Raw genomic sequence first — 70,421 nt, 5'->3', positions numbered from 1 at the left:
CGGCATCGGTTCCCATCTCCCCCCACCCCACGAAGATCTCTGGGATGCTCTCCCAGAACAAAATGAGCCCAGCCCCTCTCCCTCCAGGAACAGGAGAAAACTTCCATCCTGTGATGGCCTGGAAACGGAGGGAGCATGTGCAGGATGGGAAGAAGTGGGGTGGAGGCCGGTGGATAGCGAGGTCTGAGGGGTCCCAGTGGCTTAGTCCTAGAGAGGAGGGGCTGAATGGACTCTTCTCCCCAGGAAGCCCTTCCCCAGAAGCTCCCTCCTGAGCACCTCCTCCCCCCAGAAGTCCTGCCTAAGCCTCCCTCTCCCTAACTGTGGAGCCAGCCCAGCTCTCAGCTCCTAAGTGGGGCTTTTCGTTCTTTATGAGTCTCCTACCCCATAAAAGCATCCCCACTGTGCACAGTCCAGAACCTCTGGAAGCAGCTGACAGCAGTCCTGGGTTGGGGAGGTGGGGGTGTGAGAGGAGCTGCTCTGAGCATGGGAAGTGTGGGCTCACGACCCACGGAAGCACGACCGTTGCTCCATCTCGGGTCTCAGTCACTCAGCGGGCCTGGTTCTGGTTGCTGCAGCCGGGGGAGCTGCAGCCAACCTGGCCTTGACTGTGGGACAGCCGCAGCCCTGCCCTACCTCAAGCCCTCCCAGTCACCCAAGCTCAGGCCCCTCCCAGGAACGTCCAGAGGGGTCACATGGGGATTGACAGCAAAGGGCTCCGATTAATAAAAGTTTGATAGAGATTTCATATGTTGATACAGGTCCTAAACGTTTTCCAGGAATATTTGGCAGAGGGTGAGCCCTGTTTGTGTTCTTAGTGAGAGTGTTTTTTCCAGGTTCTCAGCCTGTCTCTTTCCCTGGGCCCCACTGGGGTCTCTGGGTTGCCACCCACTGCCGTGGCCTGAGCCCATCCCTTACCCGGGAGCAGACAGTCCCTGGAATGGGAGCCAGAATCCAGGCCAAGCCCAGTGAGGGACATCAAGTCTGATTCCTCCCCCTCATCTCTGCATCCTTCCTCCTCCCAGCAGTCCAGGAGAGCCGTCCTTCCTGCCTGCCATCAGGCCCACGGGTGTGCAACCTGGGGAGGGCGGGGGTGGCAGGGAGGGGGCTGCAAGCCTCCACTGCTTGGGCTGGGCTGGGCTGTGGCCCCCACCAGCTCTTACCCACTGTGACCGCCTCCAACCGCTCACTCACACACACCTGGATCTGGGGCTTCTGGGGTCCCTGTAGGTAGGCTCCAAAAAGACAGGGCAAAGCACACTAAGGTCTGTCTGAGGTGGTGACGGGAGAGAGCTGGACTCCAGAGGCAAGTCGACCCCTGGGTAGACCTGGAAGTGAGAGGTCAGAGGCAGGTCCCTGAAGAAGTCAGCACCACCCCAAAACCACTGTTTGACAGGCCCCATGGCTATAGCAGAGCCTTCATTTGAGGGTATGTGGTGGCTTAAAGGGATCTCATGACAAGTCAGGTTTCAACCAGAACTATGCCAGGAGGGTAAGAGCAGGCAAGACTCACCCCCAAAGACCCCTGGGCTTTAGTCCCAAAACCCAGGGCAGCAGGTGGAGACCTGGGCTGAGGCCAGTGGAACTCACTGGCACTCATCCCACCCTTGGGCCACCCTGTGGGGGTTGGGAGCCAGCATCATCAGGGGGGCTACTTACAGCCGAGCAGTGTGTATCCCCCTTCCCCCGGCTGCCTCCTGCCACCTGTGTGGCCCTTGTAGAAGCCACTGTTTGTCTTTCTCCTCTCTTTCTAATAAAATGAAGTGGCGTGGAGGCAGATACCACTTCCTGTCTCCTCTCAAAACGCGTGAGTGTGTGCCGCAGCTCTCGGCCAGCTCCCCTCACCAGGCCACTGGTGCAGCAAACTGCCCCGACTCTCCTCGGTCCCCTTGGATCTCAAATCAGGCCTTGTAAGCCCCCAGACGCCTGCACACAGAGCCTGGGTCAGCCGGAGAGCAGACCTGAGTAGGAAGGGCGGGGTGGCATGGTCCCCTCCACTTTGGGCAAAGTGAAGGACAGCCCCGGGAGTCCAGAAGCAAGGTAGGGCCACCATCCTGGGCCCTGACAAGATGCCCCTGGGGCCTGGGAGCACCAAGTCACACCTGGGCACTGGGGCTCAGGGACCGTTCCTGCATCCCATGGGGGTGACTAGGTGGAGCAGGAGACGGTTCTCCATCCCCGAGCGCAGGGCTTGCCGTGCGGGGTGATAGTGGCATGTGGGACGATGCCTGGCTGCTGCAGGGTGGTGTCGGGCGTGGTGGGAATGTGAGGCCTCTGTCAGATTGGGGAGGGCCCCCCATCTGAGCCTCAGCATCAAACATTTGCTCCAAATTACAGTCAATTTGTTTCATAATGTTTTCTGCTTTTCCTGCAGACCTAATCTCTGCTGCCCCCAATACCTACCACACAAACATCCTCAGCCAATCCTGTGTGAATAGGCCCAGCCCAGCCCACTGGGTCTGGGCGCAGGAGACATGCCACCTCCACCAAACCACAGCGCTGCCTGGACTAGCTAGACAGATGAGATTGCCTTAGGCCCAGAGGTAACAGGCCCCAGATGTCTGTCACCTAGATGCCCACAGACCAGAGCACAGGAGGGTGGAGGGTCAGGGCCAGCTCTCCGTCCACCTCAGCCCAGCAGCAGGGCCACATTGACAGGTATGCCTGTCTCCCCGGGGTCCTTCTGCTGGCACGGAGGGCCTCCTCTCCAGCACCCGGCACAAGCGGCTTATTTGTCAGCTCAGCGCCCCCCACCACCTGCGTATCTCCACATCTCAAGGAGCTGGGAAGTTGGGGCTGCACTCAGCACCCCTGCGGGGGGCCTGTTCTCACTTCCTCCTCTCTGTACCCACCCAGCCACCCTGGGATCCAGCCAAGCATCCCCGAGGCCAGCTGTGTCCTGGCCACTCTCCTGCCAGCTGGGCCAGAAGCCACTTCTCTCCCCTTTTCCCCCTAAGCCACAACCAGGGCCAGCACGCCCTCCCCAGGACCCCCACTCAGGAAAAGACCCCCACTCAGGAAAGGTCCTTCCTAGGTGGCCACTTCCAAGCCAGAACTATCTGCCTTCCATCTCCCTCCAACCAGCAAGCCCCCTACAGCCCCTGCCTCGGCCTGCCTTCTAGATCTCAGAGCCCCGCCTTCATCCTGCTTTGTTTGCCTCTGGACTCCCCTCCCCAAGGCACTGGCAAGCTGCCCTCCCTCTATTACCTCCAAGCTCAGCCCTAGCAAGCTCCTGCCCTGCCACAGGCTCAGCCACACTCACCTAAGGGTTCCTGGAAACGTCATCCCAACCACTCTGCTGCCCCCTGGGTGGAGATGGAGAGAGCTGGCTATTCTGCTACCCAGAATGGCTTCTGTCCACCTCCTCTTCATTCTCCGGAAGGACCTCTGATCTCACCCCATCCTTCAGAGAATATCTGGGACTGGGCTGTCCCTGGGCCCTCCCCCAAGCCCTCCAGGGTCCTCAGAGCCTCTTGGCAAAAATCCTCCAAGGACACCCTAATCTGTGGACTGGTTTCCAAGGCCAAAGGCCCCAAGGTGCTTCTCTTGCTTTCCAGCTGAAGGTCAGTGACTCCAGAAGGGAGTTCAGTTCAGTTCAGTTCAGTCGCTCAGTAGTGTCCGACTCTTTGCGACCCCATGAATCGTAGCACGCCAGGCCTCCCAGTCCATCACCAACTCCTGGAGTTCACTCAGACTCACGAGTCAATGATGCCATCCAGCCATCTCATCCTCTCTCGTCCCCTTCTCCTCCTGCCCCCAATCCCTCCCAGCATCAGGGTCTTTTCCAATGAGTCAGCTCTTCGCATGAGGTGGCCAAAGTACTGGAGTTTCAGCTTCAGCATCATTCCTTCCAAAGAAATCCCAGGGCTGATCTCCTTTAGAATGGACTGGTTGGATCTCCTTGCAGTCCAAGGGACTCTCAAGAAGGAGAGAGGGCAGTAAAGGAAGGACCTACCATGGGTGAGGGCACAGAGGGGACAGGCAGATCCTGGCCCCTGTGGTACAGCCGGGGGCTCTCTCGACGGGAGGCATCAGCAGCATTTCCCTCCCTGGGCCCCAGCCCCCTCCATGCTGTCCTCAGTACTGGGCCTGGGGTTTCCAACCATCTTTCCTGGGCTCAGGAAGAAATGAAACCTTTTCTAGGAGACCGCTACTTACCTAGCCCCAAGTCACAGACCCTGCTTGGCATCCCCTAGGTGTCAGTTGCCAGCTACTTTTGCTAAGCAGTCATTGAAGGGCCTTCTCTCATGAAAGCAGCCATTCTCCAAGATGGGCCTCCTAGCCTTCATGCCCTTGGGGGTTATTTTAACCTGAGCTAGCGGTGGTCGTGCAACCAACCGACTCCTAGGTGACAGGAACACTGCCGAGGCCCCTGGATACCTGCCCAGGGGACGACCGCCGCTCTGTTGCCCAATTAGTGCTGTGGAGAGACACCGAGGCCTTGGCCAGCAGCCCTCCAGCCCAGCAGTCACAAGTCAGACCTCTCGGAAGACAGCTGCTAGTGAGAGGCCTCAAGCCGGAACTGCTGACCAGACTCTGAAAACAGGCAGTAGATGACTGCTGACCGTTGTGTTGGCCGCTCAGCTGGGGACTGTTTCTTACTCATCCAGAACACGTTTCCCCTTAAGCCACGGCCAGGTGGTTTTCCAGGTGTCCATGGGTGTGATCTGCCACCCTCAGGGTGAGTCGTGCCAGGCCCACCAAGGCACGCAGCACACAGAGCTGCTGGGTCCTAGAGCTCCCCGTCTTATGCCCGATCACCCCCCAGAAAGCCGGTAGGGACATCTGTCCACCTGTACCATAGCACGGTGTGATATGAGGACCCCTAAAAGGTGCAACAGAGCTGGTTCCCGGGGGGGGGAAGAGAGGACGAGGGCACACCCACCAGGGCAGTGGGCTCAGGACGCAACGCTGGATGCCCTGGCTTCCAGGAGCCTACAGGAGGTGCGAGGGCAGGAGGGCCCACGGCACTCAGGGCCTGGGGCCTCAGCCCGGTGCGGTGGGTCACAGGGCAGCACAGAGTCCACAGTCAGGGGCCCGGTAAGGAAGGCCCGAGGCCCGGACCTGCCATAGGCACCACTCATGAGGAAGGCCAAATCATTCTCAGGGCCTTTTTCCTGACAAAGCTGCACATCCTGCCCTGTCCGCCTCTCCAGCGTGGCTTCTCCAGGCTCCTTGTTCAGAAACGGAGGGGTATTCTCTCCCCATCCCCCTTACCTCACCCGCCAATGCCAGCACCAGTCCTGTGTGCAGGTGGGGAAGCAGGCCCAGAGAGCTAGTGAGGAGAGCCTGACTCTGTATGGTGCCCCAGAGCTCTGAGAAGCAGCTGTCCATCTGTCTGTCCAGGGGAAAGCCTTCAGCCATTACCCTGGGAGTGAGGGGATGCCCTGAGGGTCTGGGGGCCTTGTCCAGGGAAGGCTTGGAGAGGTGTTCCTGGCCCATCTGGGCAGAGGGCAACTCATGCAGAACTGTGAAGTCTGGCCTAGAGTAAATGGAAGTGCCATGCCTTTGCTCAACCACCCTTGCACACACATCCTCGCACACTCACACACTTTTGCACACGCCTCCAGGAGAATGCACACACACTCATGCACGTACAGTGTGTACACTCTTTATGCATGCACAAACACCCAGGAGAACACATGCCCCCAGGAGAACACATGCCCCCAGGAGAACACACACACTCACATATACACCCAGGAGAATGAACACCCCCCAGGAAAACACACACTCACATATACACCCAGGAGAATACACTCCCCCCTCCAGGAGAACACACACACTCACATATACACCCAGGAGAATACACTCCCCCATCCAGGAGAACACACACACTCACATATACACCCAGGAGAATGAACATCCCCCAGGAGAACACACACACTCACATATACACCCAGGAGAATGAACATCCCCCAGGAGAACACACACATTCACATATACACCCAGGAGAATACACTCCCCCCTCCAGGAGAACACACACACTCACATATACACCCAGGAGAATGCACACCAGCACCCACGTGCGTACATGGCTGCCAAGCGCAGCATGGGCGTTCCCTCAGTTTCTGGCCTGGAGCTGGTGGAGTCTGTCACCAGCTGAGCCCCACTCCCTGCTCCTGAACTCAGGGAAGCTTTATTAGAGACAAGGTGGAGGCAGCCAGCAGATGGACCCCAGACTGGCCCAAGGACCTCAAGTGTCAGTTCAAAGACTCAGGGGCAGCCGCCAGGTCAGAGCACATGTGAGAGGTGCGGGTGGCCCTGCGTGTGCACACAGTGGGCCCAGGGGCCTGATTTACAACAGGGCTCCCGCACATGTGTCAAAGTCACCATGTTAAGCACCAGCATAGAAATAATATATAGGTTACCGCAACGTTTTTATGACCTTTCCCGGCCCTGCGGTGGAATGCTGGGATCCAGCAGGTGAAATAACACACATGTCAGCGGCTATGCTGTGCTGAGTGCACGGGGAGCCTGGGCAGCCAGGATGCTGAGTCGTCCCGGGGAGGCAGAACCAGCGTGGTGTAAGGCATGCCCCTGAACTCCAGAGAATCTGCAGCTTGGACCAGGGTGGTGCCAGGGTGTGCTGCAGGTGGGGCTGCCCTGTGGGCGGGCAGCAGAGGAAGGCTCTGTGGCAACCAGAGGAGGCCGAACCAATGCAGGTAGCCTTGTCACAGGGAGACAGGGTGGCCCTTGAACTCATGACCGCCGCTGGCTGCAGCAGGGAGACAGGGTGACATGGGTGCTGGGGAAGCTGCAGACATCCTCCCCATGGCATCCCCCTGGGACAGCTCCCTCGTCTGTGAGGAAGGAAGTTGCAGAGTTTGTGCACAAAGCCCTGTAAAACACCTGGTCCTGCACAAATCTCACAGCATCATCTGTCTTGGCACGCAGGCCAGCCAGGTCCTGGAGTCAACAGGGATTGCTCTTTCCCTCTAGGGCTGGGAGAGTATGAAGACCCGAACCACCGGTTCACAGGGCAGCCACCCCCTGTGCCCACAGCACGTGCTCCTGAGTCCACTCACCCACATGCACGCTGTGCCTCTCCAGGCCGGGCAACCCCCCTCTGAAGCCTTCCTGAACGGGCCCCATGTGTACCAGGCTCCAGCTTCTAGAGCCTCAAGCACAGTCTGGTCAGTTTCAGCCGGTTGTCCTGAGTTCCCAATGGCCAGCAGAACCTGAATTTGGGGTGCTACCCACACTGGGGTCTCATATACTTTGAGGGTCCCAACAGGGTTAGGGAGTTGGCCTGAATCACACAGGCCAGGCTGGCAGGAGAATGTGGCCATCAGGGGCAGGTGGGACTCAAGAGGCTGCCCCCTAGAGCCCCAGGCCTCCCCACTGGGGCTGACTGTAGATGGGTAGAGTCCAGGCTCAGGCCCCGAGCCGAGAAGGCCCTAGCTTGGTGTAGCCCTGGGGCTTAGAGGCTGATAGAGCCCTCCATGAGATGTCCCTGACGCAAGTCCAGTCCCTGGGGCTGTGGCAGCCTGCTGTCTTCCAACCCTGGTGTGCTCCAACCTTTGCCTGTTAGGGCCCCAGGGTAGGGGACCCTCTCTGAGTGTGAGGCATCATCAAGGAGGCTGGGGTGGGAGGTGGGGTCAGCCTGCACCAGGCCACTTTGGACTTTGGGCAGGGGTGCTCTGTGAGGTCCCTCCAGGGCTCAGGAGGCCAGGAGCAGGGGAGTCTGTGAGCAAGGCAGCTATAATCCAGAAGCCTGCACACCAGGGCAGGAAAAAGTGCTATGGGAGGGCATTGGAGGGAGTCCATACAAACATACACGGCCCTGCAGGAGGCAGTCAATGCCACCCCCCGGGAGGGCCCCTCACTTTGGCAACTTGGGCTGCTGTGGGCCCCACAGATGCTCACCAGCCCTTCACACGTGCCAGACCTGTTGGGGTGCCAGGATGGCAGAGGTGACAAAGCCAACTGGAACTTCAGCCAAGGCAGGGTGGGCCTGGGCTAGGCGGAGAGTCAGAGAGCAGACCCAGGGTGGAATTTTCATAGGACATCTAACAACTGCCAAGAAGAGAAAACCAGGACTTCAAAGAAGGTACTGGGACAGGACCCTCCAAGGACAAGAAAACAGAACTGCCTGCAAGGCCCCTGCTACAGAATGGGGCAGAAAAGACAAGCACGGGGTGCACAAAGGCCACAGAAGCTGGCAGGGCTCACCCTGGGGGCGGGGTCTCTACTGCCAGGCCAGCTGCAGGCAGCAGGCTCTTGGGGTGTGGACGCTAAGAGGCCGGTGCAGTGCGCCTTTGCACACCCGGGGCCCACTGAGTTTTCCACAATGCCACCTTGATACTTTAAGCTCTGCATACTGTACTGGGCCCTTGCACTTCCCTGCCAGGAAATGGGGGCTCTCCTGTGAGAGTGAGGACTGTGTGAGTGCTCTCAGACATGGAAGGGCATTCAGGGTGACCTCCAAGAAGGGGACACAGCCTTGGCCTCGAACCTGTGCTCTCTCACCCTCCCTTTGCCAGGACCCCACCCCACCCGCCATGCTGTGAGGAAGCTCAGGAGTGGCTGCACCCCCCAGGTTCCAGTCCCTGTGGCCGCATGGTGCAGGGATTAGCTGTCCACCAGTTCCAGCCCAGTTGAGAACCCAGAGTAGGACAAGCGCTGCTGCTGGGAACAGCTGCATCTCCGGGGTGGGGGTCACACAGCCCCCGGCCTGAACCAGATGGCCGACAACAGGTGCTGGCTCTGAGAAGACTGTGGGCACCACTTAGAGAGCTGGCCTGGCCCCGAGCGTGCAGGCCACAGGGCAAGGACTGGGAGGGAAACGCTGTGGTTCTGGATCACACCCAGCCAAAACGGAGATTGGGAGGGGATTCTGGGAATTCACGGGGAGAGGGAGGGCAGCTGAAAGCGGGGGAGCAAGGAGACAGAGGGCGCCCCAGGACCCTTGCGTGGCTTTTCCAGGCACTCCAGGTTCTCCACGGGAGCTGTGCAGGGCTTGCCTGTTTTTCTGCTTTTCTGAAGTCCACAAGAGCTTGCATCACATTTATGAATGGGAAAAAAAAATTTTTTTTTTTAACCTCTAAGTGACTCCCTGCCCTCAGGATAAGGCCAGACTCTGAGTCTGGCTCCCAGAGTACTGTGTCTGCTGCTGCTCCAGGCTTCCTCCCCATCCTTACTCAGGTCTTCTCCCTCCTCCCCAAGGCCTCCCCACACTGGCCTTCAGGCAGTGCCCCCGCCCAGGCTCACAGAGAGGGAGAAGGGTGGCGCAGGGCCCTCACAGTGGCCTAGGGAGGGAAGAGGCTTACCCCAGAAGAGGTGAGGCTCACACATCAGGGGTACAGCCAGCATCCTGGTGCAAAGGTGAGACAGATACACCACTCAAGGCCACATCTCAGAGTCCCAGGGCAAGTCTATGGAGCCAGGACCCACAGCCAGGGCCGGGGATGCTCTCAATGACTAGCTCAACAAGCTACACCAAGGCTCTGGAAAGGGCAGTGGGGCCAAGGGCCATCAGAAGTCTCAGGGCTATGTCTCATTAAAAAGAATGAAATAACATCATTTGCAGCAACATGGATAAACCTAGAGATTGTCATACCAAGTGAAAGAGAGAAGGAGAAAGGTCCTATGACATCCCTTCTATGTGGAATCTGAAAAGAAATGATACAAATGAGCTTACTTACAAAACAGAAAGAGACTCACAGACTTAAGAGAACGAACTTAGGGTTGCCAGGGAAAACTCTAGGGGAAGAGATAACTCACTCCTTTAGTTAGGGAGTTTGGGACGGACATATTTAAAGCGGGTGACCATCAAGTGGTTAGCCCAGAAAGCTGGGAGAAGGGAGGAAGCCTTGCTGCCAGATAAGCCTCCCTGAGCACATGCAGGTTCAGTGTGAGAGCCCAAGCAGAGGCGACCTTGGCCGGAGCAAGCACTGCAGCCTCAGCCGCAGAAACCCCCAGGAGGAGCAGGAGCTGCCGCAGGCGGGTGAGCCCTGAGGAAGGTGTGTAAAGAGCCCGTGGGGAGTAACACGGGGGCGGCGGGGTTTGAGCCTTGAGTACTCCAGCCTGCCACTTAGGGCTTTCCAAGGGTCCCTCCTCCTGGCAATGCTAACCTCTGCAAACCCAGAGGGCACCGTGCCGGCCCAGCCAGCACCTCCTCCTGCAGGAACTTCCCTGACCACTTCCTTCTTGGAGCAGCCCCACAGAGGTGGGGAGAGACCACTGGGGGTGCAGGAAGAGTCCACAGTATTGAGTCCTAGGGGCAGGGGGAGGCCAGTCTAGGAACTAGACCATGTTGGGGCATGTAGGGGGTCCCCAAATGCCCACCCTTCCAGACCCAGTCCAGGGGTCCTCTAGCATGGGGATTGCGGTGCTGATCCCTGCCCCCAGCCTCTCCACCCACCCATCCCCAGTTCTCAAACATTCACAATCTGGAAACAGCAAGACAAAACACAGAAACAAGGCGAAGGAAACCACTTATCCCCTGGAGCATCTTGGACATGTTTCTCTTGGACATTGAAAAAATAAACCTATGCGTTGGAAACATGGCTTGAAGAATGGCAGTTTTCTCTGGTGAAGGTTGGGCCAGGTGGCTGGAGCCTGCAGGCTCAGAACAGAACATGAATCGGACAGCCTGGCAGCACAGACGCGGCCTGCACCCGGGGCACATCCAGGGTGCACGGTGCCCATGGTCCATTCAGGACACATCGCACCCACGTGCTGTCTGCTCCCTTGGGTTGAGAGCCTGCAGCTGCATGCACTCCTGTGGGGCCCTTCTCTCTGCTAGTCAGGAAGGGAGCACACTCTCACGCTCATGACGTGTGGGCACACGGAGGTCCGAATGCACAGGCACACCCGTTCAGAAGCGCATGCCAGCCACCTCAGTGACGTGGGGACCCCTGGGAGCCTGGAGGGCAGGAGAACCTTGGGGACCCAAGGAAGGAAGAGGCCTGATGGGAGGAGGAGGAAGAGATACAGGGGCAGGGCCCCTGGCCAGGCTTCTCATGAATTATGCGCCCACCCACCCTGGAGCCCACAAGGCCCAGAGGCCCAGAGTCCAGCGGGTGACCAGTGTTCAGGCGTTCACACCTCTCCTCCCCCTGTGGTACTGTGCAACCACGAGGGGCACATTCTGTTTGGATGGACCACCACACAGGGACACAGGCAGTTCCCTGGACCTGCCTCCCCTCTCCTGAATCCAGGTGGACCTGGTCTTCCGCACTGTGACCACTCTCAGTTCCAAGGGCAGCAGACCAGGACCCTAAGCACCCCAGGCAGGGCCTGATGCTCACCCCCATAGCCCCCTGGATTCCTGAATCTCAACTAACTCCAATCTCAGCTTCCTTTCCCAGGAGGAACTCCATGGGCAGTGACAGGCATGTGGAGCCTGTAAGGAGAACAAGTCCGGGACTCCAAGCCTCTGTCTCCTCCAAGTCTCAGCTGTCGAATGAGGCTGGCCTGGAGGGCAAAGTCCATCTGGGTCCCCAAGGCTTCATTTCTTGTGTTCTATGCAAGGGCTAGATCTAACAGGCAGGATTCTTCTCATCGAGTGCCTCTGGGCTGGCCCCCCAGTCCTCACTGGGAGACTCACTGGGCAAAGGAAATCGGTGTCTGGTGTCTAGTTGCCCCTCTAAGCCAAGTACCCCAAGAGCAGTGTCTGAGCTGTCAGCCAGCACAAAGGAGAGAACAAAGTACGTTTGTCTGTGGGCTAAGGGGAGAGGAAGGGCATGGGAGGCTTCTGTGGAGCCTTAGCCTTCTCCTTCCCCTCTCCAAGCCTCAGTTTCCCTACCTGGGTGTCCTCCTGACATCCATCAGTTCAGTCATTCATTCACTCACTAAATGGTTCATTTACTCTGTCCCTGCCAAGCCCCTGGGGCAGACCAGGATAGAACAGCATCTGGGGCCTAGACGCTCATCTAGGGGTGAGAGTCTGTCCTCCCTCCAGAGTATAGTGAGGGAAGGAAGCCCAGGCCAAAGGTGTTTGAGATGGGCATTGCAGTGCAAAGAGTTCACAAAGCAGGAAGGATCCTCTGGGTAGTGGGGGACTTGAAGGAGGGTGGTTCTTCAAGGTTGGGGGCTTTAGTCTGAACCTGGGAGAAATGAACAGGGCAGAATGAGGGTCAGAAGGGTCCAGGCAGCTTCTGAGGGTGGTAGGAAGGGTAGAGCCTATAAGATTCCATTAGCAATAATCCCTCCCCCTTCTCCAGAGCCGTGGCCCCTGGCCCACCCACCCACACCTCCCACACGTGCAGGCCTCACCAAAGCCCATGGAGGACACAAAGACACCACCCAGTGTCTTGGCCCTGCCCCACGCACCCTGTCCCACGGGCTCCCACCTCACCACCCTTTCAAGAGGAGGAGGCCTTCTGCTCAGGGACAGGTCTGGGACCACTGGAGTCCAGATGGCCTCCAGTCCTTCTTGGCCTTTGGGGCAGCTGCAGGGATCCCAGTTGTCCATAGAGCCCCTTACTGCGCTCTAGGAGGCCAAGCAGAGTCCTGAGTCCCTCCTGCAGGGCCTGTTCCCTGGAGCCTCTCTCACTCTGAAAGTGTCAATGCCTCCACCCAGGAAATATGCCTCAGGTGGCACTAGTGGTATAGAACCCGGCTGCCAATGCAGGAGACATGAGAGGCATGGGTCGGGAGATCCCCTGGGAAGGGCACGGTGACCCACTCCAGTATTCTTGCCTGGAGAATCTCATGGACAGAGGAGCCTGGCAGGCTATACAGTCCATAGGGTCGCAGAGTTGGGCATGACTGAAGTGACTTAGCATGCAGGAATGCACCCAGGAAATGGGCAAATGAAGGCCACCACACAGGACTGCGGCAAGGGCCACCCAAGGCACGAGGTGTGATATCCAGGCCCCTCCATGTCCACCCTCTGTCCAGGGGCCCAAGCCCTGCTAGGAGAGTGGATGCACAAGCGGGGGCCCTAACCTGCCCAAAGTTAAGAGGAAGCAGAGCCGGCCCTGAGCTCGCACTCCTTTTTCATTTATTCCCTTTGGAGACGTTGTACCACTCAGAACACCTCCAACTTTCAAGTATCAATGAACTACATTTTTTTTTCTTTAAAAACATTGAAATTTGATTCTTAAAATCTCCGTTGCATGGGCCTAGGAGGCAGAAAGTCCTGATTCGCAGAGGTAGGACATCCCCCATGGAAAACCAATAGAGCACCCCTCCTCTGCCAGCTAGGAATGACGTAGAAGACAGACACAGAACTCTCTGCCACCCCACCCTGGGCCGGTGTCGAAAGGCAGATTCTGACTGCCAGGTGTGGGGGTGCTGAGAGCCTGGTGAGGCCAGTGCGCAGCCCACACTCTGAAGAGCAGGGGCAGCAGCAACACGCACCCAGTCTTGCTAGAGGGGCCAGAGGCGGCTAAGCCAGGCCAGGCAAGGCCCAGGCAGGTGCAGTGGCTGAGCCCTCCCCTTGTGGTCCAGAGACGGCTGCTGCACGCTGAGTCTCATGTCTCTATCCCAGGTCAGAAGAAGGGAATGTGGACAAGGGACAGAATGGGCCACAGAGAGAGCCTTTCTTCTCCCATAGAAGTTTCACCCAGACAAGGGGATAGGCCTCTTCCCAGCCCCTGCCTTCATCTCTGGCCACAGGGACTCCACCAGGAGCCTCAACCCAAGGTAGGATGGCTGGGACGCTGCCACTCCTCACTGAGGCCCAGGGCAGGCAGGCCAGGACTCAGACTGGCACTGGGGTTCGGGAAAATGTCCCTGAGAAGATGACACTTGACAGAAGGATCCCAGGGATGCTGAGGGAGAATCAAACCAGGCCCTGTCTAGGCTCTGAGGTACCTGTTGAGTTCCAAGTGGCTGGAACCAGGACCTCGGAGGAGTGAGGGAAGCAAGCCGGGGTCTGACCATGCAGGGCCAACGCTAGTGCAGACGTCCTTCTGCAGGCTCAGAGGCCCAAGGCTGGAGCAGGCGAGCCGCTGGGGTTGCTGCAAGGGTCAGGGCAGTAGATGCCCACAGAGCCCTCAGCCCAGTGTGCAAGGGAGAGACGGGCACAGTGCAGGACCTGTGGTTTACGGGGGAGCCCTGGCCACATATCCCCTCCACAGGTTTCCCCAGCCAGGCTTGGAGGTCATAGATGATGCACGGCCCCATGCTGCCCCTCAGGCTCATTGAGTGCTGGGGGTGAGGGCCTGCCAGCCACTGACAGATTCCAAACCATCTGCCATGTGGTGGGAAACCCCTTACTTCCTGAGCTAAGGAGTGAGGGGCTGCAAGCAAGGAGAGGAAGTGGGGGCCCTTGAGTGGGGACACACAGATGACTGGGGTGTGGGCTCAGCCTAGGACTCTGTGTCCAGCTGACCCTACCCAGAGATCCCTGCAAGGTCCCCCGCTGTGGGGAGCTCCCTACCTCCCAGAGCAGCCCACAGTTCTGGGGGGACCGTCTCCCACTTCAGTTCTGCCAGGACTAGACCCACATTGTGAGCCTCAGGTGGAAATCACGTCCTTTCTGCAGGCTGGGTGACCCCCAGCCCGGCTGTTCCCACGGGCTCAATGTCAGCCTCATAGCAATCTAGACAACGAACAAATGATTGGATGAATAAATGAATGGGGGGACAAATGAATGAGTGGATCGATGAATGGGTGGATGGATGACTGGATGAATGAATGAATGAAGGAAAGAAACATCTGTTCCTTAGCAAATACTTCCTGGCACAAGGGGTCAGGGTGGCTAACAGGTGAGAGCCAGTAAAAAGCCCAGCTTCCTGCCTGAGGAGCAGCCCGGGACATGTCCTGAAGGAGATCCAAGACTCCATCTGCAGGCCAGCCCACCCTCCTGCCAGCCCTGGGCACGCATGCATGCCCGTGGGTCTCCTTCCTCACCTGTTAACCCTGAAGTGGGGCGGCAGGAGCTAGCAGAGCCGACCATCAAAACCCCTGGGATTTCGTGCGTCATAAACCTCCTGGTGCCTTAGTTTCCCCACCTGTAAAGTGGGTCCAAGTAATTGTCCTCCACTAGGGTTGCCTAAAGGGGATGGTAGATACACACACAGTCATGTGGCCATACATAGAATCATGAAGCTATACACAAAGCTACAAAGCCACGCATGGAACCACAACCCACGTGCAGAAACCACACATGGCGCCAGGAATCTACGTATAAAACCACAACACTGCACATGGCCACACCTGTGGTCAGTCACAAGCAGCTTGCACAAACACTACACACTCACATGCACACACATCAGGGAACTCAGGGTTTCTTCTGCAGCCCCCAGGGCAGGGACTCAACAGGCCCCAGAGGGAGTGCTCCAGCCTCCCGTGCTGTCCTCGAATCTAGCCCGACCCAGCCCGTTCCCTCTGTCCCACCTTTTTAGGGTCCACCCCTCTGTGAGGCAGTTCAGTTCTCTGTGATCCCTCCTCCAGGAAGCACTCTCTGATGGCTCAAGAGAAAATGAGGTCTGGGCCCCCCGATGTAGATGGCGGCAGTAAGTTGTAAGGGGACTGGGGCAGTGAACACAGCCCTCTGAGCTTGCTTGTCCTGGGTGCACACTGGGCTGTGAAAACACTCACCGAAGTTCCCTGCCACCTACAGCTCATGGCTCTGCCCCAGATGTGCAGAACTGCCTGGTGCCCCAGGGGCCGGGACGCTGGACCAGGCAGCATGTGGCCACTTGCTCTCTGCAGCAAACCAAGAGCTCAGACTTCATGGCCTGCTCCCCTAGAATCTGGAGATTTGAGGTCCTCTCAAAGGGCCCTCCACGACTTCTGGGCCCACATCCTGGGAGACAGGGCGTGCCGAGATTTTAGCCTCTCCCAGGACCCCTCCCACCTCTAGTACTCTCTGCCAGGAGCATTATAGAAGGCCACCAGGCTAAGGTGGATACCGGGCGAGCAGAGGCCCAGCTTGTCTGGGGAGCCTATCATCTGGGGGAGGGAGAGCCCTGAGGTGACAGCAGAGATACCGAGGCTGCCACATTGTGGAGAAAGGAAGAGGTGGGCCTCGTGAAAACATTAGGAGCAAGACCCTTCTGGACTTCGCTGGTGGATAAGAATCTGCCTGCCAATGCAGGAGACACAGGTTCAATCCCGGGTTCAGGAGGGTCCCACCTGCCGTGGAATGGCCAAGCCCGTGCACCACAACTACTAAAGTCCATGCACCTAGCGTCCACGCTCTGCAGCAGGAGAAGCCCACCCACCCCAGTAGAGAGGAACTCTGCTCTCTGCAGCTAGAGAGACCACATGCAGCCATGAAGACCCAACGAAACCAAAAAAGATCCTTCCAGCACGAAGCTCAGGGCCAGCATCGAGCGCCAGCCTGCCCGGAGACAGACACCTGTGACGGAAGCCAGGGTCTACAGTCAGCCCGAACCCACTGACCACATCCTGGGGCCCACAGCAAGCCAGACCTGGGAGCTGAGTAGACGATAGGTGGGCCGTCAGAAGGACTGGTGGGTGGTGAAGGCTTAGCGTCTGTATGGCCAAGTGGAGATGAGTAAGGCGGGCGGGGACGGGCAGGGGGTGAGAGACAAGTGAGCGGGGCGGGCTGTGAGGTGAGACGGCTGGGGGTGGGAGCTGGGTAGGGGGTGCGAGTAGGGATGGGGAGGGACGGTGGGCTAGGCAATGCACAGATATGGACTACTGGAGGTCCCCACTCTCTGGGAAACCAGAGCATCAAAGCCTCCACGGGGGGCTGGTGGGCCTGGGCACAGAGGCCCATTCTTGTCTTCCCCAAGGGACACGACGTGCTTGCCATCTCCCACTTTGTTTGCCTCCAGTTCCCCCATCAGCATCTGACTCACAATTCAGTACTCCTGCACACGGACATGCACACACACTGTCGTGTGCACGAGGCTCCTGTAGCATGTACACACACTCACACATACATGCTCCCAGTCCGTCTCAGCTCAGCACACTGCTCCCAGACCCAGCCTCTTTGCCTCCCACCCCTTCTGCTTGCCTTGGACCACCCTTCACCCACCAAGCAAACTCTACGAGCATCTATCATGCTCACTTCTGTGCGAGTCCTCACATCACTGACTCTACTAGAGGGGGGCTGGGGGAGCAGGGGAGGGGGACACAGACACCCACAGGGGCTGGGCCCGGGCAGGAGAAGCTGCGGGTCTTCAGCTCCCACATGCTGCGTGAACATCTGGGTCCCAGGCCAATAAACACCCTCACCTGAGCTGCTGATGTAGGGAGGTAGGTTGGGGAATATGAGGACCCAGGCCTGGGTGGGAGGCCAGAGCACAGAGCCCCAGGTCTCCCAGACACCCCTCTACACACAGAAGCTCCCACTAGGCCCATGAGTGATGGACAGACCCTCACCCAACTCAACTCTCTCCAACCCACCTCCCAGGGCCCCCTGCCAGCATCACGATGAGGACCAGACCTTTGCCACCACCCTGCCACCTCGGCTTCTCCTGGTTATGCTTCCTGGGTCAGCAACACCTGACACGTTGCTTGCTTGCTTGCTTGCTATGACTGTCTGACTCTGTCTGTCTGTCTCTCCCTCTCTCTCTGCCAAGGGACTATGGGGAGGGGTGCAGTGTGGAGGCTAGCAGATCCCACATGATGCTCCATTCTTGTTGCAAACGTCCCCGCATGCAAGGTCCAAACCCCAGGCATTTAGTCTAGGGGGAGGACACTGTCTGCTCCCCAGCAAGCCCTGGATGTGAGAGACCCGAATCCCACCCTGGGCAGGAGGGGCTGTAATCCACCCACAGCTGTGGAGAGGGGAGCCCCTCTGGGTTCCATGCCACCAGAGAGCACGAACCTATAGCCGTGTCCATGGAGCACGCCTAGGCCACCACACATCCTTGTGTCCAAGTGCACACGAGGCGGCCAGCCTTCTCCCTTCCTGACCTATTCCTTGAATTACTTATTCCTTTGCTCCTGAGTCCCAGTCACTGTCTAGAGCATTCTCCCCCGAGGTTGGTTGGCACCCATGACTGGGTCTGGCATGAGGATAGCTGTCTGTTCTTCTCTCCTCTGAGCTGCCTGCCAACGATCACCGTGGTCTTTGTCCAGTGGCACGCAGATCGTGGCCTTAGGCCTCAGTTTTCACATCTACAGAATGCAGCTTTGAAAAGGCCAGTCAGCAGCCAGGCAGTAAGAAATGTGTGCCCTGCAGGGTGTGGCCACGGTGGGGGTGCCCTCTTGACCCCTCCCCCGCGCCGCAGCCTTGTCACTCACATCCCCAGTCTTCCCGCTGCATCAGCTTTTCACCAGCTGACTCTGGGCATTAGGTCGGCGGCTCACTCATTCATCCTCGTGCAGTTATGGAGCGCCAACAACATACGGGTCCCTACTTCCGGGTTCATAGTATCCTAGAAAAGAACCAAGTCACACAGGCGACTGACTGGGCACAGGGGCGGGCAGCAGGGCCCCGTCACCCTGGTGAGCAGGCCTGCAGGCTGTGGGAGAAGGTCTGGGGCCCAGCCTCCAAGTGCCTCTCTGTCCTGACACACTCAGTGCAGCCTGCCTCTCTGTTTCCTTCTCCAGGGTCTGCCTCTGGCACTCCAGGTGCACCAACGCTTCCCTTGCTGGACCCCACTCAGGGTGGGTCTGGCCCAATCCCGGCCCCTCTCAGCCCGCCTGGCCAGCTCTGCTCCCCCCGGCTAGAGAAGGATGACTTCACCCTGCCAGAATCCAGCAGCATGCAGTATTTACATAAATATTCCCCCACCCCTGGAACTGGAGTGCAGAACGGCAGGCAGGCAATTTGTGGGGCTGTTCAACCCCCGACCCACCCACTCTGAGCTCCAGACAGCCAGCCCAAACCTCTGTCCCTATCTGAAGCTGCTTCTCAGGCTGCAAATGGGGCCAACTAGGCTTCACCCCGTGCACAAGTCCAACTCAAGAGGCCCTGCTTCTGATGGGCGGAATGCCGGGATTTCTGTTGTCCCACAACCGTTCTCTTTTAAGGTCAACTCACCCCGATCCCAGAAAGTCCCCTTCTCCCTGTGGGCTTGAAGGATGGGCCCATCCCCCTAAGAAGAGAAACATTCTTGCCCGGGGAGGCACCTTGGCCTGAGGCAGGCAGGCATTCAGGAAGAGCCTGGAGAAGGTAGCAGCTGCCTTCAGTCTTGTGTGATGAGAGGCTGAGGGAGGTCCAGGCAGAATTCAGAGGCCTTAAAGGGGAGCGGGCCACAGGAAAGGAGGGGACACTGGCCGCTAGGACCGCAGTATCAGGGCAGGCCTCAGGCTCCAGCCGGGTGTGGCCCTGGGCTGACCCACAAGGGAAGAGCCAGCCTCTCGCTTTCTGCACCTGGGGCCTGGAGGAGAAGACGTGGTGGGGAGAGATGGAGGGAACTGGGCCTCCCTGGTGGTTCAGCGGTAAAGAATCCGCCTGTCAATGCAGAAGACACGAGTTCAATCCCTGATCCACGAAGATCCCATGGAGAAGGAAATGACAACCCACTCCAGTATTCTTGCCATGGACAGAGGAACCTGGTGGGCTAGAGTCCATGGGGTCTCAAAGAGTTGGACCCGACTTAGCGACCAAACGACCCCAGCAACCACCTCACAGCTGCGGACGACCAGGGAGGTGAGGCGTGGAAGGGGTTGCCCGGAAGAGAAGCCCAGTGTGGGCTGCAGATGAGGGCACCCTGCTGCCTCCGGGCCCAGCTGACTAACCCCTCTCTCCAGCATCCACAAGGAAAGGAAGAAGAGAGTCATGGTGGGAGGAGCTCCCTGTCCTGTGGTTGTTTCCCTCTGCTGACATTTCCCAACCATCAGCCAGACCAGGATCCCCCTTGGATCTCAGAGCTTGTTTCCCATCAGTTCCAAGTTGGTTCCTCTTCTCCCTGGTTGCCACGACATTTGCTGTGGATGCTAGAGGGGTCAGCTCTGAGTGCTCTTTGTTGACACCATTCACCCAGAGTTCAAGGACATGAGGGCCTGTCTGGGCCTGGGGCCCAAATGCTGAGGCATCCCTGGTCTTAAGCCTGGGAGGGCTCCAGTCCTCTGGGCCTGAGTTTCCCCTCTATGCAAGATTTGGAAGGACCCTCCGGCAAGTCCCAAAGCCAGGTAGGTAGACAGGGCTCTGTTTGTCCTGGAACCATCAGAACTGCTTCAAGACAAGAGTCTTGGGCCAACACAGAAGAGAGCCCATTATTGCAGCCACTGCAGGGGGCAAGAGTCCCCCCAGAGCCCTCAGAGACCAGGGCAGCTATGATCCCTGGATGGAGATATGGTGGGAGAAAGAGCAGAGGGGGGCAAGGGGGCTCAGGTGGCCTCAAGTGCTCACTGCCTGATACTCTCAGGGCATAGAGGCCCCCAGCAGGAGGGTCCCCCCTGGGCCGTACCCAGAACTCCTTGCTGCAGCTAGGGCCAAGACAGGAGTACCATCTCAGGAGTGTGTGAGCCCCCAGAAGGGGCTGGGGCTGCCCTAAGTGAGTGAGAAAAGCCTCTCGACAGCTACAGCTGTACCAGGCTGAGGGGCTAGGAGACTCAAGGCACTGTGGAGTGTCCACCAATGCCACCCGCCCTTCACCTCTCCAAGACCGCTGGGGTCTCAGATACCACCTGGGAGAGCTGCAAATTCAGGAAAAGCTAGCCTCAGAGAATATAGCACCTGAGGATGGGGATGTGCCGGATGGAGCTCTGCCTTCGGGACTGATTTAGGGGACACAGCCCTGCCCTGGGTCTGGGGACACACTCTCCCTGCATTGGAATCGGTCTGTGGCCCGGGCAACGATCCTAATGGCAGACTGGTCCAGAGAGCCAGCTGAGCCAGAAGCCAAGCCCTTTCCTGGCCATGACCTGGGTGGCTCCCAGCCTCAGGGCCCAGGGAGGGGCTGGATTCAACCAGTGCACTGTGGGCTGGTCTGCAGGCCCTGCATTCCCAGCACGCACTGGAGCATGTCCCCGCTGCCGTCCAAGCCTCAGCTACTCCAGAACTTCCCGCAGAAGGCTAGGACCCACCCTCCCCACGCTCTGGGCCCCAGAGTCTCCAAGGCTGGGCCCTCGCCTGAGCTGCTGCTCTGGCGGGCCCTGCCACCTGGGCCATAGCACAGAGCGGGGAGGAACTGTGGGGCACTGTAGGGGACAGTCCCTGCCAGCAACCCCCGTACACATACACAGAGACCCAGCCTGGAGAGGTGTGTCACTGCCAGCAGAGGTGGTGCCAGGATTCCCCCATCTGTGTGACAGGGCAGGCCAGGCTTCTTGGGGGCTCCCAAAAGGTGCCCCCAAAAGTGTCCCTCCTGGCACACTCCCAGCCACCTTCAGCTCTCCCTTCAGGTACATGCAGAGGGTGGGGGGCTGGGGGACCCTCACAGCTGCCTCCCGATAGGAGAACCAGCTTCCATGGGGCCTGCCTGGCCTCCGAGTTTACTCTCTTCGGGGTTTGAGCTTGCGTGCTCCGCCGCTGGTACCGACTCTACCAGCCCCTCTCAGCAGGGTCAGGGGAACGAAGGCAAGGCCCCAGCTCCCTCCCAGCCCTGAGGGGATACAGAAATCTAGCCCAGCCTCAGCCACTGAGACATTCCCCAGCACGACAAATCACATACCTTTCAGAAGTCAGACCCAGGCCGCAGAAGGAGAGCACACAGGCCTAGGTGCCCAGTAATAAAGCCTTTACAGCCTCCGTGTCATCCTCAGTCACGTGTTTATCCGGTGAGACCCCGGTAAGCTATTTGGTGTGAAAATCGCCCTTCCCCTTAGGGCCACAGAAATGCCACTGGCTGTGGCCACCACCACTGTCCCTGCTGGCTAGAGCAGGGGCTTATCCATTCCCCTCATTTGCTGTGTGAACTTTGGGGAGCATAAGAGACGCAAGAGATGTGGGTTCAGTCCCTGGGTGGGGAAGATCCCCTGGAGGAGGGCATGGCAACCCTTTCCAATATTCTTGCCTGGAGAATCCCCATGGACAGAGGAGCCTGGAAGGCTACAGTCAGTGGGGTCGCAAAGAGCTGGACACGACTGAGCGACTTAGCACACACACACACATCTGCCCGCACCCCAGGAGCAAGCTCTGAGACACTCACGGGGCAGGAAGCAGCACCAGGATTGTGGATATGATGCTAAATCACAGCCACAAAGGAAAACTGGTCCAGGTGATGCTCAAGGCCACACCCCTCCAGGGCCAGCGCCCTTCCCTGGGCAAGGACTCTTCAGAGGCTTTGTGGGTTGAGGGCCCGGACTCTGAGCTGGCAAGGCTGGGTCTTCATTGCTCTCCCACGCTGGTCCACACCATCCAGCCCCTGGGTAACCCTGAGTGTATGACCCACAGGAGGGCGGCTACCCAACTCCACACATCAGAAGCTTCCAGGCCCAAACCCTGGTGCTCTGCTAAGAAACAGGAGCCCCTGTACCTCTCAGCCCCACGGCCCTGTGTCCCTGTGTCCCGGGCCCCTCTGAGCAGTTGCAGCTCACTCACACTCGCACATGTGCACAGTCGCACACACTCTTACACACACTCACACGCATTCGCAAGTTCACGCAGCGGCCCTCTTCACCTCCCCTCCTCCTCAGCTTCCCTCCCTACTCCCCACTGCCCTCCCCACAGCTGAGTCTATGAGAACGGCTTCTCTCCTGCAGGATCAGCGGCTCTCTTGCGTTCTTCTTCCTTCTCATCCAGAACGTGGTGCGGTCGTGGGGCACTCTCACCCTGTGCTCTTGTCTCGAGGCTGCTGTTGCGCAGAGCGTGCCCCGCACGTGGTCCTGGATATGCTGTCCTGTACCCACTTGTGTGCGGCAGTTTGGATCTTGCTCTACACCTGATCTTTCCCTCCAGTCTAGGCTACTGGGCTCCACGGGGCGGGCTCCCTGAGGACCTGCTTGGCAGAGGGCAGACCAGAGAGGCAACAGCACCATTCACTCTCTGCCCCCGCAACTCCCCACTCACCTGAGTTGCAACCAGCACTCGGGTGTGAGTCCTTCCCTACGGTGAGCAGTGCTGGGGAGCTCACTCTGCCAGGCCCTCCGAACATCTCCACAGCTCTCACTGCAAGCCTGTTTCCCACTGGGTGGTGTGTTCCTCAGGCGCTGGCCGGGGCTCCTCTGTGGGCAGAAGCTGGAGACGTCTTTTCCCTTTCCTCTCTTCCCAGTGGCCAGCAGAAGCCCTTCTCCGAATGCAATCAGCCATCTGTTTTTTTCCTTACGGTCTGTGCTCCTGTGGCGTGTCCATGAAGCTCTCACACACACATTTTCCTCCTTTAAGCTGAGAGCTGCAGTTCTAACGTTTGCATCCTTAACGTCAGCATCTGCCCATACCAGGTGCTCAACAGGCATTTGTGCAGTGAGTGCGTGAGTGAGTGAAGATTCTTTAAAGAAAAGTCTTCTGGACTCCACAACCCTCTTCCCTCTGTCTCTTCCCAGCCTGGCTCCACGAGGGGACTGCATTCCTGCCCCGCTGGCCCTCAGCCTTTCCCAGGAAGCCCTCTGTGGCCTGGCCACTTACCTGCTGGGGCCACATCCCCCTGCCTGTCCGTCCTTTCGTCTCTTGTCAGATCGGTGAGATTGTCCACACCTCCTTCACTTTCACCGTGTCTTTTTCAAGAGACAAGATTGGTTAAAGCAATGTATCTTCTTTAAATAAGCAAAACTAAAGTGAACTGTGAAAGAAAACCATGGCCCCAGACTCCTTCATTCATAAGCAAGCCTTGTTAACAGAAAATAGATTTCCAGGCATCACACACGGTCCAGGTATCAACACAGAGGCAGAGCAATCTATAGTCTAATTGAATTAATAGTGTTAACTGTGAAAATTATTTTCCGTGTAAATGAAGAAAAGAGGAAGAAAGGAAAAGGAGGGAGAGGGAAGGAGGAGGGAGAAAGTAGAGAGAAGGAGGGAGGGAGAAAGGAGGAAGGGGGAGCCAAGTGAGGCTGCTGCTAAGTCGCATCAGTCGTGTCCGACTCTGTGCGACCCCATAGATGGCAGCCCACCAGGCTCCCCCGTCCCTGGGATTCTCCAGGCAAGAATACTGGAGCGGGTTGCCATTTCCTTCTCCAATGCATGAAAGTGAAAAGTGAAGGTGAAGTCGCTCAGTTGTGTCCGACTCTTGGCAACCCCATGGACTGCAGCCTACCAGGCTCCTCCGTCCATGGGATTTTCCAGGCAAGAGTACTAGAGTGGGGTGCCATTGCCTTCTCCGAAAGTGAGGCAATGAGATGCAAAGATTTACTTGCTGAACTTGGGATAAAAGTCTCTTCAACACCTGGGATACGTGCATGTTTCCAAATAATCCCTCTAGGATTAAGAGAGAGAGTATGCGAAATGAGGGCACTGGGCTGGTTTCTGTTTCTCCAGCTCTGGTATCTGAGCAGGGTCTGTCCCTGTACCTGGCCCACTCCTCGCGTGCCCGCCATCATCTCCTGACTCTGCCCGCCTGGCCCACTCCTTGCGTGCCCGCCATCGTCTCCTGACTCTGCCCGCCTGGCCCACTCCTCGCGTACCCACCATCATCTCTGCCAACCTGGCCCACTCCTCGTGCGCCCGCCATCATCTCCTGACTGCCAGCCTGGCCCACTCCTCACGCGCCCGCCATCGTCTCTGCCAGCCTGGCCCACTCCTCATGTGCCTGCCATCATCTCCTGACTCTGCCAGCCTGGCCCACTCCTCGCGTGCCCACCATTGTCTCTGCCGGCCTGGCCCACTCCTCATGTGCCCGCCATCATCTCTGCCCACCTGGCCCACTCCTCGCACGCCCGCCATCATCTCCTGACTGCCAGCCTGGCCCACTCCTCACGCGCCCGCCATCGTCTCTGCCAGCCTGGCCCACTCCTCGTGTGCCCGCCATCGTCTCCTGACTCTGCCTGCCTGGCCCACTCCTCGCGTGCCCACCATCGTCTCCTGACTCTGCCTGCCTGGCCCACTCCTTGCGTGCCCGCCATCGTCTCCTGACTCTGCCCGCCTGGCCCACTCCTCACGTACCCACCATCGTCTCTACCAGCCTGGCCCACTCCTCACGCGCCCGCCGTCATCTCTGCCAGCCTGGCCCACTCCTCGCGTGCCCGCCATCATCTCCTGACTCTGCCCGCCTGGCCCACTCCTCGCGCACCCGCCATCGTCTCCTGACTCTGCCAGCCTGGCCCACTCCTCGCGTGCCCGCCATCATCTCCTGACTCTGCCCGCCTGGCCCACTCCTCGCGTACCCACCATCGTCTCTACCAGCCTGGCCCACTCCTCATGCGCCCACCGTCGTCTCTGCCAGCCTGGCCCACTCCTCGCGCACCCGCCATTGTCTCCTGACTCTGCCAGCCTGGCCCACTCCTTGCGTGCCCACCATTGTCTCCTGACTGCCAGCTTTCTACAGTTTGCCGCACCTCCTTGTTTACATTTCAATGGGCTCAAAACTCGCACCTTCCCCTCAACCCATGCTTCTGACCGAAAATCCCCCCACTCTAAGCTCTGTACTTTGGTTTGCCTTTCCAGTGTGTGTGTTCCGTTGCCAGTCGTGTCCAACTCTTCGTGACCCCCAGGGAACGTAGCTCACCAGGCTCCTCTGTCCATGGGATTTTGGGGGCAAGAATACTGGAGGGCATTGTCATTTCCTCCACCAGGGGATCTTCCCGACCCAGGGATCGAGCCTGTGTCTCCTGCAATGCAGGCAGGTTCTTTACTGCTAAGCCACCAGGGAAGCTGTCTTTCCAGTGCCTGGACCTAACCACAAGGAGCGGACCTGTTTTGTATCGTTTCTCATGAGGACCCACACATCCTGAATTTCATCAGTCCTGGGACACCTGCCATCTTCTTTGCACCCCACCCTGCTCACGCCTCTTGGGTCCCCGCCCCAGCCCCAGCCATCCCGAGGTTTCCTCCCCCTCTTTGGGTGGAGCCTTGTTCTCTCCATCCCTTTGGTTTCTCTGCGCGGCACATCAAATAGCTTACTAGAAAGGGTGTGTAACAGAAGTGAACTTCCTGAGAACCGGCCTGCCCAAGATGCCTCTGGTCTGCTTTTTATACAAGCTTGGCTAGCCGGGGACTTCTAGGTTGGAGATGACTGTCCCTCAGAGCTTGGAAGCCACGGCTCCATTTTAAGCTAGCACCCTCCATTGCTGGTGACATCCAGGATCTGTTTAATCCTCGGGGCTCTATGCGAGCGTGAGTTGGGAATGACCTGGGTAGCAGATAGGAAAACCGAATCGGCGGGAGCCCAAGCAAACAGACATCCATTTGTTTTATTTTATTTTTCTTATTTATCTGTTTATTTTTACTCACTTTCTCTTTCGGCTGCACCGCATGGCCTGTGGAACCTCAGTTCCCTGACCAGGGATTGGACCCACGCCCGCTACAGGAGACGCACAGGGTCCTACCCTCCCAAGTTCATTTGTTTTAAATCCTGTACGTGCAACAGACATAGGAGAGGCAGAGCAGGTTTAGAGTGAGATTTGCAGGGTCACCGGGGCCCTAAGCCTTTTCTATTTTTGTCCCATCACCTGTGTGTCTTTCCATCCTTTTCTTTGCTCAAACACAGGCTGTGATGGTGGACTTGCAGGGGTCACACTGGGATCATGAATGAAAAGATCATGTGAGGCTTTTTCATTCATGATCCCAGTGTGACCGCCGCAAGTCCGCCATCACAGCCTGTGTTTGAGCAAGGAAAAGGATGGAAAGACATACAGGTGATGAGAAAAACGGGCATTCTCTTAAGCAAGCTTTTCCCTTTTTTTAGAGAAAGAACCCTCTCCACAGGAACTTGTCACCACATCTCCTTGGCCAAAACAGCTGACCTCCCTGGCTGAAAGATAGTCAACAAGAAGTTGACCTTCCCTCGCTAGATTTCTTGAGCTTTACCTTTCATTTTTTATTTTAAAAGATTTTTTATTCCACTAGCCACGTTTTCATTTCCAGTAGTTCCGTTTCATTTTTAGTGTTCCTTTTCCGATAGATTCTATTCTTGTTTTATGTAATTCCTTCACAAATCTTTCTAATGCTACTGATGAGTTAATTTAAAACTCCTTTCTGTGCCCAACTATTTCTGTTTTTTCGGATGACATTTTTTTAGGAATATGTCTCTAGCGTCCCCAAAGTGACTCTCTGAACACTTTCACTTCTGTTTAAAAGTTCTGGGGTCCAGAAAGCAAGGAAGTCTGCAGAGATGGATAGAACAGAAGACAGTGTGTGTGGGGGGGGGGTCGGGGGTCGGGAAGGTTCTGGCCAAATCTGGAAAAGTGTGAATACTAGAAGAGGGGCAATGTCACTGCACTGTGATGTTTGGGATTAAAAAAAAAAAAATCTGTATGTTCTTGACAATGGGAAGGCAAACAGAAGTTGAGAGAGATTTTCTTCCCAGAACAGTGACATGTAATAAATGTAGCAGGAATAATAGAATTTGTAAACTGCCTTTTCACAGGCACTAGAGCAATCACTACCCAGAGCAGAGCACCCACACGTCCCAGGACCACTGGTGGACTGGATTGCTCACCAGTCACAGGGAGACCGCATGGCTACACAGGCGGAGAAAGAGCAGTTACTGCTTCATGCAGGGACACCCGCAGTGTCCCCATAGGGGCGAACAGCTACATCCTTGACTGGCCCTGGCTTCCCCGGTGACTCAAAGGATCTGCCTGCTAGTGCAGGAGACGGGTTCAATCCCTGATCCGAGAAGATCCCACATGCCTCGGAGCAACTCAGCTCATGTGCCACAACTGTTGGGCCTGTGCTCCAGAGTCCAGGGACAGAACTACTGAGCCTGTGTGCCTGGAGCCCTTGCCCCACAACAAGAGAAGCCCCTGCAATGAGAAGCCGGCACGCTACAGATAGAGAGTAGCCCGTGCTCGACACAACTAGAGAAAAGCCCGAGCAGCAACCAGAACCCAGCACCGCCCAAATAAACAAACCAAACACAGCCACACAATGATGTTGTCCCACTGATGTTGAACAGTCAGTGTGAAGACAGGAGGGAGACACATGGGTAAGTGTCCATGTTGCGGGTAGATATACCGGAGAATTACAGGGGCCAACTGTCGGGATGTCACCAACATATTCTCAGAAGGTAAAAAATAGATGCTTCATGTTTCTTGAGAGTATACAAAGAAAAACGTGATTGAATTAGCAGTTGCTGAACCAGTGCAGGACACGTGGGAGTGTGGCTGCAGGCACACTCCCAGACATTCCTATGACCCCTGGCCCTGGCTTTAAACCGCAGCTCCTGATGACTTACTCTGTAACAGTAGATGACGGCTGCACTTCGTAGGAGGGTCGCAAATTCTCTTTCCAAGCTGGGGAGAATCCACGCTGAGACCTTGCCGGCTGGTCCCAGCCCGCCCTGCCCTCAGGCCCTGGGCGCACTCCAGGCCTTGGCCCCAGGCAGGCTGTGAGGCTGCCCCACCTGCCCAGTGTGCCTCTCTTGTCTTATCACCCCCCACGGCAGCAGGGCCTGCTGCTGCCCACTCCAGAATCATCAACCCCAGCTGCCCTCGTGTTCTCCCTTCTCTGCCCTCCCCACCCCTCCTCCCCTCCTCTGCCCCCCACCCTCTCCTCCCCTCCCCTTTCCCCAACCCCCTCCTCCTCTGCCTTCTTCCCTCCCCTCCCTCCCCCTGCTTCCCACCCATCTCCTCTCCCTTCTCCCCTCCCCTCCCTCCCCCTCTGTCCCCTCCCCTTCTCTCCCTGCTCTGGGAGGTGGGCCTCTGGCTGCCCAGCTAATAACCACAGCAGGAGCCTCCCGGCTCTGCTCCCCAGCTCCAGCCGTTTCCATGGACGAGGGCCCACACAAACACAGGATACTGCAGCTCCCCACTGCCAGCCCAGGACCCCCCACAGCACAGGGTTGGTGGCAGATGAGGTCATTGCCACAGGGGCCCTGCAGGCTTGTTGGGGGGACTATTTGTTTGGCCTTGTTCCTGTGGCAACCTGCTAGGCCTCCTTCACTCCATCCACCGAGGTGTTTGCTGGTGTAAGGGATGAAGCCGCCCCTGAGCCCCCAGCTCCACCTCCAAGGGAAACAGGCTCAAGACCCAGGCAGAGGCAAGACCACGCAGCATCAGGACGCTTGTCCCCAGACCGAGGTCCCCCTTTGCCTGGGAACTCAGGTGAACACAGGTCAAATGGGCCCCAGGCGTGCAGCCCACTGCCCAGAGCAGGGGCTCTGGCTCTGTCCAGCATCTGTCCTGCCTGGGGATCAGGCCCCTGACCTCAGTGCTGACAGGGGGCTGAGAGGGTCCTGTCCCAAGAGAAGAGGCCTTGGGCAGTGATCAAGGAGGGGCTCAGAGGGCAAGGTTGCTTCTAGAAAAGACACAGTGGCCTGGCACTGGGGAGGAAACCACGGGCAGCCCAGGTGGGGAGGGAGGAGGCGAGGAGGCCAGTCACCGGTTAAGGTGGCTCTAAGAGGAGGCGCGTGGGGACAGGAGACTGGGGGAGGCGCTGAGGAGCAGGAGTCAAAGCGAGGCCGTGTGTCAAAAGGGCACCAGCACCCTGATCCCCCATCCATCCGCCCAGTGGTCTCTGCAGCAGCCACGAGCCTCCACAGCTGGGGGCAGGCCCAGGAAGGGCAGGGAAGGCTCAGGCCAGGCAGGAATGGGGACTGCATGCTTACTGGGCTGGGGTCCAGACCCACCCACCCTCACCCACCCACAGGCTCCCACCCTGCAGTACCTCCGTGCTCTGGGCCTTCAGCCCTCCTGGGGGCCTCCTTCTCACTGCTCGCTGAGCACCTGCTCTGTGTGGCCCAGCCCGACCCTGACCGGGCAGTGAGCATGATTTCCTGCAGTCCCTGTGGTCCTGGGGCCTCCAGGGTCGCACAGCAAGATGAAACGGGGCCCCACCATTGCCTGTCTGGGCTCTCTGGCCACGGTGAACTGGCCTCACTTTCTCCACCCTTTCCCTCCCACTCTTCTTCCTCCCCCTCCTCCCCTTTCTTCCTCCCCTTCCTCCTCCTTTCTCCCCTCCTCCCCCTGCCCCTTCCAGCCCCTTCCTCCTCCCCTCCCCCCTTCACCTGCCTCTCCCCCTCGAGCTGCCTCTGAAGTCATCCTGGAAGGCAGGTGGGACCCAGCTGAATACCTTCCCAATGTGCAGGCCCGTCTGAGACGTTACCTAACCGCGCCTTCTTACCTAATCCCCCAGCCATCTCCTGCCTCCTGCACTTGCCCCAAACCCAGCAGCCCAGCCTGGGCTCGAGCCCAGACTTGCCTCTGGCCACCTGTGGTCCTGGGCCGCCTCCCCAGGATGTGGTCTGACAGGACAGGCCTTCCCCTGCCTCCGCTGAAAGAGGCCAGAGACGGGGCGGGAGAGACTGTGGTCACCGGGCAGAGCCGGTGGCAGGAGAGGAGGGATAACTCTGTCCTCACAGTGTGCACAGGCATGCATGTGCGTGCACCAGCGTGCACACTTTCGCATGGGCACGCACACACGTGCAGGCAGGCACACAGGCACACACACACGTGCATGCACATGTAGAGACCCGTGGACCCAGCGCCCCCACGTGCCACATGTTTGCATACATGCACACACACAGACACATGCAAGATTAGCCACAGAGCTTATCCACAGCACATGGAACCTAGGATCGAGGGGAGACCTGGGTGTCCAGACAAGGACACTCTGCAGGGGCCTGTGTGAGGCAGGAGGAGATTGCCGTGGCAGGAGGCTGTGCGTAGGGACAGCCTATCCTATCCTGACTGGCCCTTCTCCCCTCTGGAGCCCTCCCTCGCTTGCAGCCTGCAGTATGTACCTGGGTTGGTTTCGGCTACAGTTTCAGCCACCCTTTACCATGGAAGAATGGCCCCATTCAGGCTGCCTGCTCTCTAACCCAGGCAGCTTGCAACCCTCTCCCACCCAGGGCCCAGGGGCCTGAGTCCCTGGCCTGCCACTTCATTGCAGTGCCAGGGGAGGAGGTCTCAGTTTTCACCATGTGCAAAGAGGACATGGGCCCCATGTCCCATGGGCCCCCTGCCCCTGTGGGTCCCACACATGGCGAGGTGTCCTTGAGCCCCCCTCTCCCCTGCTGCCACCCACCCCCGTCTCTCACCTGTGGATCCCGGTGCCTGGCCAGGGGGCCTCTTAGAGCTGCCAGGTCACCTGCAGCCTGGCACAGGGTTTGGCACCAGGAGGAACCATTCAGTCTCTAGGGCCGTGCTCAGGAGGCCAGAGAGTGGGTGCTGTAGCCCTCCTTCCTGAGCACAGTGTTGGGCGGATGATTCCACATTCCTCAGGTGGCAGCTCCTCTCCTGGGTGTCCAGAGAGACTTGGACAAGACCCAGGATGGCAGGAAGGTGACCTCCCAGGAGAGGGGCCACCAGGGGTCTGGCAGGCACATCTCAGGGGTGGGAAGACAGAGGCCAGTAGGGAGGGTAGAAGGGCTAGGGACTGGAGACAAACGCAGTGGGAGGGGGTTGTGTTGGACCCAGAGGACCCCAGACTCAGAGCAGGTGGACAGGCAGATGGACAGGTTATTTCAGTGCTGTTACTCAGTGCTAGGCTGGAGCACAAGGAAACTGCTTCTGGAAGAGGTTGCAGGCTTCGGGAGGGGGGGGCGGAGGGAAACCTGGGTGTTCGGCAGGTTCCCTGAGAGGAAGCAGAGGCACCTTCCAGCTGGCCAAGGGCCCCACACATTGGAGGGGGTCACACCTGGGGTAGAGAGACGGCAGCCAAGGCGGGAGCCGAATGCAGGCACGGCAAGCTGCGCCGCGCTGCCGGCAGCCTCGGGGCCTTGGCTCACTGCCCCCTGGAGGGCACAAGCCTTGAGGTGATGAGGGAAGAACTACCCAAGAAAGAGAACGCCTTTCCTAACGAGGCAAGAGGAGGTGTGCTCTGTCCTGCCCGCCACAGCGCCTGGCCCCACCCTTGCTCCATTCCAACACCCTCCTTTTCCTCCTAGGAAATTCAGGATATGATTTTGTTTGGGAAAGGGTCTTTGCAGATATACTGAGTTACCCATGTGTGTGTGTGCTAAGTCGCTTCAGTCATACCCAACTCTTTGCAATCCCATGGATTGTAGCCCACCAGGCCCCTCTGTCCATGGGGATTCTCCAGGCAAGAATACTGGAGTGGGTTGCCATGCCCTCTTCCAGGGCATCTTCCAGACACAGGGATCAAACCTGAGTCTCCCTCCTGCACTGGCAGGCAAGTTCTTGCCCATGAGCACCAGCTGGGAAGCCCCTTTGATTTCAAGATCAGAGCATCCTGGACTGTCTAGACATGCCCTATGTCCCATGACAGGTGTCCTCATATGAGACAGACATGAAGATGGCCACAGGAAGATGGAAGCAGACAGGAACGATGTAGCCACAAGTCCAGGAACGCCGGGAGCACCAGCAGCTGGAAGAGGCAGGAAGTGTCACACATCTTGATCTCAGACTTCTGGCCTCCAGAGCTGGGAGAGAACAGATCCCTGCTGCTGTGAGCCCTCACCTTGCCTGTGGCCATTTGTCACGACGGTCCCTTGACTAATACAGAGAGCAAAGCGCCCCAGCTGTCCCCACACTCCTTCTCCAGGGCAAAGAGTGGGAGAGTCCCTCTCTGTGTGGCACTTTGTCAGTGAGAGCGCTGTTTGAGGGAGTGCAGGACAGAGGCTGAGCCAGACGGGGCTGGGCACCTGGTCCTCCAGGACCAGCCTAGGAAGGGATCTGTGGGGCCGCTCAGTGACCGGGGACCTGGGATACGCTCTCTGCACGTGAGGGCGCCTGCCTTTCTGGATGCGAACCTTTGGGCAGGGCTGGGCTGGACTTGGTCTGTGAGAGACCCCTCTACTCCATAAACCCTCTCACCTCCCTGGGCCCTGCTCCTCCTCCAGGCCCACCTCCCCAGAACCCCTGCAACCCCTCTGAGGGCAGCCACGGAGATGAGGTTATAATTTAAAAATACATTTATTTAGTGTTTCCATTTGTTTCTGTTCTGTTACACAAGGCCATTAAATAAATACATTCTCCAAGTCACTCGAGTACACACCTACTCACTATACAGATGAGGTAGAGAAATCGATAGGCCCACACAAGACTTCTCTCGTGTGTGAATGCCCCTCTCCTCCTGCCCGCCTCCACCTGGCCTGGTCAAGCTCAGAGCTGCGTCTGTGCACGCTGAGCAGAGAGCAGGTGGCCGGGACCCGCCTGGCCCCTCAGCATGGCTCTGCCCCTGCGGCCCCAGGGCTGGGGGGTCTGGACCCCGCCACAGACATGTTTTCTTTGAGAGATTCTCTGCTGTACAGACAAAAAGCATGTTAATAAGAGGCTCCATCTGCAGGAGTGCTTCCTCGCTTAGCAAGACATTCTGATATATATTTATGTATAAACAAACCAGCCAGCAGACGTTTTCAATCTGCTTTGTTTAAAAAAATACTTTTCTTAATATTTATGACATAGAGCTAAATGTGGTATTTGACTTAAAAAAAAAAATCCTTCCTCTGACTTGCTGCCCTTCCAACCCAGTAGTGACCGAGCTACAGTCTTGTCATAGAAACATGGCCAGCTCTGCCTGCTCCAGGCCCCAGCAGGTGGGGATGCTTGGGGACAACCGGGGCACGCCCCCGCCTCTCCCCGCCCTCCAGCCAAGTGTGAAGGAGACCAAGCGGCAGCCCCACGCCACCCACTGCCACAGAGCCCACCCTGGCTCCCTCCCAGGGAGCATGCCTTGGCTGCGCCACTCTGAGCATGCAGTTCTTCACGGGGGTGTCCTCTGAACCACAGGAGAATAAACTCTGCTATTTACACTATGGAACAGGGACAAAGAGACCCACATCCACATAAATAGGTTTCTTTTACAAACACAGTCTCCAGGGTTCCTGAAGCCCCCTGGACTCCGAGGAATCCCTTCACTCAGTAGTTCCCGCGTCTACACTGCCTGCCCCAGCTCTGCGCTTGCCCAAACCCCAGTGCACACCCTCTGAGCACAGTCACAGAGCTGAGCAGGATGGGCCCAGGGCTGGAGGCCCTACCAACATGGGCAGGGGAGCTCCACACCTAGGGAACGGCACCCGAGCCAACCACTGACCGCACCAACAGTGTGCACACGTACGCACACCACCACACACATGCACACACAAGCACATATACCCCACGTGCACAGACATATGCACATGGTCACACACACGTGCACCCATGTACGTACATGCACACCCGTGCAGATCGGTGCTCATTCTCATGCATGGATACACACATGGAAACGTGTGTGCGCACACACAAGCATGCATCTGCACTTGCACACACCACATACTCACAGGTGGACACTCATGCATTCACACAACATGCCCATGTACACACACCACATGCTCACGCATGCATGCACACACGTGTGCACACACCCTCAACCAAATCAGGGCAGTGATGGCCATACTTTTCCCTTCTCTGCAAAATTGACAGCACGACCAAGGAGAACGCTTTCCACTTGCCAAATCCTATCCTCAAACTCTGTCCACCCGTGTCTACCCCCACCCTGCCTCCCCTACAGTGACAGAGAACAAGCTGCGCCTTCCTCATGAAATGAACTGCTAAGAGGCTGGCCCTGCCCCTCTGCCCAGGCCTAACTCTGGGGGAGAAGAGGCTGCCCTCTGCCACCCCCAGTCCCAGAACCTGCATTGAGCCGCCAGTGTGGATCCATGTGCCCTCGGGGTGCAGAGGAGGGCCCGTCCACCTCCCTGGTCAGCCTCGCTGTGGGTAGACAACCTGGACCATGAGACCTGGCTTCAGAAACCCTGAGGGTGGTGGCCAGACACAGCTTGCTTTACTCCTTTAAAAACAACAACAGCAATGTCTCTCTTGATTTAGTGGTTTCAAACGACAAAGCAGATCAGGCAAACAGGTCAGGAGGGGGTTCGGAAGGGAGGGAGGAAGGGGCTCCTCCAGACCAGGCTCTATAGAGACAGGGAGGAGCCACAGCCTGGGAGGCTGCAGGGACGGAGAAAATAATATTATATATTAGTTAAATAAAAATAACTTAAAAGTCACTGATACTACTCCAAAGAGAAGTACTCGATGTCAGAGGGGCCAGCAGTCTACCCCCACAAGCGGGCGGCCAGGCATCTGCTCTCGCTCCTAGTGGTTTGACTCTAAGCCAGTGCTGGTGCAGGTCAGCCCACACAGAGCCCGTGTGGTCACGAAGGTGTGCCCACTGCTCCCCAGAGGGCACCCAGCGCACGACAGGCGGCTGGTGACTTGGGGGGACGGAACTTGGAAAGCATCCGTGCAAAGCTCTCAGGTCACGGGGAGGGACAAGCAGGGAGGACGCAGGGGTCGGACTGGGCCTCGGAAAGGAGGAGACAAAGGGCTGGAGACGGCCCGCTCAGCCCGCCCCAGGCCTCTGCCCCCGCCTTGTCGCCAAGCGTGCTGGGGGCGCCCAGGCCAGGGACCCAGCCCCTGCAGCGCTACAGCCCTCATGCAGCACGCTGCCTGCACCCCCGCAGCAGCCCGGCCAGGCGCGGGGGCTCAGCCCTTGCAGGTGTAGACCTCCTCCCGCTGGGCGCACTGCCTGCACCCCCGCAGCAGCCTGGCCAGGCGCGGGGGCTCAGCCCTTGCAGGTGTAGACCTCCTCCCGCTGGGCGCACTGCCTGCACTCCACGTAGCAGCACCAGCGCACCTGGCACTGGCAGGGCCGGGTCACCACCCGACTCTGCGTGTTGTGGCCGCGCCCGCAGCAGATGCTCTCGCAGTTCTTCTCGCGGTGGCACCTGCGGCCGGCAGTGCCTGGGGAGAAGCGGCCAGCCACACAGAAGCTGGGGGAGTCGTCCAGGTGCACCAGCTCCGGCGTGCGGGGTAGGGGATCGCCGCCACCTGCCCCAGCGGCCCGGCCCCGCGGGGGCGAGATGGCGCCGGCCTCGCCGGTGGCCTCGTTGGTGGTGCTGCCCACCTTGAGGGCTGTCTCGTATTTGTGCTTCAGGCGCTTGCCCACCTCGTGGAAGGGCGCCAGCTGCCGCCAGCACGTCCGCACGGTGCAGGAGCCGGACACGCCGTGGCACTTACACGTGGTCTCCACCCCGGCCTTGATCACCTGGCGAGAGAGAGGGCGGTGGGCACGAGGGCCACCCTGAGCAGACTGGAGGCCAGCCCCCAAGACAACTCTCAGAGGGGCTGGCACTGCCAGGCCTCATGGCCAAACGGCTCCCCACTGTTTATCACCCAGCCCTCCTGGCTCCCACACACAGCCCTCCTCTCCAAGCCATGGATCACCCAGGACAGAAATTCCACGGCCAGCATCACCACTTCAGAGAGGCCACCACAGCACCCCGAATCTGCCTCCTGCAGCACCGGGGCGCCCCCTTCCCATATCCACATCCTAGGATGTCCCCTGCCAGGGCAGGGCACACCTCCCCACGAGCCCTACTGTCAGTGGCCCCCAGGACCACACAGTCTGTTCTCAGCAGTCTGTACTTCGAAGATTTACGGACAAGCAAGTCAGCGTGCCTAGTGGACAGAACTGGTCACCAGAGTGTATGTTCTGAGTTGACCATGTCTCTGCCTGGGCATAGGGACCAGATGCTACTGCACATGCAGGCACCAGCTGCCACCCTGCCAAGGGCGACTTAGAAAGAGGGAGAAAGCCTCCAGCGAGGAGCAGGCAGGAGAGGGCTGCGCCTACCCCCACACACAGGCATGGGCGGGCATGGCCCAGCACCAACCTTCTGCTCTGCATCTGGGAGGCTGCTGAAGGCTCAGGCTGGCCCTTCCCCTCGCAGGACTTGGGTCCCACGTGCAAAGCCATGGCGTCAGGCCAGCTGTCCCACAGGGCCTCCTGCCTGACTTCCCACACTGGGGTCCCAGGAGGGACGTGGGGAAGAGGAATGGCAAGGAAAGGGGAGGTTCCTCTCCCAGAGGGCCCCAAGCCAGGCCCAAGCTCCCACACAGCCCCCAGGGAGAGCCAACTCAAGGGGGATTAAGAAACATAGCTGCCCTCCAGCCAGGCAACAGAAGAGTCACATTTAATGATACTTTGCTGAGAAACCCGGACAAATTTAATTAAAATGTGGCTTACCCAGGACCAGTGGAGCTAATGGAGCACTTTCATATTCTGACTTTTCATTAATAGCTTACAAAAGGGCGAGTGCAGAGAAAAAGAAAGGGCCTCCCCTGGGGGATTTAATCAGCCTGCACCCCTCCCCGGAGGGTGGAAGGACAGGCAGAGCTTCTGTGGCAAAGGGGGAAATTGATTCTTTAATAAGCCCATACCTCAGAACCCTGGCTTCTCAATAAAGAGGGGCTCAGAATGGGGCTGGTATTAATTACCTCATCACCCCCTCCAGCCCCCCAGGCTGGGACTCCAAATCCCAAGGGCTGCCCCACAAGCACGCAGATCCCACTCCCGCCCCTGACGGCCCCACAGCTCAGGCCGAGCCGTGGGAGGCATTCGATTGTCCAGGCTGTGCAGGGGCTAAGAGGGTGGGGTGCTCTGTGCACAGTGGAGGTGGTGGGGCCCGATGCCTCCTCCAGGGTGTGGAGCTGAGGGGCTGCCGGGGGCCGGGTTGGGGTAGAGAGGGGCTGCCTGCAGCAAGAGAGCTGCAGCAGTCCTTTCCAGCTCGAGTCTTCTGTCTCAAGCTTCCTCAGAACAGAGTCCTGGCTACAGACAGGGGCCCTGAGGCAGAAGCAGCCCCCCTAGCTTGGGCCAGCCACACCCCGAGCATTCCCCCAGAGCCCCGGAACCACACGCTGACCCACCTGCCATTCACCTAGGTCCCTGGTGACAGGACCACCCACCCCTCAGCCCCACCAGGTAGGGTCTAGTCCATTCTCCACCTGGCTAGATGGTGCCCAGTAGACGAGACCCTCCTTGCAGCCTTGACCACCCAGGACACCCCTCCCTGCTCCCCAGCCAGCAGCAAGTAGGACTTCTGGCTCTACCCAACCATGCAAGACCATGGGGCACCCCTCCACAGAGCTCCCCATGACAACTAGTACCCTGCCCATTGGGTAAGTAATGAGCCTGATAAACAGAAGGGCTGGAGGCCCGGCTGTCCCCAGTGGCTGGGACAGACACGCCACGGCAGCCACCTTCCCCTCCTCTCGGACCCCCAGCCCTCTCCCGGACCGGTGCCCCTCCCCTCAGCCCCTGGCCCTGCCCCTTAAACACACATGCACCCTGCCCACCCCCTGCACTTCCCCACTCTGTGCCCCAGCCCATGCTAACTGCACCCACACTATCCCACGCCCTGTCCCGTGCCCCTCGACCCTGCACCCTTTCCCGCCCCCGGGCCCCGCCCGGCTTGCCTTCACACCCACGAGGTTGTTGTGGAAGTCCACGCGGGCTCGCAGATCCTTGCTAGACCGCCGGCCCAGGAACTCCTTGACGAACTTGCTGCTGTACTTGAGGTTGTCTCCGCAGCCACCCCACTGCCAGGCCTCCCGGTTCTCCAAGTCAGGTGCCTCATCGCAAGTGCAGCGTTCCATGCGGCCTGCGCTGCAAGCCTTGGCCAGCGCGTGCGTCAGGCCAGCGGAGGAGATGGCGTAAAGGAAGGCTGTCTCCTTGAAGCCTGGGGGTGAGGGCAGGGGTGGGTCAGTGGGCCAGAGGGGCCCCCATCTCCCTCGGGTGCAGCCAAACCATGGTCTCCCGACACACACATTCCACATAGAGCAGGGTCTGTGGGAAGGATCCTCCATGGCGTGGTCCACAGGGGACCCGGGCAGATGTGCTCCTGGGGTTAGGAGGTGCCCTCTCATGCCCCAGACACAGGACTGCTCAGGGGCAGAGAGCCCAGAGTGAAGTGCAGTCACAGCAATGTCCAGCACTCAGAGACCCCATCCCGCTGGGTCTCGAACCTACTAGACTGGCCAGGGGCCTCGATAAGCCTCGCCATGCCCTGCGCCTCAGGTCCCTGGTTTTTAAACAAAGCTGTTGAGAGATTCAGATGAGAGTTCCCCTTGGCACCCTCATCTGGAAGGAAACACGAAAGAGGAACCCCATGCTAAGAACAGACCCCCAGGCACCCACGTGGCTGCTGACCCCTCCCCAGCAACTCTTGTCAGAAAGTAACACCCCAGCTGGCACCAGTCTCCCGCCCAGGTCTGATGGCAGGGGAAGCGACAGAGGGCTAGAAACTCACACCTGGGAGGGCTGCCCAGCACGGGGCACTGGCCAGAGGCACAGACACCCAAGGCAGGGAGGGGCCACGGAAGTCACAGGCCGCGTGAGAGGGACATCTACCAGGGCACCAGCTAGACCCCTGCCCTGCGTGCAGGCACTGGGCCTCAGCCCCCGCCATGTGGCAAGAGCCGTCAGAGCTGCCCTGGGCCCTGTCACACCTGTCCAGACGCACCTTGTGCCACCAGCAACTGTTCCACGCAGGTGTGAGGGGGACCAGGCATGGGGGAGAGGGCAGGAGGAGGGTGGGGGAGCTGCGGGTTCAAGTCCCACCCACCGCTGAACTCCGCTGATGTGGGCTGGAGGCCCCGCCTCCTGGCTCCCACCCAGGGTCCCGGCACACTCACCTCGCTTGAGGAGGCTGGCCCGGTAGCGGCCCTCCAGGGTGCAGTTCCAGCGCTCAAAGCGGAACTGGTACTGGCACTCGAGGGCACTCATGCTGACCGCCTCCACCAGCGTCTCGGCCACACCGGGGTCCCGGCGGCACATGCGCCGCTGCTTGCGCTCCAGCTTCAGCCGGTCACAGGCCTTGTAGTGGGCCTGGGCAACCGCTTCCGGCTCCAGGGTCAGCGGGAGGATGGTCAGGGGCTCACTGCCCGTCAGCCTGGGCACACAGAGGCCAAAATGAGCCCTGCTCCAGAGGTGGGAAGTCGGCACTGGGTGAGCTGCTGCAGACGCTGGGGCAGCAGCAGAACGTGATGGCTGGGAAGCACGGTGGGAGCAGGACAGGAGCCCCGGTGGGCCCCCCTGGAGGGCAAGAAGGGCAGCGAGCCCAGGGACAGGCAGTCCACAGAGAACCAGCAGGGCAGGGGCACGAGCCGGGGGGACCCCAGCCCGCCAGGCAGCGTCTCTGCATCCGCTTGCCCCTGTAGCTCTCACGCCCTGCCCTGCCGATGGCTTAGGGACCCCTGCCTAGCCACCTGTGTGCGCTGGTTCTCTCAGGCTGCCCTGGGAGCAGACCCCAGGCACCCACGTGGCTGCTGACCCCTCCCCAGCAACTCTTGTTGCTGGCACCAGCCTCCCTCCCAGGTCTGATGGCAGGGGAAGGGACAGAGGGCTAGAAACTCACACACACACCTGGGAGGGCTGCCCAGCATGGGGCACTGGCCAGAGGCACAGACAGCCAAGGCAGGGAGGGGCTACGGAAGTCACAGGCTGTGTGAGACGGACATCTACCACAGCCTCCATCACCCACTCCCATGTCTGCTTCACAGCTTGCTCCAGGCCTCCAGCCTCTGCCACCTTCAGCTAGAGGTGCCCCACCGGCCCTGCAGACCCTTGGGGAGGCCCTGCTCCCTCTCTGTCCCCCTGCAGGCTGTGCAGGTGGCCCCCATGGTTTCAGCCGAGTCTCCTGGAATACGTGCACCAGAAGGGGCTCCCAGCCCAGGACCCAAGCCACACTCAGGGGGCCCCCAGCCCAGGACCCAAGTGGCACTCAGGAGGCCCCCAAGCCTAGGACTCTAGTAGCACTCAGGAGGCCCCCAGCCCAGGACCCTTGCAGCGCTCGGGAGGCCCCCAGCCCAGGACCCTAGCAGCGCTCAGGAGGTAGCTGCTGGTTTGGGACACCTCCATCCCCCTTCCTGGCTGAGCCAAGGCTGGAGCCGGTCTCTGCTGTCTGACCTTCCTGCCCTAACTCCTTACCACCAGCTCTATCCAGGGACTGAGTGGCCCTGGCCTTCTGCCTGCTCTGTGCACAGAAGCACAGGCCTCAGTGTCCCCAGACAGACAACTGTACATCTGAGATCCAGATATGTTCAAGCCAGCCCCACCCAGACCTTCAGCCCTTGGGAGGGAAAAGCGCCCACCTGGATGGGGATGGGGCTCAGCGCCCCCTACTAGGGCATCATAGAAACAAGTCCACCCCCCATCTCTCACGCCAGCCAAACCCAGGAAACAGGGCTGGCAGGAGTCCACAGGTACTGGAGCCCCACACCTTGCCCCATCCCCACTGCTGCTGTCCTTCCAAAACTCCTCAGGGAAACACTGGCCCTGGACTGACAAAGAGAGCTGCAGCTTTCTGCAGGGGCCAGGGTGTGGGCGGGGCCTCCAGCTGCAGGGGCAGGGCGGTGGGCGGGGCCTCCAAGACCCCACCCTCGAGCAGACACCAGCACTCAGGCCGCGGGCTGAGGCTCCTCTGGGGACAGCATGGGGTAGTTGCACACACACCTCAGCAGGCCCTGCCCTGCCTCATGGAGAGGGGCATCGCTGCATGTACCCTTAGGGTAAGGGTGGGGTCTGTGCAAAGCAGAACTGGCCCTGCTCTAGACCCCTGTACCCCAGGCCCTGAAGGAGTCGCCCATCTCACCTCGCTCATCAGCTCCCTGAGAACAGCAAAGTAGGGTGCTGAGGCCCAGGCAGCAGCTGGGCAAGGAAGCCAGCAGAGGGCCAGAGCAGACGGGTCAGGTCGAGGGGTGCGCGGCCGGAAGGACTGCTACCCCCACCTCTGCACACGTAGGGGCCACATGAGTGAGGCCACGGCGGGCACCCTGAGAAGACCCGCCCCGGGCCTTGGCACTGCTCCCCACAGGGCTGAGAACTGCTGCACCAGTGAGCAGAGGTGGCACCTGCTTCCAACCCTGCGACTCAGGGGGTGGGTGAGCAGCAGCCCTGCCAGGTCGAGTCCGTGCTGAAGAGCCTGCTCCCCTCTCCGTAAGCAACACTCGGAATCAGGAGGCTCCTGGGTATGCGGTGGGAGGCCCGCGTGGGTGCTGGCTAGCAGAGAAGCTCCAAAGGCCCCTGAGATGCGGACAGACCCTCTGCGGGCCACTCAGCAGCAGCGGGAAGCAGAAGCAGTGAGGCCGTCAGGGAGAAGACACACGAGCCTGGAGCTGGGACAATGCATCGGAGGGATAGCGGCACATGCCAGGCCCTGGTCACCTGCACCCCTCACCGAGTGTTAGGACATCGTGCCTAAAAAGACGGGGGTATGGCAGAAGCTGACATCAGGGGACGGCTTTGTGGACTCCCGGGCCCCTGCCTGAGGACAGCTGCCACGCCAGGGCAGGGAGCAGGCAGGGGCCGGAGGACCCGGGCCTGGAAGCCGGGAAAGCCCCACTCCTCACACAAAGACAGCTCACACGGTGGAGACTTGTCCCCAGACAGGAATGCTAACAGCTGTGCCCAGAACTGCGTGCCACACAGCTAAAGCACTGTAGCCTCCCACCAGCACATCCCCCAGGCTGGATTCTCCCAGACTAACCGAGCTCCCACCACTGCCAAAACATTCGGCATCCAAAGAGGACCCCTACTGCCAAAGCCATCCTGGGGGAACCTAGGGCAGAGTTGGGAAGGGCAGCTGTGGGTGTGGACGAGGAGAGGGAGACCCTCTCCAGTTCTCCAGGAGGCAGTGGGAGCGCCTGTGTCCAAATTCTGCACGTGGGGACGGAACTCAGGGCCTCCCACCCACTCGGTGCTAGCCTGGGCTCACACTGCCCATGGGGAGCTGACTCGCCAGCCTGCATGGCTACAGGCAGCTCCACTCCCACCTAACCTCAGCATGCCCATCAGGGGATCAGAGGCAGCTCCGTAAACACAGCCACAGGCAAGCTGACCCTTTCCTGAGGTCAGGTGGTGTCTACATCTGTTCGGGGCAGAAGGATGTCCAAGCCCAGGAATGTCCATCTGACAGCGATGCAGCCACATGGCTGAGGCCGGAGGCCCAAGGGCCACCACCCAGTTCCCATGGTAGGCATGAGGCTAGAACCCAAGGGGGCAACACTGCTTCATCCCCTGGCCCCCCTCATCCCAAGGCGGCCTGTCCCCACGTCCTCAAGAGGGCTCCAGGGCCCCTAACAATCAGGGTGGACACGGTGTGGCCAGCCTGTGAGCTTACAGCCTGGAGCACAGCAACAGAGGACAAGCCCTCATGCAGGTGCCGGACGAGGGGTGCGGGGACAATGCGTGAGGTACAGGGAACAGGGCAGCCATCAGGGGAGCTGGGCTCAGCGGAAAAGGCACCAGGGACAAGCAACAGGCCGAGCAGGACAGAAACCCCACCACAAAGAGGACCCCACAGAAGTGCCGGAGGAAAGATGAGAGGCTCATAAAGCATTCTTAGAATCAGGAAGGCCTTTATCAGAGCGACTCAGAATCCAAAATGCCTTGAAAATTTAATACATTTGACGAAATATACAAGAATCTCTGCACAGAAAAAAGCAGCATCGAGTCCAAAAGACCAAGAGACAGAGATCAGGGGAAATGCTGCATTCAGATCCCAGGCCAAGGGCCAAATGTCTTTGCCTGCACGTGGGTATGTGCATGTGTGCGTGTACATATGTGGACACGGCTGTATCTTTCCCTCTAGATCAATAACTAAGGAATTAACTGTTAATACAGGATATGAACATACAGTTCAAGGGAAGGAAACACAGTTAGCTATTAAAAACATTTGCATTTCACTCAAAAAAATACAAAATAAAACTATATTTTAGTTTTAGGGCAAGAAACTACCTATAGTCTCACCAGCCCCCAGCTCTCTGATGTGTCAGTGAGTTAATCAGAGGAAGACTATGCTGACAGCTACCTTGATATATAAGATGATTTTTAACATAATGGGCTAATTGGAGACTTCTTAGTTTTCACAATGTTAGTGGTCACAAAATTCATTGGTGTAAGATGTATTATTCATAAAAACTGCCCCCAAAGTAATTTTAAATGACCCACAGGTGCTCAGTAGCTCTGTCATGTCTGACTCTGCAACCCTATGGACTGTAGCCCTCCAGGCCCCTCTTTCCATGGGATTCTCTAGGCAAGGATACTGGAGTGCATTGCCATTTCCTCCTCCAGGGGATCATCCCAACTCAGGGACAGAACCCACGTCTCTTACGACTCCTGACCCACATCCAAGGTAAGAGAAACCCAAGGAAGACGGTAGGTATTGCAAGAGGGCATCAGAGGACACACTGAAACTATAATCACAGAAAACTAGTCAATCTGATCACATGGACCACAGCCTTGTCTAACTTAATGAAACTAAGCCATGCCGTGTGGGGACACCCAAGATGGGCGGGTCATGGTGGAGAGGTCTGACAGAATGTGGTCCACTGGAGAAGGGAATGGCAAACCACTTCAGTGTTCTTGCCTTGAGAACCCCATGAACAGTATGAAAAGGCAAAATGATAGGATACTGAAAGAGGAACTCCCCAGGTCGGTAAGTGCCCAATATGCTACTGGAGATCAGTGGAGAAATAACTCCAGAAAGAATGAAGGGATGGAGCCAAAGCAAAAACGATACCCAGTTGTGGATGTGACTGGTGACAGAAGCAAGGTCTGATGCTGTAAAGAGCAATACTGCATAGGAACCTGGAAGGTTACATCCATGAATCAAGGCAAATTGGAAGTGGTCAAACAAGAGATGCCAAGAGTGAATGTCGACATTCTAGGAATCAGAGAACTAAAATGGACTGGCTGCTGCTGCTGCTAAGTCGCTTCAGTCGTGTCCGACTCTGTGCGACCCCAGAGACGGCAGCCCACCAGGCTCCCCCATCCCTGGGATTCTCCAGGCAAGAACACTGGAGTGGGTTGCCATTTCCTTGCCCAATGCATCAAAGTGAAAAGTGAAAGTGAAGTCGCTCAGTCGTGTCCAACTCAGCGACCCCACGGACTGCAGCCTACCAGGCTTCTCCGTCCATGGGATTTTCCAAGCAAGAGTACTGGAGTGGGGTGCCATTGCATTCTCCAAAATGGACAGGAATGGGTGAATTTAACTCAGATGACCATTATATCTACCATTGTGGGCAGAAATCCCTTAGAAGAAATGGAGTAGCCATCATGGTCAACAAAAGAGTCCAAAATGCAGTATTTGGATGCAATCTCAAAAATGACAGAATGATCTCTGTTCGTTTCCAAGGCAAACCATTCAATATCACAGTAATCCAGCCTATGCCCCAACCAGTAATGCTGAAGAAGCTGAAGTTGAACAGTTCTATGAAGACAACCAAGACCTTTTAGAACATAATACCCAAAAAAGATGCCCTTTTCATTATAGGGGACTGGAATGCAAAAGTAGGAAGTCAAGAAACACCTGGAGTAACAGGCAAATTTGGCCTTGGAGTACAGAATGAAGCAGGGCATAGGCTAATACAGTTTTGCCAAGAGAAAGCACTGGTCATAGCAAACATCCTCTTTCAACAACACAAGAGAAGACTCTACACATGGACATCACCAGATGGTCAACACCAAAATCAGATTGATTATATTCTTTGCAGCCAAAGATGGAGAAGCTCTATACAGTTAGCAAAAACAAGACCGGGAGGTGACTGTGGCTCAGATCATGAACTCCTTATTGCCAAATTCAGACTTAAATTGAAGAAAGTAGGGAAATCTGCTAGACCATTCAGGTATGACCTAAATCAAATCCATTATGATTATACAGTACTACTGAGAAATAGATTTAAGGGCTTAGATCTGATAGACAGAGTGCCTGATGAACTATGGATGGAGGTTCATGACATTGTACAACAGACAGGGATTAAGACCACCCCCAAGAAAAAGAAATGCAAAAAAGCAAAGTGGCTGTCTGGGGAGGCCTTAGAAATAGCTGTGAAAAGAAGAGAAGCAAAAAGGAAAGATATAAGCATCTGAATGCAGAGTTCCAAAGAACAGCAAAGAGAGATAAGGAAGACTTCCTCAGTGATCAATGCAAAGAAATAGAGGGAAACAACAAAATGGGAAAAACTAGAGATCTCTTCAAGAAAATTAGAGATACCAAGGGAATATTTCATGCAAAGATGGGCTCGATAAAGGACAGAAATGGTATGAACCTAACAGAAGCAGAAGGTATTAAGAAGAGGTGGCAAGAATACACAGAACTGTACAAAAAAAGATCTTCAGGACCAAGATAATTACGATGGTGTGATCACTCACCTAGAGCCAGACATCCTGGAATGTGAAGGTAAATGGGCCTTAGGAAGCATCACTACGAACAAAGCTAGTGGAGTTGATGGAATTCCAGTTGAGCTCTCTCAAATCCTGAAAGATGATGCTGTGAAAGTGCAGCACTCAATATGCCAGCAAATTTGGGAAACTCAGCAGTGGCCACAGGACTGGAAAAGGTCAGTTTTCATTCCAATCCCAAAGAAAGGCAATGCCAAAGAATGCTCAAACTACTGCACAATTGCACTCATCTCACACGCTAGTAAAGTAATGCTCAAAATTTTCCAAGCCAGGCTTCAGCAATACGTGAACCGTGAACTTCCAGATGTTCAAGCTGGTTTTAGAAAAGGCAGAGGAACCAGGGGTCATATTGCCAACATCCGCTGGATCATGGAAAAAGCAAGAGAGTTCCAGAAAAACATCTATTTCTGCTTTATTGACTATGCCAAAGCCTTTGACTGTGTGGATCACAAGAAACTGTGGAAAATTCTGAGAGAGATGGGAATACCAGACCACCTGACCTGCCTCTTGAGAAATCTGTATGCAGGTCAGGAAGCAACAGTTAGAACTGGACATGGAACAACAGACTGGTTCCAAACAGGAAAAGGAGTACGTCAAGGCTGTATATTGTCACCCTGCTTATTTAACTTCTATGCAGAATACATCATGAGAAATGCTGGGCTGGAAGAAACACAAGCTGGAATCAAGATTTCCGGAAGAAATATCAATAACCTCAGATATGCAGATGACATCACCCTTATGGCAGAAAGTGAAGAGGAACTAGAAAGCCTCTTGATGAAAGTGAACGAGGAGAGTGAAAAAGTTGGCTTAAAGCTCAACATTCAGAAAATGAAGATCATGGCATCTGGTCCCATCACTTCATACGAAATAGATGGGGAAACAGTGGAAACAGTGTCAGACTTTATTTTGGGGGGGTCCAAAATCACTGCAGATGGTGACTGCAGCCATGAAATTAAAAGACGCTTACTCCTTGGAAGAAAAGTTATGACCAACCTAGACAGCATATTAAAAAGCAGAGACATTACTTTGCCAATGAAGGTCCGTCTAGTCAAGGCTATGGTTTTTCCTGTGGTCATGTATGGATGTGAGAGTTGGACTGTGAAGAAAGCTGAGCGCCGAAGAATTGGTGCTTTTAAACTGTGGTGTTGGAGAAGACTCTTGAGAGTCCCTTGGACTGCAAGGAGATCCAACCAGTCCATTCTAAAGGAAATCACAGTCCTGGGTGTTCTTTGGAAGGAATGATGCTAAAGCTGAAACTCCAGTACTTTGGCCATGTCATACAAAGAGTTGACTCATTGGAAAAGACCCTGATGCTGGGAGGGATTGGGGGCAGGAGGAGAAGGGGACGACCGAGGATGAGATGGCTGGATGGCATCACCGACGCCATGGACGTGAGTTTGAGTGAACTCTGAGCGTTGGTGATGGACAGGGAGCCAGGCTGCGATTCATGGGGTCACAGAGAGTCAGACATGACTGAGTGACTGAACTGAACTGAAAACTATATTGATCAGTTATTTTTCATTCATCAGATAAGTACAAATCAGTATCTGAGAAGATAATGTCAAGGACACAGGGAAAGAGGTGTTCCTCCTTGGCTGGAATTCTGGACTGACACACCTACAAAAATTTACCACCAATCTCCTTCTAGAAATACAGCCACCATATATTAATATGTTATCTTAAAATGCACAAGCAGGGACTTCCTTGGTAGCCCAGTGGTTAAGAGACCACCTTCCAATGCAGGGGTTTGTGGGTTCAATCCTTGATCAGGGAGCGAAGACTCCGTATGCCTTGTGGCCAAAAAATCAGAAGCAATATTGCAACAAATTCAATAAGGGACTTTAGAAATGGTCCACAGTCTTTAAAAGTACAAGTCTAAAAAAAATTAACATCAGCAAGAAGAAAGAAACGTACAAGCATATGTCACTCACGTGTTACCCAATGCAATGCTGCTCAGTCACTCAGTCGTGTCCGGCTCTGTGACCCCATGGACTGTAGCCCGCCAGGCTCCTCTGTCAATGGGATTCTCCAAGCAAGAATACTGGAGTGGGTTGCCATGCCCTCCTCCAGCGGATCTTCCCAACCCAGGGATCGAACCCAGGTCTCCCACATTATAGGCAGATTCTTTGCTGTCTGAGCCATCTGGGAAGCCCAAGCATACTGGAGTGGGTAGCCTATCCCTTCTCCAGGGGGTCTTCCCGACCCAGGAATCGAACCAGCGTCTCCTGCATGGCAAGGGGATCCTTTACCTGCTGGGCTACCAGGGAAGCCCATGCTGTGTGCAGAAACACTGAAAGCACTGACTGTTATTCACAAAGATGGGAGACAGGCTGAATAAATGGGACCCATCCACCCCAGGGTTCAGCAGCCTTCAGAGGAGCTACAGCCCACCTGCTGTGCACACCCAGCGCACAGTACAGGCCTCAATCTGCAGAGGACCTGTGTGCACACGTCTGGGTGCCTGGGACAACCCAAGACAAAGACGGCGCGGGGCAGAGGAGACTCATCCTTCTCCCCATGGCCTGTGAGCCACTCACATGCTGTCCCACGCACAGTGGCCTATTCAAAATGACAAAGTCCAAACCAGTGGCCTGGAGAAGCCCCCACCCCCCACAGGCTCTCAACCCTGCAGCCCAGCCTGGAGCAGTAGGCCTCTGCCCACACAGCCTATCTCCAGCCCAGAAAGCGCCCAGGCCACTCAGCACAGCACAGCTCCTCCCAACAGCCTGCTGTTCGTACCAGTACACCTGCCACTGTGCTCGACATAGCTGCCCCTCCCACCCCGTGGAGGTCTGGCTGAGACAGGTGAGTGCATGGGCACAGAAGCCTGCCCAGGCGGCCCATGGAGGACTTGAGCCAAGGCTGGCTGCCCTTGCTCCATCCAAGTGGCCTCTTCCAACGCCGGACCTACTTCCCAGGAAGAAGCAACGAGATGCAAATGCTGGTCTGGCACTTCACAGCACTCGAGTATTTTCAAGAGATACAGTGGAAGGGAGCAGCATAGCTGTGGAAAACAGCTCTCAGGCAGCTCAGACAATAGCCCTGTGCACGGGCACTCCCAGCTCCTATCACCAGTATCAAGAACAATCCCCCAAACATCCCCCAAGAGCTCCCCAACTTGTGCACACATCCAGCTCTCTGTCCAGCTGATGCCAACATCTGCCCAAAACAACTTGCTGGGGCCAGTGTCCCTTCCTCAGGGTCCTAAAGGTCCTGTCCCCGCACTGCTCTGCGACGTCACGGCAGCCTCACGTGTGGTCATTCCCAGGCTCCCCCCTGCTGGGCTAGTTGTCCACAGACTGACGTTTTACTGGTATTCCTTCAGGAGCACCTTCCAATAGACTCCAAGGTCACGTGTTGCCTCTGTATTTGCACACACGTGACAGGGTTTGCCGGGACGGCTGTGACTGCTGTGTGTACAGTTCTGAAACTCTCCACTGGTGAGAACAGTCTCTCTCCATTTACTCAGAATTCCTTCCTGACTCTCTCCAAAGTCTTCCAGTTTCCCCAACTGACATCTGAAGACTCACAGCCCCCCACAGGGTGACCCTGTATTAGGCTCAGTCTGTTTTCCAGAGTGTGCGTGTGCGTAGTTGCTTCAATCATGTCCAACTCTTTACAACCCTATGAACTACAGCCCGTCAGGCTCCCCTCTCCATGGGATTCTCCAGGCAAGAATACTGGAGTGGGTTGCCATGCCCTCCTCCAAGGGATCTTCCCAACCCAAGGATTGAACCCATGTCTCTTGCATTGGCAGGCGGGTTCTTCACCACCAGTACCATTTGCGTAAAAATAAAATATCTTTATAAAAGTCAGTCTTCTCTGTTGCTGACCTAAAAAATCCAACCGACCCTATGCTGATTTAGTATTTGGTGACCCTGGTACGTGCTGTAATTCACTTCTGATGATTTTCAGATGCTCTGTGTACAATCATGCCGTCTGCAGAGACTTTTATTATGTTTTCTTACTGTGTGATTCTTCCTGCCTTCCTACGCAGGCTAAGGCCAGCAGCACAACTGTGCAGAATCTTCCAGCTCCCCTCTGGGGCCCAGCTTCCTGACCCCCAGCTCCAGAGCCCCCAGCCAGCACAGGCTATCCAGTGCCCTTGCCAGCATGTGTGGCCATGATGTGAAGGAGAGAATCCTGGGCAGCACCACCAAAAGTGGGGACACCCATCCTTGCTCATCTCCCTTCCACAAGCCCAAACTCACGTTCCTTCCACCCAGACCCCCACTCTGGACAAAAGAGCACCCTAACAGCTGGTACTATGAGGCCAGAGGCCAGGAATCAGCACCCTCACAGAGCCAGAACATGATTGCTACCCGAGAGAAACAACTCCCACCACACTTCAGGGTCTGTTAAGACAGTTGGCATCATTCAGATTCAGACAATGCTGATGACAGGCATCCTTGTCTGACTTTTCATCATAAAAGGGAAGGTTCTGCCATTTCACCACTAAGCGTGAGGTCAGCTGTTTTTCTGGACACTCTGTAGCAAGTTAAAGAAGTTCCCTTCTGCTTTTACTTTGCTATGAGTGTTTTTAAAAATCACAAATGGATGTTGAACGTTATTAAATGTCATCTCTGCATCTTTTGATGTGTGATTTTTCTCCTTTAATCTGTTAAACAGGAATTTCACTAATTGCTATCTCTAATGTCAGACATTAAGCATTCTTGGGATAAACCCAGTTGGCCATGATGGGTTTTATCCTTTCTCTGTATTGCTATGTAACTTAATCATGTTTTGTCTAGGATATTTGCATCCGTGCTTGTAATTTTCTTCTCCCATGCTCTTCCTGCTGAGTTTTGGTGCCTTAGCAAGAGCTGTCCTTTTTTTAATTTCCTAGAAGAGTTCTGTTCGATTAGAATCACGCCCTTTTGACTGGTTGGTGAAACTTCCCATGAAGCCATGCAGGTTGATGTTTTCTTGGTGGAAAGATTTTCTTTCTGATCCAATTTCTTTTTTCCCCCTTTTTAAAAATAGCTTTATTGAGATATAATTCACCTACCATAAAACTTGCCCATTTAAAGTACAGAATTCAACATTCGTAGTACATTTGCAGATATGTGCAAACACCACAATGTCAATTTTAGGATATTTTCATTGTTTTAAAAAGAAACTCTATAGGATTTTCCTGGTGGTCTAGTGGCCGGGAATCCTCCTACAATGCGGAGGACACAGGTTCAATCCCAGGTCCGGGAAGATTCCACAGGCCATAGAGCACCTCAGCTGACGCTCTCCGAATACTGAAGCCCGAGTGCCCTAGAGCCTGTTCTCTGCAACAGGAGAGGCTGCGGCAATGAGACCCGCGTGCGCGGCAATGAGATCCGCGTGCGCGGCAAAGAGACCCGCGTGCGCGGCAATGCGAGAGTAGCCCCTGCTGACCACAACCACAGAAACCCATGCAAAGCAAGGAAGACGCAGTTCAGCCGGAAATAACAAACGCATAATAAAAGTATTTTTTAAAAGAAGAAACTGCGTAACGTACTGTTCAGCTATCAACTCCCTCTCGCCCTCTCCCAACTCCTGGCAACCACCAATCTACCTTCTTGTCTCTGTGGTCTGCCTGACCTGGACGTTTCCTGAAAACGCAATCAACAATGTGTGGCCTTTTGTGACTGGCTTCTCTCACTTATCACAGTGTTTTCCAGGCCCATCCATGCTGTCGCACATTAACAGTCTCCCATTGTGTGGATATACGACATTCTATTTTCCTGCTCCTCAAATGATGGACTTGTGAGTTGTTCGCTCTTAGCTTTTGTTCATAATGTCATTATGACCAGTCAAGCACACGTCTTCTCAAGAACACGTGTCTTCATTTCTCAGGGATATGTACCCAGGAGTGGAACTGCAGGGTCATAGAGCAATTCCAGGTTTAATCGTTTGAGGAACAGTCAGGTTGTTCTCCAATCCCAATGACCCAATTTTTTTTGCTTACTGTAACATTAGTCAATATTTTAAAATCTTGACTCTGTTTCTGTTTCTCTTTTTGTTTTCTCCATTTCCTCTGCATTTGCATATTTATCAGCATGGAACTGCTCATTACATTCCCTTGTTTTTGCTTGCAGAATCCGTGATAATGTTCCCGTCGCCAGACCCGAGCACTCTGAGCCTCCGCTTCACTGGGTTAGTCTCCTCAGATGCTTCTGAGACCTTCATCCTAAAAAGGGATCTGTTCATCTGTAGTGCACATTTGTTTGTCAATTTCTGCACTACTTTAATTTTCTCTCAATTTACCTTTTTTTCCCCTCACTTTGGTGAAGGGCACTTGCTGAGTCAAGTGTCTTTCCACTTCTAAAATATGCATTTAACTTACCAGTATGGTAGTTTCAGGTCACCAGACTAGCCTGATGCAGCCCTTCCAGTGACCAAGCTGAGATCACTGTGCTGAGCCTGAGTCACAGGGCATTCTTCTCTCTCTCATTTCCCTCTTTCCCTTACGGCCCATTAAGCTGGTGCGTTCTCCCCCATCCTCTTATGTTCCCTACCCTGACATCATGTATCCCTTATCCAGATCCCACAACACCTCACCTCAGCCTTATGCCTGAAGCGTTTCACCCATTGGGGTCTTGGGGTCTGTTTATCCTTTCTGCGGGCCATGCCTCTTCCATTCCTTTTTACCTCCTCTCTTGCCTTCTTTTGGGTTATTTTTATTACCCTGCTTTTCCTTATGTTAACCTGAAGTCATATTTCCATTATTTTCATGGTTACCCTCAAAATTACAACTTGAGTCTGTAAGTTACCCATGTTCCATGTTGGTCAGGACTGTCCCCTTCTCAGTAACATGAGCCCTGAGTCAATCTTGTTGACTCCCTGGAATTATATGCTGTTGGGGATGTTGGTTCTACATTCCGGACCCAACAGGAAGCTGTTCAATGCTCCCTTATCCCTTCCCTCTTTTTGACTTTCTCTTTGCTCTTCATTCCTGTCTATGTCTGGAACATGCAGGGTCGTTTCCTATGCCTAAACTGCACCGTCAATGTTTCCTTCAGAGCAACTCTCAATTTGCCTGAAAATGTCTCTATTTCACCGTCATTTTACAGTAATCTTCACCAAGCGTGGAGTTCTTGGCTGGCAGTCATTTTCTTTTCACGCACCGAGTGGACAGTCCCACCGTCTTCTGGTTTTGCTCTCAGTTCTGAAGTCAGCTGTCAGCCTGATAATCCTTGGGAGGTGATCTATATTTTGTTTTTGGAGACTGCTTTCGTGGTTTACAGTTGCAATCTGTTATGTTATGGCATGATTTTTTTTTTTTTTCTGCTTAGAAAGACACTGGGCCTCTTGAATCTTCTTAATCGTTCTGATCAGTTTTAGGAAATTTTCAGCCATTCTCTCCAGACCTCACCCTGTCAATTTCCCCTTCTCCTCTACCTCTGGGCCTCTGCTGGAGCGAGCAGGACCTCCTCACCGTGTCCCTAGGCTTCTCATCCTCTGTTGCCACATACCTGCCTCCCCATGCCACACTCTGTGTAATTCCTCCTGACCTATCTTACAATTTTCTAATTCTCTTCAACTGTTTCTAACCTGCTTTCAAATCAGTCTATTACTTGAAATTTCCCCCAGTTCTCTTTGGTTTTCCCAAACTTGCTGGGTCAGTTTTTGTGGCTTCTCATCCCTTACAGGTTCCCTAGCTCATCTTGCTCCTGAAAGCACAGTGAGAATTGTCTTATTCAGTGTGGGGCGCTCTGTCTACTGGTCCGCTGCCATCAACTCCGCGCGGCCCTGGCTGCACCTCCTCGCACACCAAGTTACCTCTGTCCGTATGCTGGCCACCATATTCGGGAACTGTCTGTAGGAATAACCTGAAGCAGAGGAAAAAGGTGCCCCAAATTCACACCCACCTGAAACTTCAGAATGTGCCTTATTTGGAATAAGGGTCTTTGTGGAAGTAATCAAGGTAAGGATCTTGAGACCAAATCATCCTGGACTAGGTCCCACATTGCTGAGGGCCCACCCTCCAATCCCAACCAGCTCTGCAGAGATCCCCACTCCAGCCCTGGGGGAGCAGGAAAGAACCCAGAACAGACAGAGCCAAGCTGGGGATGCCCAACACCCTCTGGACCAGGCCTGAGGCTGTCATGCCAGACTATGCCCTGGGGACTACCAGGCCAGCCCCTCTGAGCACCCCACCAGTCACACGTCCTCACATCTGCCCTCCAGGGCAGCCAGGTGGCAGGATGGGCACCGATGGAAGAGGGGGTGTGCAGGTTCGGCCCACGCAGGCACTGGGGCCACCCTGGTCCTACACCACTCACCCCCGAGAACACCTCACTCCTGCCCACTCATGGCTGGGTGGGGGGGCACAGATTTTGATTGCCTTTCCTCCTGCCAACAGGCCCAGCAATCCCAAGGGCCACCCTGCCCGCAAACCTAGCTCCTGGGGCATGGGGGAGCTTAGACCCTGGGCTGGGCGGACGGAAGGAGAGCAGGCCAGAGTTCCAGAAGCCACAGCGCCCTGCCAAGGAAACCTCAGCCCCACCAGACAGCGTTTAATTTCTGTGTGAATCAAATTCAAAACAAATTCCAGTGCTGAGAACCGGTTCTGAGATTAACCCTCCATCTACCCGTGGCCTGCCGCCTCCCACCCAAGCATGTGGGGGTGAACACAGAGCCCGGGGTCCCCGAGAGCGCCACCCTCACTTGATGCCCTGCTAAGGGACAAGGGTGAGCAGCGCGGGAGGGAAGCCTCCTGTATACAGGCCACATTATGACAGGGACTTCGTGTCCAGGACGGCTGTCACCTCTGTCAGGCTCCGATCTCCCCATCGCAGGGGGCCCTAGCATTCCAGGGCACAAAGAGTTCTTGGTCAGTCCCTAGCGCCATCCCCGACCGGCTACTCCAGGGAACTGCCTGGCCCCGCTGGGAGTCGGCTGGCAGACCCAGGGCTCGGCACACTCAGCTACATGGGACCTGGAACACCACCCACCAGCCTCACAGAAACACCCCCACTCACACTTGGCTCCTGAAGTGAGCAGAACTCGTGGGACAGACCCCCCCCCCCAGCCTCTAAGGGTCACCAGATACCTGTGCCCTTTCCAGACTAGGATGATGGAGCCCACAATGGAGAGCGGCCCCCAGCAGAGCGACCACGGCTGCTGCAACCCCCCGGACTCACTGCCTGCCGCAAGGAGAAGATGGGCTACAGTGGCTTCACGCAGGGACTCGAGGGGCCAGCCCACCTCCGTGTCCTGCTCACCACGTTCCCAGGCCTCAGAGGCGGCTGTGGACTCGCGCTGGGGTTGCCACAAAGCACAGGGGAGACTCGAGGCAGGTGCTTGGAGAATCGCAGGGCGCCCCCACCCCGCCATTCCCAGCATCGACGTGATGACCGGGTTCCTTCCCGGAGCTGGCCTCCCGGGGGCCCAGCACCACGCCAGACACAAAGGAAGGACGCTGGGACAGCCGTCATCAACACCCTGCCCTGGGGGGGCCTGGGGCAGCCGCCGCTGCTTGCTCTGTCCCAGAGGAAGCCAGGCTGCTGTGCTCTGGTCTGGGAGCCCCTGGCGGCCTCTGCTCCCGGGCCAGACCACTTCCCTGGCCACGTCTACCTCAGGTATCGCTAAGAAAAACAAACGCAGCTTGAGGCTTGCCTTTTTCCATTCCCTCGTCCGGCTGCTGGTCTCGAGGTACAGGGCCTGCCAGCTGGGCGGCCGGGTTTCCTCCTGTGGCTAGGGGCGCCAGGCCAGCCAGGAACCTCACTGGGAGGAGCAGGGAAGCATGGCGGACTGAGCCTGCAGGTCACGGAGCCAGATGGCCAGCAAACCACCCAGGTCGACACTGTCCAGAGTGGGGCTGTCCTCCTCTGGAGACCCTGGCCCAGCCCACGAATGTCCCTTAATCATTAGCCCTGGCAGGAAAACAGGCTGGCCATCACCCAGACCGTGCTACCAAGCCCCACTCCACATACCTGCTCAGACCTGCTATGCAACCTGGGCAACCACATGCCCCCACCTCCCCAACCCTGGAAGCTGCAACAGAGCCCTCTGCCCTCAGCACAGCACCCACAGCAACATGGCCCACAAAGCCTCTGTCCAACGTTCAGGACCCAGTGCCTCAAGTCTGCGACACCCAGCCCACCACCCGTGTACTGGAAGGTGTAGTGGTCCAGCCAGCAAGTATGGGTACGGCGTGGTGGAGGTCGGGTGAGCAGAGAGCCAGGCCACCTGGTGAACGAGCACCTCAGACCCCACCCCAGACTCCTGGGTGCAGAGACAGGAAGCGGAAGAGACACAGGCTCCCCCACAGGACTTAGGAGAGCCAGCCCAGTGAAGTTTGGAGAAGACACCACAAGGGGCCGACACCACAGGTAAAGGGTGATACTGCTGGGCTGTCCTGTGGCTTCCTGAAAGAGGCAGCAGCTGAGGCAACCCGGGAGGATGGGCAGGCCTGGGAGGACAGTCCTGCTCCCCACCCAGGAGGCAGGGACCTGGCCGCACTCACTTCCCCGACAACTGCGCCTCCTCTGAAACCTCCTGCAGCCTGCTCCACCAGGGTGGGCACGGCAGGGGCACCCCTACCACTGGGACAATCCACAACGGGAGCCTGGTGCCCCCCAGGCTGGGATTAAGAGGACTGTGTGCCGCCCTGCTGACAGGTGCCACATTTCTGCAGCCAGGAAAGCCAAGCCAGGCCCCTTATCAGCTCATCGCTCCGACCCAAATTCAGGGCCCACGGCCCCCCAGGAGGAATCCTGTGCATGCATGCTTTTCCAGGAGAAAAAATACCCACACGTTTCTATTGTCCTTGATACCACAAGGCCCCTGGGGTGGGCGGTGGGCACCAGCCTCAGTCTGGGGCCACCCTGGGAGCTGGGCAAGATCATGCTAGTGCCGTGGCCCAGGACTCAGGTCCTCAACCACAGCAGCAAGGACAGGGTGAGATTAGGCCAGCTGTCCTCCCGTCCAGACGGCCGCCGGCTGTGGTGGGACACCTGCTCACACAGCTGAGGGGAGCCAGATGGCGGCGGCTTCCTCCTCACCTCAGGCCCCACCGGGAGGCTTCGGACCCCTCCGCCAGCGCACATGGGTTCCCAGCCCCGAGGCCCAGGCCTGCCCTGATGCTCCCACCTGCCTCTGTGTTAGGGGGCCAGGGTGGAGCCCCCGTGAGCCTACAGAAGGGGACAGTGAGGGAGGCAGGGGCCAATGGTTTGGGAGTCCACAGACCCCCCAGAGCAGACTGGACAGGAGAAGGAGGTCTCTGGAGACGACAGAGACAACAGGCAGTCAGCCCACCAAGAGACCCCTCGGCCGCCCCCACCTGCTCTTCCCACCTGCCTCCTCATGTCCGCCCTGCACCCGAAGGCTGGGGAACTGGAACGCCTTGGTCCCTCTGCTGGCCACAGAGGTCCGAGACCACAAGTCCAGAAAGAATCTCCCTTCCTCTGCAGGCAGGAAGCCCGGCCCGTCCACCACATCCCCGTCTGCTCCTGTCCCTGGAAGCCCTCCCCACATCGCCAGGCCCTTCCAGCAGCCTGCTGCCTCCACCCCCAGCCCTCATCACCCGCTGTCCTGGCTATTTGTAATGCCTTCTTTTGGGGAAATGTCTATTCTGTTTCTTTGCCTAATTTTTGGCTCAGTTGTTTGTTTACCTGTTGAGTTGTAAGAGCTCCTTTATGAAAGGATGAGAGACAGCATGCTGCCTCACAGGTCAAGAAAACAGGTTCTCCTCAGTCCCAGAACAGATCTAGAATGCTTAAAGTAACCCACAGGGCGACTTCCACGGGGCACAGGCAATTTCTGCCAGCCCCTCAGCTGCCCTGGACCCTGTGGACAGAGCCCCATCGCCTGAGCCTCAGCTCACAGTGAGCCAACTCTCTCCTGACCCTCTGAAGCACACTGCTCCCCGTGGTCTCTCCCCCAGAGGCCATCTGCCTGGCGGCCTTCTTTGGGCGTGTCTGTCCTGAGGTGGGTCTCTTGTGGGTAGCACCGGCCCTGCCACCCAAGCCCCCGTGACTCCCCGAATTCCTACTTACCTTACAGCATCACCACTCCTGGCCAAGGAATCACCTGGGACACCTCTCACTCTGCCAGCCCCCCTATAACCCCCGTGGACTCTGGGTCTCCCGAGCCCCCCACACAGACGCTCCCCCAGCCCCCGCGAGGGCTGTTTCATTATCCCAGCAGGTCTCTGCCTTACCCGCTGCCCACTCACTGGTTCACCATACAGCCTCGTCATTCTACCGTCAGGCAGGCTCCTCCTGCCCTGGAAACCTTCTCTCCTTCTTTCTACTCCAGGGACCAGCTAGAAGCCTCTCCTTGAAGCAGCCAGCAGGCATGCGGCCACACAGGACCCCAAGTTAAACCCAACGCTCAGTATTCAGAGAAGCAGAGGAGGTTGACCCTCCCAGACCCACATTGAGAGACCACCCCCACCCCACGACAGCGGCCCCTAAGCACAGTGCCAGGGCCCCCAGCTAGCCCCAATCTGCGGCAAAGCCCTAATCCCAGACCAGACCCCAGCAAGTGAACCTTCACCCCAGCCCACACAGTCCACCGGGGCCAAGCAGGGACGGTCCACGGATGCAAACCCTTTATAGGGTGAGAGGCAGCATGCTGGCTCACAGGTCAAGAAAACAGGCTCTCCTCAACCCAAGAAGAGATCTAGAGCATTCAAAGAGCTCTTACGTCTCGACAGAAAGACAAACAACTGCGCTAAAAATTAGGCAAAGAAACTGAAGAGACATTTCCCCAAAGTAGACACTGCAAATAGCCGCTATGCATATGAAAAGATGCTCAATATCCCAAGCTATCAGGACAGTGTTAGTCACTCAGTCACGTCTGACTCTTTGCAACCCCATGGACTATAGCCCGCCAGGCTCCTCTGTCCATGGAATTCTCCAGGCAAGAATACTGGAGTAAGTAGCCATTCCCTTACTCCAGGGGATCTTCCCAACCCAGGAATTGAACCTGGGTCTCCGGCATTGCAGGCAGATTCTTTACCTTCTGAAACACTGTGGAAGCCAGTCATCAGGAAAATGTGAATGAACACTACAATGAGATACTACCTCAAGCCTATCAGGATGGCCAGAATTTTTTAAAAAAAAAATGTTTTTTTAAATCAGAGAAGCATTGGCGAGGATATGGAGAAACTGGAACCCTCCCTCTTACTGGTGGGAATGTAAAATGACGCTATCGAAAAAAGAGTTTGGTGGTTCCTCAAAAAGTTAAACACAGCATTACTATATGATCCAACAATTCTACTTTTAGGTATATACCCAGGAAAACTGAAAACATACGTCCACCAAAAAAAAAAAAAAAAAACAACTGTAAACCAATTTTCACGGAAGCATTATCCACAACACCCAAAAAGTTGAAACTACCCAAGTACCTATCAACAGATGAATAGATGGAAGAGAGCTGTCACATGCCCATCCAGTCGAATATTATTTAGTCACAAAAAGGAACGATACACTGAATCATCCTACAAATGTGAATAAACCTTGGAAACAGTATGCTCAGTGAAAAAAGCCAGATGCGAAAAGCCACATACGGTATGATTCCGTTTATATGAAATGTCCAGAACAGGCAAATCCACAGAAACAGAAAGTGGATTAGCGGTTGCCAGGGGCTGGGGGAGGGGGTGGGGGATATAAAGTTTCTGGGGTGATGAAAATGTTCTGGAATTAGAGAGCAGTGCTGGTCGCACAGCCTTGTGGATGTATTAAAAACCACTGAACTGTACGCATCAACTAATAGAGTGGATGTGAGTTACATCTCAATAACAAAAAGCACTCGCCCCCCATTCGCAACAGTCCAGAGCACCTCAGCTGCCAATTAAATTGACTGCCAGCACCTCTCATAGACTAGGGAAGCCCTCAATGGCATGCCTGTGCTGCCTCACGCATGCAGGCCTCCAGGCTGCCTGGAGCAGAAAGTTGGGACAAACCCACAGCCCTCACAGCAGTGCCCTGCTCCCCCTCGGTAACCTGCAAATGCTTCCAGTGTAACGTGGAGTGCTGAGGCCAACACCTGGAAGAGCCTCAGTGCTCACTGTGCCCCTTCTTGCTTCCCCTGAAGATTAACCTCCTTGGAAGCCTCAGGCCTCCACTCGCCTGGGCAGCTGCTGGATGCCTGTCTCGCAGCTTCCCTAGGGGCCTCTGCTGGGGGCTGCCTCAGCACATGGGACCTCTAAGAAAAAGGCAGTAAAGTGCCAGGGAGCCTAGGCAATGCTTTGGCTGGCACAGATCCCCAAATCCCAGCCCCAGTCCCTAACTCCAGGCTCAGAGAAGCACAAGGGTAGCTTGCCCCAGGGTCTGGGGCATCCCTTCCTGAGCAGCTTTCAGCATACATGACCCACCCTTTACCTCCATATTCTCACCTGAGGATACCACCTAGAGAGAAGCTGAGTACCGGAGAGCCCACCCAGATCTATGGAGTGGGACAGGGCGGCAGGGGGAAGGGGGGGAGGTCGTTGGTGGCAAGGAGGGGTGTCCAAGTTTATATCTCAAACTTGCCGCAAGCCCTTGGGACAGCCTCTTCCTGCTTAGAGCCAGGCTCCACTTCCTTCCAAGAGGGCATCAGGCCAAGCTGTCTAGGCCCCCAGAGCACAGACATCTCGGTAGCCCCAGGAGAATCAGATGGAAACACCACCTGCTAATCACGCTGAAAAGCAGGGTCAGGCCTGGCAGGAAGAGAGAGGAGCCCCTTTTCCGCGGCAGGCAGATGACCTGCAGGGCCCAGCCTGATGGCCAGAGGCTGAGGAGGACAGCAGAGGCAGGGCGGCTTGGGTTGCAGGCCGAGGGGGGGTGGGGGGGCAGGGCAGGGAGGGCTCCCACCGCCCACGTGATCCTCCCCCAGGCCAGCCTCTCCGGGTTTCTGGGCTGTAACTGGAGCTGCCCTGCCTGTGCGCCTCTGTGCCAGGCAGAGCTTTCAGAGTGGGGGAAGGGAGAGGAGGGCTGGATCCCAGCTCCTTCCCCGGTTCCCTCGGTACGCGGGGTGGGGAGGGGAGCCCCGGCACAAGGCACAGGGAGGGCCCCTGGCCCTGGCCCAGCCCTGCCTGCCTTGGGCCATCTCCTCCTCCCCCTACCCTCTGGCTCCTGTCCCTTGACTAGGCCAGGAGAAAAAGCCCCAGACCCAGGTTCAGCCGCTCACTGCCGGCCGGAGGCTGGGTCTTTACGCCCTGCGCTATCCTGAGTGGACTCCAGCACCAGGTCCCTTCCCTCCTTTGCTTGCTCAGCTGGCACGGAGCCTGCCACCCCTCCAGGACTTTCGTCCACCAAGCTGAGTCTTGTCTCTCTTGCCTGGTGTGGAGGAGACAGAGGGGAAGTGCCCTCCAGCAGAGCAAGCACAGCCTCTTCCTCTGGGGCAGTCTTCCACGGGGCAGGACGTGAGAAGCCCACTTGAGGTGACCTCTGGAATTTAAAAGCAGGGCCAAAAGGGCTAGCTGGAGAAGCCACAGGGGCGCCAAGCCCTCTCAACTTGCCACACAGCCCCTAGGGGTTATTCTCTTCAAGGGAGCCAAGGAGACTTCCCTGGAGGTACAAAGCGCAGAGAAAACAGGGAGAGAGAGATGCTGCAGGGGTGGGGGTGAAGGATGGGAGCCAGGACCCTGAAAACCACCCTGTGGATCCGACCTTCCCGGAGAGTAAAAGCGGGCAGCAGGGACTCCGCACAGAGCACAGAGTGGCGCAGACGAGCCCAGGGTGTGTCTGGAGCCTGGTGAGCAGACCCACGGCAGCGCCTGGACAGCGCAAAGGCACAGCTGGCTGACAGGCCATCGTGACTCACCGCGGACCTGCAGCCAGACAGCCAGCCTCTGACCCTCCCTCTGCCCGAGAGGGTGAGGCAAAGGCTGCACAGATGGCATGCAGGGGCGTGCCAGCCTCTGCACAGCCTGAGCCCCAGGCAGGCCAAACTCACAGCCACAGCCCTGGCTTCGGGGTGAGGTCTCCAGGGTAAGAAGACAAGGAGCTGACCCTGGGAGACAACCCAGGGGAAGGGAACAGGAGAAGTGGGCGCGGGGAGAAAAACACAAAGGGAAAGTTTCCCATGAAAATATTTTATTTTCTTTGAGAACAGGATACACCTGCAGGGCTTCTCGCCCAGTCTGCCTCTCCCCGCCCTGGCAGTGCCACATTTCTGGACCAACGGGGCCCTCTGCCGGCCAGGCCGCTGCGCGCCGCGCCTGGTCCACGGGAGAGGGAACAGGTGACAACGGGCGCAGGGTGGCAGCCCGGAACGGGCATAAGGCACCCCGGACGGGGTCTGGGTGGGACTCGAGGGTGGCCTCCGCTCCAGGAGTGGCACGGGGGCAGGAGGCGGGGCGGCTGGGGAGAGCCGGAGGGCTGCCTACACGATGCCACACAAACCTCGGGGGCCCATCTGCAGAGTACAGCGAGGGTCCCCAGAGCTCGCCTGGCAGGACATCCCAGATCTGGGAGCGAGGAACCAGGAAGGGCAGGAAAGAACGATGGGGAGAGACGAGCCAAAACCACAAAAACTGCTGCTGCGGAGAAGCGCGCGGGGCAGCGACCCGGGAGGCGGCTGGAGGCAGCATTCACAGCCCGCCCGGGCCCGGCGCACCAGAGAGGTCCCACAGACGCGCTCCCGCGGGTCGCGGCCCGAGCGAACGTCAGAAGCAAAGCGCAAGAAAAATAAAATTCCTCCAGCCTGGAGTTTTTCCCCCTTTGGGACTCAGTGCAAGGAACATCTGGATTTTGTACGTATTTTTTTGTTGTTGTTAAATTAACTTCTCGGGGAGAGAAAGGAGGGGGAAACTGCAAGGCGGGTGGGTGTGCAGGGGCCAGGGAGGCTCCAGACGTTTGGCTAGAAATCCCAGCCAAAGGCAGCCGATAACCAGAGCTTGGTCCCGCAGCTGCAGGGAGCCTCGCGCACGGCCGCGGGCGCGGCCACAGGGACTACGGCTCCGGGGTCACGAAGGACCGGGGCCTCACGCCAGCCAGCCGGGCACGCCGGCCCCTCTCCGTGAGCCGTGCCACAGGGACACCGACTCCCGAACCCAGCGACGCGGGCGCCGCAAACAAACAGCTCCAGGCAACCCGGCGCCCCTCGCTAGCCCGGGCACCGCGCCCCGCGCACCTGGATCGCCCCCGCCCTCGCGCCCGCGCCGGCCTCGGGCCCGGCCCGCCCGCCCCGCCCGCCGGGCCGCCGAGGCACCTACCCGAAGTAGGCGGCCGAGGGGCGCAGCGCGGCGAGCAGCAGCGTCAGCGCGAAGGCCGCGGCCAGCCAGCGCGCCAGCAGGGGCCCATCCAGCATCTTGCCGCGCCGCGGCGGCTGACCATCGCGCTCCCGGCCCCGCGCTGGGCGCCCCGCGGCCGCCGCCCTCTTATAGCGCCCGGAGCGCCAGGCCGGGGGCGGGGCGCCGGCCAGCTGGCCCGGCCCCGCCCGCGCCCGGGGAGGGGTCACGCCGGCGCCGGGGGCGGGCCGAAATCCGAGCCCGCGCGCAGCCCGGCCCCGGTGCCTCCGGGCCGCTCGGGTCTCAGGGCGCGCCTCGCGCGTGGGAAGCGAGGCACGCGAGGGGCGGGTGGGAACCGGGGCGGCCGGAAGGGGCGGGAGCGCGGCGGGGGCCCGGGGAAGGGAGCAGGCCCGCGAGCGGCTGTGGGCGTGGGTGGAGCCAAGTCGGAGTGTTGGTGGCCTGGGGCAAGACGGCGAGGCTGGCGCTGCGCGGCTAGCCGGGTGGGAGCTAGCGAGTGGGAACGCCGGGGGAATCTGGAAGGGGGAGGTCCGGTGCAGCTGCGGGGGCGGGGTGTGACCTGGGGCGGGGCCGGGGCGGAGCTCTTGGCCAGCACTCAAGCGGGTGGTGCCGCGGGGGACTCGGGTGTCAGCCCGAGCTGGAGCTAGCTTGTCGGCTCCCAGAGGAGTTTGCGTGAAAGGGGAGAGAAGCCAGCAGGTGATACCCCTGCCTTTGCGAGGCCAGACGGGCGCTGCTCCCTGGTTTGTTGCCTTGGGAATGAGGCGACCTGATCAGGGATGGTGCGGCCAGGTCGATCGACCTTTTGGGACCTTTGTCTCCCTATTCTTAAATCGAAGGAGGAGCTGGCTGAGGTCACTGCCAGCGCTGATCCCCGGGTGACCTCCTTCTCAGAACCTCTACTGTGAGGACTGGACGAAGGGGGCTTGGCACGGGTAGAGGCAACAGGAGCTGCCGGGGACAGGGAGGAGAGACGATGCAGAGTCACTGCTGAAGTAAGTCAGGGTCCGAGAACCCAGACCCCAGATTAAAACAGATAACACAAATTAACAACAGGATGGGTTCAAGGAGAATCCTTAGAGACCGCTGGGCCAGGGCTTCCGCATGTCAACAGCCACAGCGGGGAGAGCTCTGAGGTTCAGGATATGGGAAACGTGTCCACGAAATGCCAGCCTTCAGGTGACCGTAGAGGCTCCATGGGTCCACTTGGCCAGTACTGTGGGGGCCCTCAAGTCCTGGGCCTGCAGGGGAAAGCACAGTTTTCTATCAGCCATCCGTACTGAGCTGCTGCTTCTGGGCACAGTGACCCAGAGTCTGGGGGTCTGAGCACCTCTAAAGCCTGGGTTAATGGGTTCTGAAGATCTGCTTAGTGACGTGAGTCAGGACAAGAACTGAAAGGCAAAACAGGAGGGCAAAACAGGTACCCGGAGAGTGGCGCATGGAACGAAACACATGCTTGAGCTCCCACCTCTCCTAGAAGGCCACCCACTGAGCATACCCCATCCTCCCTAGGGGCCTCCCAGTGCTGGGCTGGTGAAAAGAGGGCAGAGAGGAGATGGGGCGTGGGCAAATCACTTCCTCTCTGGGCCTCAATTTCCCCATCTGAGAGGCATCCAACTCTAGGGAATCATGTCTTTTTCTAAGTTGTAATGTCGCGCTGCAGAAACCTCCACCCATGGTTTTGCTTCTGTGGGTGTGACCAGCCTCACGTCATTCCCCACCCCAGGGGCTCCTCATGTAGGAGGGGCTCTCCAACACTCTCGTCTGCTCACACCACACTCAGCCACTTCAACAGGGCTGCCACAGCAAAGAGAACACCAAAGCAGCTCCAGCCCACCCAGGCTGGAGAGCTAGGGGACACCCTGTCATGCCGTACCTCCACGTGTCTGAGTTCAACCCCCAAGGCCTCCACCTGAAGTCCTGGCTGCCACACCCCGGAAGCGTGAGGCATGAGCTGAGGGGACGCAGACTGATGACATCTTTAAAGGCGCAGAGATTGCGTCCCAAAAAAGTGAAAGGTGAGATTGTAAACGTGTCTGGAAGGCGCTGCAGGCCTTAATAGAGTCTCTTTCCATGGGGAGTGGAGGGTTCTCCTTTGGCCACCCAGCAAGTCCCAAAGAAAGAGGCGGCCAGCTGAGGCTCCAGCCAGCAACCGGGGGGCAGGGCACAGTGCAACGGGGGCTGGAAAGACGAGTGCCATCTGTGGAAGGGGAATGAGGGTTTTCATCAGGGGCTGCCAGCTCATAGCAGCTTGGGGGCTATTGCAGCGGCCCCAAAGCACCTGTTTTTGAGCGCTAAGCCTCCCCCACGTATCAGCAGGGACACCTTCAGTCCAGGGAATAGGAGGACCAGGCTTTGCTAGGCCGTGCAACATGGGAGAAGGCTGAGGTGGGTGGCAGTGCCTGGTACATAGTAACATTGGGAATACGCCTGAGGGTCTAGGTGGGGCCGCCCCTGGAGTGATGGCCGCAGCTGAGGTGGTGCCACCAGCTACCACTGCAGCTGGACCTGGGGGGGCACTGGCTGCCTCCCCCCGGAGTCTCCCAGACCTTAGACCTCTCCAGCAGGTCTGACCACTTTGCCCTGGCCTTGCCTGCATGCGTACCTCTGCCATGACCACTGGTGGGCCTTCCTGTACTGCAGACAAAAACCGAGGTGGCCCTACTTACGGACCTCAAGGCACCCGTGCAGTCTAGACCTCTTCAGAGGGGGCCAGGTGCTCCCCACTTCTGTGTCCACGTCTCCTGCCTCCCGGCACATAAGCCCCAACCCACCTTTGCAGATTCTGGTCACCTGCGACACCTCCCCGAGCCATTCCGCGCTGGCCTGGCCTCTCTGCGCCCAGTGTGGAGAAGGAAGGTAAGTTAATGTGGAACAGTCATCAACAGACAAGCTTATGGTTTGATTGACACTGGATGGTAAACTGAGGCCCAGAGAACCCAGCAATTTAGCCCCAAGGACACAAAGCCACCCGGGGGTGGGAGAAGGAACGCCTGACCCCAGTCTCACGCTTTACCAGCTGAGCCACCTCACAAGTGATCTTGCTGGCCTCAGCACAGCATGAGAAGGCCGTGTCATCCCAGGAGGTCAGAGCTTCTTCTTGCAGCATAGCATGCTCTGGCCAATGGCAAAGTGGTCCCATATTTCTGTTGGAGAAGCCTGGGCTTGAGGCTTCCTTGTTCCCCTGCCACAGCCACCTAGGTCTGCTTGGCATGCTGTCTGGGAAAGGACATCCAGAGCGCCAGGCAGAACAAGCTGTCACTAGTGCAGAGGCTGCAGCCACCCCGTGCAGTGAGAGGGAGAGCACGGACTGGTCCAGGCCGCCTGCATGGTCTCCACCCTGTACGTGTTCCTAACCAGAGTCATGGTCTCCAAGGGGCAGATGGGCACAGCTCCAAGAGGACCAGATCAGCACCAGGGCGGGCGTGTGCTCTGAAACAAAGCCCACCCCAGGAGGGGAAAAACAAGCTCTGAAGGCTCACTGACACTTCTGCAAACATCCAACTTCATGGAGACCCTAGCCCTGTGAACTGCCAGAATCACTCACAGCAATAGGTCCTGAGCACGCTGACGCCCAGCTGGCAGAGGGGGCTGCCCAGGTCTCAGCATGACAGCAAACTCCTGCAAAGCTAGAGTGCTCACCATGACCCCAGCCTGGGCAGCACACCTTCCTAGGCCAGGCCCACCTGACATCTTCAAGGCCGGGTCTGGATGCAGCGGCAAGGCCTCAATTGTCAGTTCAGTGACCACCTCAGCCACCTCCTCCCAGGGCCAGAGCCAGAGAGAAGGGGTAGAGGCCAGGTGGAGGCCCACCTTCCCAGCTGATGCCCACCTGCTCCTCAGCCACTCTTCAGGCCTGAGTCACTGAGCCAGCAGCAAGATGAGAATGAGGTTTGGGGAGGATCTAGAGAGGCCAGGCTGGGGAGGTTTCACTGCCCAGAACCAGGGACAGTTCTCTCAGGTGGTCTGGAAGGAGTGGGTGAACAGCTGCTTATCAGAAAACATTACCTAATTGGGGCCTAACTGGGAAGGTTTATGGGGCCAGGCAGGGGGGCTCCCCGGGGGGGATGGTGAAAGCCGCTCATGAGTCATTTGAAACTGAGCCGGACAAAGAGCTTAAGGAGAAATGATCCCACCCAGTCTGCCAGCCATAGGTAGAATGAGCTCATGGACTCTGGGGCGCACATGAATGCATGTGTGTGTGTGTGAGTGTGTGCGTGCGTGTGTGTGCATGAGAGAGGTGTAGAGAGGGAAGGGAAGAGCGGGGAAGAAAAGAAGAGAAGAGAGAAAAAGCTGGTAGTCACACAGCTGGGACTCAGAAACTGAGCCCAGCTCTCCACTGGGTGTGGAGCCTCCACTGTGGGCCACATTACTGCATGGGCAGGCTGCCCCCTGCAGGTCGGCAAGGGAAGGGCCCCGTATCTCAGTCAACATCGTGGTTCAGCAATCCAGCCAGCATCCTGGTCTAGCATCCTCATCCAGCATCCCAGCCAGCTTCCTGGCCAGCATCAGGCCAGCATGAACATACTTTCTCTGCAGTGCCCAGCACAGGACCTGTTCTGGGATAAATGCCAAATGGGCATGGAGTGTTTTCTTCAGTGGGACACCAGCTGTTCACACCACTTCAGCCTCTGTGAGATGTGTGTTGGAGATGGATGCATAATAAACATTCTTAACATGTTTATTCAAATGTTTAAAACTTATTTTGAAAGAATGTTAGATCCACATGCACCTGTGAAAAATAATAAAGAGACTCCTTGTACCCTTTACCTGGTTTCTCCCAATGATAACTTCTTGCAAACTGTAGGACAGTATGACAAACCAGAAAACTGGCATTGACAAAATCCATTGACCTTGCTGCCTGCACTCATCTGTGTACATGTGTGTTTTGTTCTATGTACTTTTATTAAATCTGGAGGTGCACTTGTCTACCACAGTTACACCGAACATCTCCATCCCTCATGCCGCACGCCCCCTAGCATCTGCTAATCTGCTCTCCATCTATCATTTTGTCTGCTCAGGAAAGCTGTATGCATGTAATCATACAGTATGTTGCCTTTAAGGCTTGGCTTTTGCATTGAGAATGATTTCCTGGAGATCTGTCCAGGTTGTCGAGTTTATCAATGTGTGTGCGCTCAGTCTCTCAGCTGTGTCCAACTCTTTGCAGCCCATGGACTATAGCCCACCAGACCATGGAATTCTCCAGGCAAGGATACTGGAGTGAGGTGCCATTTCCTCCTCCAGGGGATCTTTCTGACCCAGGGATCCAACCTGCTTCTCTCGCCTCTCCTGCCCTGGCAGGCAGATTCTTTACCACTACTGCCACCTAGGAAGGCCAAGTGTATCAACAGTTCCTTCCTTTGGGTTGCGTCCTAAGAGTCTACTGTGTGGATATGCCATTCGGTCATTGAAGAACATCTGGGCTGTGTCCAGCTTCTGGTTATTATGAATAAAACTGCTCTTAACATTTGTGTACAGGTTTTATGTGGACATAAGTTTTATTCATCTGAGATAAATGACTAGGGGAACAATGGCTGGGTCATATGGTAGTTACAGGTTTAGTTTTGTAAGAAACTGCCAAACTGTTTTCCAGAGTGGCTGCACTGTTTTACATTCCCACCAGCAATGTACAAGAAATCCAGTTTTTATACATCCTCATCGGTATTTGGGGTTGTCACTGTTTCTTGTTTGCTTGTTTTAGTCATTCTTATAAGCATGCAGTGGTATCTCGTTGCGGCTGTAATTTGCATCTCCCTAATGGCTAATAATGTTGAACGTTAATGGATTTTATTGCCTCTTTGATAAAATGTCTGTTCATCTTTTGCCCATTTTCTAACTGAATTTTTTAATGTTGAGATTGGAATGCTCTTTATATGTTATAGGTATGATGCTTTTGTCAGAGGCTAGTTTGCAAATGTTTCCCCCCATCTGTACTTTGTCATCTCATCTTCCTCACTTGGGCTTTCGCAAAGCAAAACTTTTTAATATTTCCTTGTATCGTCATGCTTTGGGGGTTATGCCTGAGCTCTTTTCCTAGGCCAAGATTCTGAAGATTTTTTCTATTTTTTTTAATAAAAGTTTTATAGTCTTACAGTTTTAAGTCCATGATACATTGTGAGTTAATTTTTATATAAGGTGTAAGGTTTAGGTTGAGATTCATTTTTCTGTCTATGGAGGTCCAGTTGCTTTAGCACCAACTGTTATAAAGGCTTTTTCCTTCACTCAACTGCTTTTGTGCCTTATTCGTTAGAAATCAGTTGTGTATATCTGAGTGGAGCTATTTCTGGATTCACTGTGGCGTTCTGTTCGTGTATGTGTCTATCCCTCTGCCAGTACAACGCTGATTTCTGGATCACACTGATTTCTGGAACAATATAGCAAGTCAACATTGCATAGGGTTATTCTTTCAATTTAGTCTTCTTTTTTCAAGATTGTTTTAGCTATTCAAAGGCTTGTAGCTTTCCATAGTTTTAGAATAAGCTTGTCTGTGCCTACCAAAAAAAGAAAAAACTTACTGGGATTATGGTAGGAATTATGCTAAGCCTATAGATCAATTTGGAGAGAATTGACATCCTTGCTTGGAGAAGGCAATGGCACCCCACTCCAGTACTCTTGCCTGGAAAATCCCATGGATGGAGGAGCCTGGTAGGCTGCAGTCCATGGGGTCGCTAAGAGTCAGACACGACTGAGTGACTTCATTTTCACTTTTCACTCTCATGCATTGGAGCAGGAAATGGCAACCCACTCCAGTATTCTTGCCTGGAGAATCCCAGGGATGGGGAAGCCTGGCGGGCTGCCGTCTATGGGGTCACACAGAGTCGGACACGACTGAAGCGACTCAGCAGCAGCAGACGTCCTTGCTATGTTAGGTTTTCCAATTCATGAACACAAAATGTCTCTATTGATTTAGGTTTTCTTTGACTTTTTAAAATCACTTTGTAATTTCAACATAAAGATTCTGCATATTTTGTCAAGTTCATAACTGAATATTTCATTTTCTTCAGAGTGATTATAAATATGTATTTTACATTTCCACTTCCACATGTTCACTGTAAGTGTATGGAAATGCAATTGATTTTTGTATGTTGATCTTACACACAGTCATGCAGAGCTTACTTAGTGCTGGAAGGTTTGGATTTTTTTCTTGTAAAAGGTTCGGTAGGGGACTTCCCTGGTGGCTCAGTGGTAAAAATCCAGGGGTCAAATCCCAAATGCAGGAGACATGGGTTTGACCCCTGGACCAAGAAGACCCCACATGCCTCAGAGTAACTAAGCCCATGCACCTCAAGTATTGCACCCTTGCTCTGGAGCCCAGAAGCCCACAGCTACTGGGCCCGTGTGCTGTGGCCACTGAAGCTGGAGAGCCCGGAGCCCATTCTGCGCAACAACAGAAGCCGCCACAGTGAGATGTCCATGCCCTGCAGCTAGAGGGAAGCCTGCGCTGCAACAAAGACCCAGCACAGCCAGAAAATAAACACATAGAATGTTTAAAAAAAGAACAGCAACCGAAAACAC

The 70,421-nt window shown here is 56.7% G+C and overlaps 1 protein-coding gene across 1 annotated transcript; it reads right to left on the bottom strand.

Annotated features, from left to right (window-relative positions):
- Nucleotides 1–35,299: 35,299 nt before the first annotated feature.
- WNT9A (Wnt family member 9A) lies at nucleotides 35,300–62,971 on the bottom strand. The gene is made up of 4 exons (XM_068981382.1): nucleotides 62,877–62,971; nucleotides 39,211–39,467; nucleotides 37,993–38,255; nucleotides 35,300–35,782 (listed from the first exon to the last, which is right to left on the bottom strand). Exons 1-4 carry the CDS (start codon nucleotides 62,969–62,971, stop codon nucleotides 35,300–35,302), a joined length of 1,098 nt encoding a protein of 365 aa, XP_068837483.1.
- Nucleotides 62,972–70,421: the final 7,450 nt, after the last annotated feature.

The sequence above is a fragment of the Capricornis sumatraensis genome, chromosome 9 (genome assembly GCF_032405125.1).
Source record: "Capricornis sumatraensis isolate serow.1 chromosome 9, serow.2, whole genome shotgun sequence".
In the NCBI taxonomy this organism is placed as follows: domain Eukaryota; kingdom Metazoa; phylum Chordata; class Mammalia; order Artiodactyla; family Bovidae; genus Capricornis; species Capricornis sumatraensis.
Note: the sequence above shows the minus strand (reverse complement) of the source record. Positions and strands in the feature narration are given on the sequence as shown.

What these genes read in the sequence shown, in the direction of transcription:
- WNT9A (XM_068981382.1), bottom strand. Translation starts at nt 62,971, where the DNA reads ATGCTGGATGGGCCCCTGCTGGCGCGCTGGCTGGCCGCGGCCTTCGCG. An exon ending in CCCTCGGCCGCCTACTTCGG is followed by an intron (nt 39,468 to 62,876) that starts GTAGGTGCCTCG and finishes CTGTGTGCCCAG; the next exon opens with GCTGACGGGCAGTGAGCCCC. An exon ending in GGCCAGCCTCCTCAAGCGAG is followed by an intron (nt 38,256 to 39,210) that starts GTGAGTGTGCCG and finishes CCTCACCCCCAG; the next exon opens with GCTTCAAGGAGACAGCCTTC.